The 72089-nt window shown below is 36.5% G+C and overlaps 1 long non-coding RNA gene across 1 annotated transcript; it reads left to right on the top strand.

Moving 5' to 3' along the window:
- Positions 1–5714: 5714 nt before the first annotated feature.
- LOC147916402 (uncharacterized) lies at positions 5715–8933 on the top strand. The gene is made up of 3 exons (XR_015552979.1): positions 5715–5858; positions 6931–7011; positions 7664–8933. It is a non-coding gene; the product is annotated as an uncharacterized LOC147916402 (long non-coding RNA).
- Positions 8934–72089: the final 63156 nt, after the last annotated feature.

The following is a 72089-nucleotide window of genomic DNA, read 5'->3' on the forward strand; positions in this document are numbered from 1 at the left end:
GTAAATTTCTTATAGAGTAGTTAGGTAGTTTACTAGAGAATAAAAGTCATTTTTTCCTCAAAATAATTGGCAAATAAGACATCTGGTTCACTGAATCAATATTAAAGACATATTTATTGTGACTTTTTCTGTGCCAGGCACAGAGTCCACAATTGAACATTACTCTATTAGTAATTGAGACCTGTAGTAAAATATGGCTCATGTCCTATGGTTCATCAAAGAATCAGTGTACCACCAAACATAATTGACATTGCAAACATACTGAAATGATTTAATGGTTTTTCTGGAAGCATTTCAGAATTCTTTCATTTATTTAATCCATCTACCCTGTTTGAGGTACTGTCTAGTTAGGTGGGGACACAGTATTAAACAAAGTGGTCTTACGCTTTAGGTTGCCCCAAATGTAGAGTGGACAGAAACAGATACTGACATGACAGAAGAACAATGTGACAGTTGCTCTGATTGAAGGAAGCCCAGTGAGCTACTGGGTGCAGGAAGGATGAGTAATTAGTTCTTCTGAGATAAGCTTTAAAGGAGAGAGGATGTTTGAATTGGGTCTTGAGGGATAAATATAAATTAATCAGATTTTATTTGGAAGTAGGGAGATACTATGTCAGGCAGTGAGAAACTTATTGAAATATTTCGGGGCCAACGTCACTAATATTCAGGGTCACAGAAAGTGCACAATAAAATTGCATCGACCCTATATCATATAGCAAAATCACTGTTGTGAGGGTGAACATCTAATATCAACTGGTTTTCTATTTACCTTTTTTTTTTCTATCACTCAAGAATTAGCTTGCATTAGCTTCAGTTGGATAGGTTTTGTGGTCCAGCCCACCAAACTGGATTAGGTACTCCTCCTGAGCTCTGATAGCATTGTGTGCATGCTTCAATCACAGGAGGAAGAGAGGAGGGGGAAGCAGGAGAGAAGGGGTGTGTTATCACAGCACTTGTCACGTTCAATCGGCATAATAGATATTTGTGTGTGTTGCCCCACTAGGCTGTGGGTTCCTTATGGACAGCTCTTTACAAAGTACCTGTCACAAGGCAGGTGCTTCATAAAGATTGAATGAGTTAGATAATGAATGAGAAGAATATGGAGATTTTCAATTGTTTCATTTTGCAGCGCAAGTTGAATACATATTCAAGCAAAGGTTCCCCATTGTCTAGGAAACTGAAGACAAACTGCTTAGCCCCATACTCCATAGCTCCACAATCTTCTTAATCCATATTTCCATCCTTACCCCACTAATTGCACATAGAAACCTTATGCACCATCCAAACTAGAGTCTTCCCAAACCCACCTTGGACTTGCCATAGTTCCTACTTGCCTTGGCATCCTCTCCTCCTTCCATTATCCTATGAGTATTAAGTAACACTGATTAAAATTTGGAAGAAGTAGGTTCTAATCCCAGTTTAGTCAGTAATCCCTGTGAAACCTAGAACATGCTATTTGATTATTTGGGTGTCAGTTTTATTATTAAATAGTTATTTGTCGCTATAAGCTCTAAGTCTTCTCCAACTCTGTCTGCTCCCATGACCTTAGCTAAAACAGTCTCTGACAATCTCACTTCTCTGCTTTAATTTCCTTTATAGTATGCATCACTATGTGGTGGCCCAGAAACTAGAACAGCATCTAGCACAGAGTATATGCTCAGAATATATTTACTGAATAAATAAATGAATGAATAATTGATTCTATGCTTATTTCATAACATAACCCTGAAGGCCTTGAGGCAGCCTTTGTCCAATATACTTTGGTGTCTCCACCATACTTGACTTTGAACCAGACATATTGTGGATCTTCCAGGAATATTTTTTGCGGGGTGAATGCACGGGAAATGCTTGAATAAATGGTTCTCATTTAAACCTATAACCATAGCACAGAGGGAAGTCTGGACTTGTTCATTACTGTATTAAAACCATAAACTAAACAGAATTCTAAAAACAGTATTCAGCATGTTCTTGAATAATTTTATGTCATGTGTACAAAACATGTAATTAAGTTAACACACTACGCTATTGGAAAGAAGACACAGTATCACACATTCTCTGTAGAGTAAATAGCATGCCTTGGACACTCATTACTAAGATGTACACATATATATGTACGTTTAATAATAGGATTAAAGACTTTACAAAGTTGACTGAGAAGTTACAAAGTTGACTTGGAACAAAATTAGACCCTAACTCTAGGAAGCAATTTCTAGCAGTTCCTTCCTTGCAGTAGAAAAATGAAAACACAGCACACTACTGCCCTAAAATTCAACCAGACTGTATTACCTGTTGTTCTGAGGTCACCTGCATACCTCCATATCTCTGCTGATGCAGGTACTCCCACCTGGAACCCCTTGTCTTCACCTATATTCACCCTCAAACACTTTACCCATCCTGCAAAACATCTTTCAGGTGCCCCTCCTCTGAGAAGCTTGTGTTTATCAGATGTAGTTGTACCCTCTTTGAACCCAGCAAAATTCTATGGACAACAGTTCTATTTCACATACCTGATTCTATCTATTTTAGTACGGCCATTATGTATAGCTCTTATTCCCCATATAAGTTTACAGGAATCTTGAGAGCAGTGGTTCCTTTACTCGTCTTTGCTTCCTAGCAGAGTGCCTTGAATACAAACGGCATCCATATTACATGCAAATATTCAGTTCTACTGAATTGAAATGGGATGCTCAGTTTCCCCCTAAGGCCAACCTACTTCTTTTAAAAGGACAAGGGAGGTTCTGGATTCCTAGGGTGTTCGCATATATGTACAGATCTTCCTCAACCTAATGATGGGGTCATGTCCTGATAAACCCATTGCAAGTTGAAAATATCGTAAGTAGAAAATGCATTTAATATACTGTGGGAGATCAAGATTTGGCCACCCTGAAATATATCTCTTTACCTTGATTGTTTTCTCTGATGGACATTTGACCTCCCCCACTAACTGCCTAAAATAGTAACTCCTTCCTGGAACAGATCTTCTAGCTGATGGCTGTAATATAATGTAAAATAGAAGTTACAATAGGAAAGGCACCAACAAGCCCATCTTATCGGAAGTTCTGTCTCTCTGGCCACATTCTCTGGATGGTCCTGCGAAGAGTTGCCTGACAAACATTTACATTTATAAGGGAAATCTCCATTTGTAAAGGTATCTCCCTCTCTGTTTTGGGAAGAGGGGGGATGGCCTCGTTTCTAGAGACTTATCAATGTGGAAGGTGAGACCTTAAATCTGCATAATAACCTTACTCTTGTTTACTGTGCTTTAGTGGTAATCTCCTGTAACTGACTCCCCCCACCCCCAACATCTTCCTTGTCATTGGCTGAATATGGTATTTAAGACGAGAATTTCTGCTATTGTGTTGAGAAACACAGTGTCCCTGCTTTCTCCCATGTATACATGTTATTAAACTTGGTACTATTTTCTCCTGCTAACCTGTCTTGTTAATTATTTAGCCAGCCATAAGAACCTTAAGGAAAAGGGCAGAGGGAGATTCTCCCTCTCTCCCAACAATACCTAACCTACTGAAAACATCATAGCTTGGCCTAGCCTACTTTAAATGTGCTTAGAACAATTATATTTGCCTGCAGTTGGGCAAAATCATCTAACACAAAGCTTATTTCATAATAAAGTGTTGAATATCTCATGTAATTTATTGAATACGGTACTGAGAGTGACAAACTGAATGGTTGGATGGGTACAGAATGGTTGCAAGTGTATCCATTGCTCACTCTCGTGATGGCGTGGCTGAGCGAGAGCTGCTGCGGCTTGCTGCCCCCTGCCCAGCATCAGAAGAGAGTATCTTACTGCATACTGGTAGTCCGGGAAAAGATGAAAATTCAAAATTTGAAGTATAGTTTCTACTAAATACATATCTCTCTCACACCATTGTAAAGTCAAAACATCGTTAAGTGGAACCATTTTAAGTCAGGGACCGTCTGTATTCATTTTACCCAAACACTCTCTCATCCTCATTGTGCCTTTCTATCAGCTCTTGGCGGTCACAGTAAGGCAGAATGGGCTAGAGGGACACACAGAATCTTGACTTTGTAGTTGAGCTCCTCACTCAGCTCTTGCTCCTCAAGGCCTGCGTATGCATGGTTTCCAGCTCCAAGACAGAGTAGAGGCTGGGAGTACCCTGTGGGGCCCATTCTGGCCACACCATCAGTAGCTATGGTAAGAGTAATAGGTGAACTAGATGGGGGGACTATATCATATAAAAGAGACAAAGGTGGCCTTCAGGGATTGAGCCCTAGATGTTTATTTCTTCACCTCAGCCTGAGACTCATTAGTCCAAAAGCCTGCTGGCGCCAAGCTCAAATTTTTACACATACAATTATTTTAAAAATAACCCAACAAGTAGATTTTAAGACATTTAGAGCCTGCCTCCTTTGCATAGCCTGTGAAACCTCGGCTCACATCTGCTGGCCATTGATAAGAGAGAGCCCTGTGGTTATAAAACTCCTAAACTTCAGAGTTCTCTGACTCAGAGACTCGCCGCCTTCTGCTGAGCAACATCCCCCAGACACATGAGCCCCTTTTGGGTCTCCCTCTTCTTCTAGAGCTCCCTTACCCTTCTCTCCTCTGGATGGTGGTCCCCTGGGGGATGTCTCCTCTCACGCAACCCTGTGTAAGCGCCGCCCAGCAAAGCTTGTTAGGTGTTACTGCCTACCATGGTCACACCTTTTTCCTCCATCAGCCCCAAATCCCTTGAACAATCATCGAAGTTCTTTCTCAGAAGGGAAAAAAAAGATAAATTTATTTATTCCTGGGAAGGAAACAGTTATCAAAATTATATTCCTATTTTAGCCTTATGAATAAATTCATTTATATTATTACTCATTAAAAGAAATGAAAGCTCTTTGTTTTTTCTTTTGTCCAAAACACACACACACATTTTCTTTTTTATGTTGTTTTGCTGTTTTTCACTCTAACTCACACTTTTGATCTCTTACCCTTTTTCCTTTTAAACAATCTCCTGGGATTTTCTTCTACCTCCTTAAGCATTCTCTTGAGGAATAGAGAGAATCTTAAACAGGTATAAGTTTATGTAACACACAAAGAGTAAAAAATAAACCCAGAGAAATCATGCTGGGGTGCGAGCAGCGTGCTCAAACACATACATCCTGGTCCGCAAGTTACTCAGCAAGAAAACCTGCTAAGTCAGCTTTCTGTGACCTGCATGCCTGTATCCAGCACCAGGAGATTACGGCTATTAGCCTTATTACCAGTTTTTTTTTTTTTTTTTTTTTTTCTTTATTTCAACTGCATCCTTGATCACACGGGCTTTCTCTCGGCCACCGTTTGCAGGCTCCAGGTCTGGTCATTTCACTTGTCCCTCAGATACCACTGAGCTCTTCCATGGCTGTCAATCACAATTAGCATTAATAACGCCGTGGTCTCCCCCTGTGTTCCTCTCCTCCAGCTGGGCTTGAATGCGGGCTTCCCCACAGCCACAGCCCCCCAGTGCAGCACGGAAGGAAGCTCTTGACTTTCATCTAGCCTGATTATGCAGGTATGAGTTTCCCATGGCAGCTGGCTGAGATCTCCGTGGCAGCTTGCCTCCCCCCGGCATGTATGCTCTGTCACCAAAAGGCACTTTTAAGTCTTCCTTTGCTACACATCCTTTATAGCTCCTTGCTAGACAAAACAATTCCCTGAGGCAAAAAAGGACAGTGAAGGGGGGCAGGGTGTGGGGAACCACAAAGGAATCGAAGGGGAGGAACAGGAAGAGGAGTGGGCAACAACCTCCCTTCTCTTCAAGTACCCTAATTTAGCACGCTGCTATAAAACTGCTACAGGGGACTCAAGAGTTTGCAGAAGAAGGAAACCACCATTTACCAAGCCTTTATTTAAAGAGGTAATTATATTGAATGCTTACTACTACCCTGATACTGCAGCGCATGTTTAAACTGCATCGACTCATTAAAAGTTGACCATGAATTAATTTGATGGTCACTATTATTTTCTTGTTTTACCCAAGAGTAAACCGCCAATAGTTATACCACCTAATTAGTGAAGATGGGGGCTTTTATTGTACTCCTCACACATGAAGCTTTCTCTTCCCCACATCTACAAGTTTATTCAACCTCATGGTAAATCTGAAATAGGCATTATACCCTAGTTTTAGATAAAGACTCTGAAATTTGGGAAGTTTGCTGTTTATTCCAGTACATGTATGAATGTACTATCCTTTCAAAGGAACTGTGGTATCCTGCAGAAAAATACAAGAAGTAAAATTAGATCCTCAAAATGTAGAGAGTTGCTACAATTTTAGACAGCAGGTAAGAGATGAAAAGGATTCAAGTACACATATGTATAGCTCCAAAACTCTCTCACCTTCCAATACAGCCTATTGACTCCCAAAAGGAGCCTAGCCAAAGGAGAACAAGGCAGTCTCAGTCTAGTAGGATATTTCTGGGTGAAATTTTTGTTAGGTGTTATTGATTTGTAATAGTTCTCACTAGAAGTGGTCATATTTGTTAGAGGACTCAAAATTATTTGAGCCCCTACCACAGATATAGGCGCATATGCAGCAAAAAATGAATGGAAAATCTGACAAATAACAACCCATTCCATTAAGAAAATAGGAATAAAAGCATTCTTCATTTTACTGGTCATCAAAATAAGTTTGTATTGAAGGGATCAGGTGGGCAGAGGTATTTAACAGGACCTGATCCTTGAGTTTTAAATTGTTACTTCTGGGTACTGGCTTTCTGATCACCAATATGCGGACCCTAACTAAATAAGTACAGAAAGGAAATAATGCTGCCTGGAGCAATGCCAGCTGAAAGCGAAGGGGAGAAAGAAATTAGAGCACCTACTGAGTAAGCGAGAAAACCTGCTAAAAGCCAGATTTTCAGGTTAACATATGATCATGTTATTGGAGCATTTGATATATGGTTAATAAGGCCTGTTTTGCTTTATTGTAGCCTTTTTAAATTCCTATTTCCCATCATATAGTTGACTTGTATATGACTGAAATTTGACACCACCTTCACCATCCCATCCAGGTAGGAGTATTTCTTGCTTTATTTTTTAATGGGCAAATCTAATCCAGTATTTTAAAGGAATTATTTACAGACGTCTCTAGGAAAATTCATTTACCTGTCCTTTATTCATTTATATTCATACCAATATCATAGCAATTACCAATATGCATTATCTTGGATTTTGAACATATATTTGTTCCCTACTAAGTGATGGAGTTCCTAAAGGAAGAAACTCTAGTGTTATAATCTCTTTTACAAGTTTTTAGCTTTGTTCAAAGTTGTCAATAAACAATTGATAATTAATTAATTAGCTAAGGCATATTTTACATTGGAAAAGTACTGAATGGCTTGTTGGCTACATTGTTTAAAGGACAGAGTTTACAGAAGGGAAGGAGTGGGAGTGTTTGATATATTCTGCTTGCTGGTGGAATCCGTTCTATGCTCCAAGTGACTAGTTGCTTATGGATTGTGTCAAAGTGTTCTCTTCTTGCTATCTGGCTTTCATCGGGGTGTGGTCAATGTGAAGCACAGGCAGGTGTCAGAAGGAGGGAGGGGAATGAGGTAAGAAAATCTACTGCCCTGGCTTCCTTCCTGTGGGGTCACCACAGTTGGATGTGTCCCTCTACCATAATTCTTGTTAACCCCTGATCCTTTCCCTATCTTGCTCTTGCAGGGTTCCATAACGGCCCCCCTCCACTTACTTCTTCAGACCCAAAGATGGGAAAATCCGCTGCTGTCATCGGCCCCAGGATTACTGTACCAATCCACATTCTATTCTCTATACCCATCTACACCCTTGAATATAGTCCTTTTACTAAACTCTCCTCAATTATCTAGCTCAGGAATGCTGTTTCTGGCTGACAAAGAAGATATTAAAAATATTTAAAAATATCACATGTAACACAACAATTATTTGCAGACTGTCCCTGTACGGCAGGTGAATTGAGGTAACATGAAAATATAAAAAACAAAAGCTGTCTCTTTATAAATTAAAGTTGAAATTCGAAAAATTCAGGTCCTTAACGCATGGCTTTCTCTAGGTGGCCCCAAATAATAACTTTCATTTTTTTGTCCCTGTACTTCAATGATATGATTTGATTTTTTTACTGAGTTGGGCAAAGAACTAAGTATGGTTATATGAACATAGCCAAAATTCTCAATAACAGCAAATGGAAAAACTAAAGGGTGGTAGAAGTTGAAACCACTACTGTCACCACTATACGTTTATAAAGTCAGCTAACATTTCTAAAGGACTTTTTCTTCCCAATATCCAATTCCACAATGGACTCAGTATAAACAAAGATCAAGGCACAGATAATCACACTCCAAAATTTCAATTCAATTTTATGAAATCGTCTAACACAAATTTTAGTCTTTTTTCTCAGCTGTCTTTCCTGGATAATTTCCAGTGTGTTATGAAGACAAATTGAAGAATCCAATTGAGAAGTCCCTCATGAATTTGTAGAATTTTTCATTAGGAAGCAAATAGAGGTGCTTTGGTTAAGGAGTAGAGAATAATTTTTTTAAGTGTGATGAAAAAACCTTGATTAATAGAAGAGGAAATTATGCATTATATGGAAATACATATTAACTGCCTTTAAGAACTATTAAAGTGTTCTTTTCCAAAAATATGGAGAAAATACTTCACTGATAATGAAATAGACTGTGAGTTCAATTTATGCCAGATTGACTTGACTTTTATCCAGTTAGCTAAACTAAATTTATTTCTATTGATACCATTTCTCTTGTTTCTAGTTCCACATATTCCGTGTGCTACTATTTTGACAATATAAAATTTAAAATTGTCTTCTATTGAATCAATATATGTGGTTGGGGGGATTTAATTTTCAGGCTATAAATATCAAAGTTAAGTAGTAATTAATCAATTTACATTCTTTTATTTCCCAAGTACTTACTATTTTAGGTAGAAATAATACACTTGTTTGTCTGACTGTCATTAAATGCTCAGAAAATATGCAAATTCTGTAATTTTTTTCAGAATATGTCAATAAAGTAAGCATTTATTGAGTAACTTACTTTTTATTAGTCATTATTCAGAAAATACATTATAGTTCTTACTATGTGCCAAGTAATGCCTAAAAGAAAATACAGAAGCCAGATCCTAAAAATATTTGCACTGTAATGAAGAAACAGAAATATAACTAGATAACATAGTATGAAGAGCTTCCAGCTAAAAAAAAGTATATAAATAAAAAAATTATATATGTATAAAGTCATAGATTTAGATCAAATATATCAACTAAAATTATAATATAATATACAAAATAACTAAAGGTAAGGGCGATTATAATAGTTAAGCTATGTTTGGTAATAAACAGTCCCCATCACCTATGTGACCTAACGTGACTGCATTTTATTTCTCTCTCACTGTATGTTGAATGCAGACTAGAAGGTTGCTCTAGTTATTACAGACACCCAGGGGTTGAGGTAACAAAGGCTCGATCTTGACACATGCTTTAATAATCACCATGACCAGGGCATCCATGACAAATCACACACTGAATCTGAAAGCTTCTATCTGGAAGTGACACATTTTACTTCCCTTATGTCTCATTGGTCCAAACCAGTCATATGACCACACTTATCTTCAGAGGATGTGGAAATTCACAATGTGCTTAGAATAAGAGAACTGAAATATTTGTTAAGAGCCCAAATGTTTAACACAGTGTTAAATCTGAATGTATGACTCAGAGAAAATTCCACAGGAAGGGTAATACTTGAAATAAATCCTAAAATAAGAGAAAGCATTTTTCCAGGAAACACTTATTAGTTATTTCAAAAAACTTTTGTACCCTGATCTATTCTATACGTCCTTTCAACTTATTATTTAATAATTGTGATAATAAATAAGGATGTCTTTATAATTATTAGCCAATATCTTTATACACATAAGAATTTTCTACATACATACATATGCTACAGATATATGATTTGATATGTTTAAAAATTCACTGGTATTTAAAAAAATTTTTATGCTGTGTCCATTGTCACATATACACACTAACACCAATGGTTTTATAAGATTACAAGTATGGGCTAAATTATTTTTTGAGAAGAATCGGTTTTCTCTCACGCAAAATATTTCCTCCTAGTTGCTTTGTTCTATGTCATTTTCAAAGCAAAACTAGATGCTATGATTTTGATTTATTTATTAAATGACCTTTCCGAGTTTTTTGATGTCCCAATGTACTGGAAGCCCTTTATAGAAAAAATAAAGGATAAAAATAAATGTACAGATAAAGTATTTTTCTTAGATAACAGAAAATTATGTTTTGCTCTTCTGAAATAGAATTTGAACTTGAAAAAGTTGGTGCTTCTTCAAATTTCAGAACTAACAGTGTAAAGTATACTCTGGACCTGGAAATTCAATTTACCAGTCAATTTAATAATGATCATTAGAAGGTAAATATTTTATTTGAGAGAATTCATCTGTGGAATGAACTGTTGATATATATTTTAAATTGATCCAAAGTAAATTTCAAATATAACAGTAGAAAGATTTTCAAAGGCTGTAGATTCATGAGAAAAGAGTTGCAGTCTTATTTCTATTTTCCTTTGGAAGATAATATTTGACAGTGGGACTTTTGGTAATCTATTCAGAGTTTTCTTTAAAAGCCATTCTCTTATCTTTTTTTCCCAACTATTCAAAAAAAAATTGCTGCCAAAATCCCACCAGTTTTTCCAAGGGAATCAAGTTGATTTCCATCTTCTACTACAGACACAGCTCCCTTTTCTTTATGAAACTCCCTCTTCTCACTTTATTCCCTATTTTAATACTTGTTCTCATTTCCTCCAACTATCTGCTTCTCTTCTCTCTAGTCAGACTACAATTTCCTGCCTGAATATCCTGACTTTTATTTTTTATTTTAATTCTATCTTTGGGTTTGCAAGTTTCCTCTCTTGTGTTTCAGTGAAATGTTACTGGTTTCTCTTTCAAATTCCTTGGTGAAAAGAAATCAGAAATTTCAAGTCACTGTCTCCTGGATACACTCAGAATATGTGTACACAGCCCTTGGGATGCTCACGAATAAATATTATTGTACTTATTGTACAGATGAGGAAATTGAGGTTGAGAGACATAATAATTATAAGAAAACTAATTATAATAGTTAAACTCTTTCTATCTTCTAGGCATTGTGATATGTCTGTTACAGGAATTATGTCATTTAATCCATACAATAGTCCTAGGAGCTAGGTTTTATCTCTATTTTATAGGAGAAAATGAAACTCAAAAATATTAAATAATTGGCCTACAGAGTGTGGACTCTTAACTATTACTCTATAAAGAGGTCCCCAAAATGGTATTCACAAAACGAGTCATAGGAAATTTACCATAATCTCTATGATTTTTATGAATCTTTATTTCTGAATTGAACTTAGCTCTAATATCAGGTTCATATATCAAAAACCAAAATATGACATGTGGCATGTTGATGACTCCTGAGGTAAAGATGGTTTCTTAATTTTTTTCAGGCTGTTATAAGAAAATACCACACACTGGGTGGCTTATAAACAACAAAAATCTATTTATAACAATTCTGAAGTCAGGAAGTCCAAGATCAAGGTGCCAGCGTGGTTGCATTCTGCTGAAAGCCCTCTTATTAGTTCATAGCTGGTGCCTTCTCTCTCTGTTCTCATATGGTGGACAGGGCAAGGGATCTCTCTGTGGCCTCTTTTATAACAACACTAATCTCATTCATGAGGGTGGAGCCCACATGACCTGAGCACCTACTTCTCAAAGGCCCCACCTCCTAATACCATCATCTTTGGAGGTTGGGATTTCAATGTATGAATTTTAAGAGGACACAAATATTCAGACCATAACAAATGGGAATTTCACCACACAGGTAGTCTAATAGTTGGGATCATCACATTTTTTTCATTTGCTTTCAGCACATTGAGATGCATCATAGTTAAATTACCAATAGTTAAATGAATTTACAGAATATATCATTTTAAATACTATTATTTTTTAATAATCTACTTCGTCATGACATAGGAAATGATTATAAAATGATATTTAGAAAGTTTTAGAAGTTTGTTGGTCTTTTCATGGCAAAGAACTTATGAGAATTATCCACCTTCAAGATAAACTGTGCAATTTTTTTCACTTAAAAGATGCAAGTGTTTCAATTTGCTAACATTCTTATGGCATTGTAGACATTAGCTACATTCATACCCTTTCCATTTAACTCTGCGTGGCTTTTACTATAGGTGGAGAGTAGTTTCCAGTGCCATCATGTTGGACTTGGTTATGTGACATTCTGTGCTTAATGTAATGTTAGTAAACATGATATGGGCTTAACCATGTGGGTATAATTTGCCTTGCCCTTGTGAACTCCTATGACCTGCTATAGGAAAGTGATATGAGTAACTCCTGATTAAAAAAAAATAATTAGCAAACATATGCAACAGAGTTGACCCAACCCACAGTTCAGAGCCAAGACTAGTTGATCATAAATCAGAGCCACAACTGACCCACAGATTCTATAAATATTTGAGATTGTCAAGCAGCAAACCTAATACAGATATGAAGTTGTAGTCAATGATATGCTGACTAGCAGATGTTTTTGAAAATATAAACACAGAAAATCTGTCCCTTCAAGAGAAATGAGTAGCTACATATTGAGAATGGCATCCTTAATAGGACTTAGGGAATTTACTATTATACTTTGTCAAGTTAGACCAGGGATTCCAGTTCATACTGATATCATTATTCTCATAGACACTGATTCAGAACTTGACAATGTTTTTATAATGTTTAGTATACTAGTTATTCATGAAACTCTTCTTCATTTTGCTCCTGTGAATTTTAGTCAGATCCCACATGGTGGGTTCCCAATCCCTTCCTCTTTTAATCTATAATGTCTTTATAACTTAAATAATTCATGTCTCTAAGTCAATTCCAAGTGCCCAAGCAGGTAAAATTTTATTGATAGCATTGCTTTTGTATTTTCCTCTGTTTATATTAACTTCCTTTTTTCATTCCAACAATCATATTGGAAACATATATGACATGTAGATTATGAATGGGGGCTCTGTAATTAGACTTTTTGGATTCAATCACAATTACTAAATCTTGTTAAGCTACAAATGCTTGTTCTTGCATAGCTTAATATTAATATTTGCCTCTATAGTCATTGTCACTGCTACACGAGTCAATATCTTTCTTAGCACAGTGGTTGGCACACAGTAAGTGCTCAGTGGGCAGTGTGGGAGACTGTGGGAAAGGGGGACTATAAGTCAAAAGACAACCTCTTTGGTTTAGCATCCAAGGACCATCACAATATGGTCCAAACTTGCCTTAAGAAATATATACTACCAGATATACTGCACCATCCTTATACACTAAATGCCATTCAGATCATTCCTCCTTACACTGGTATGTGCTTATTTATTCTGTCTATAATATCTTTGTTCTTCTTTCTTTAGTAGCTTAATTTCTCTTCTTTAAGATTCAACTCATATATTACCTCCTCTGAGAAACCCTCTATGATTCATCTGTGAGGCATTAGTCATTTCCTCTTCATTATTTCTGTAATTATTTTTACTCTAATTATGAGTCTCTATGTGAAACACCCATCAAATGGTCAGCAACAAGAATGTTTGAGGTCATTTTCATTTGCCTCAATAACACTAATGCCTATGACCATGCTCAATATGTATTTATTCAATGAATGAATGCATGCATGTATGCAAAAACAAATGAGAATGATTTTTCACTTTTCATGAAACAAATACTATCATGAGAAGCATCCCGACATATTTGTATTTCCTGCCAAAATAAATAAACACAGAACTTTCCATAAATTTCATTATCCTTGGGTCTATATGTCCAGAGATCTCTGAATACCATAGAAACCCTTCCAAGTATTCTTTTAAACAATTTTAAGTGAGTTCATCCATTATTTATAGTTATATAGTTTCAATATGTTGGATCTTGTTATTTTACTCAAAATGGCTCTATCAGTCTGTCATATTTGACATCTCAGGTAAATATTAAGCATTTTAAGACTGTCTGTGAATTTTGCTGTTCTTGCTATACTCTCTAAATTGGATATTCTCTATCCACATTTGGAGAACACAGTTGGATGTCTTTACAAAGTCTTGAATAATTTTTATACTAATTTAACTGTGATAGACTAACTCCAGCATCTAGATAGCCTCAATATTTTTAGTGTTCAATGAGGCATTTTTCGTCAATGTTATAAAGCTTACAAAATTCAGAAATGAACATCTGCTATTCTCTCCATCTTCACTAAATAAGAAATTCAATTCCAGGAGAAAATCAGAAAACTCTCCAGCATTAGGTGCCTCTCCATATTGTCTTTTATTTCACTGATGTCTGCAATTTAAATGTGTGTGTAGAGTTTAATCATAATAATAACATTGTCAGATTTTGTACTTACTATGTGCCAGGCATTGTGTAGACTTTAGGTAAAATACTCATTAAATTCTAAGTTGACACTAAGAAGTTGCTTTCTTAATCTTCATCATATATAGATAGTTGGATTTGACAGGTAGATAGATAAATAGATGTAAAGTCTCAGATAAATTAATTTGCCTACAGACATATTTAATAAGCATCAAAACCTGGCTTTGAATTCAGTTCTGAAATATTTCAAACCCCTTAATCATTTCACTGTACCATATGGCCCTTTCTGCTATTTTGCACTTAAAAAGAAGAACTTAGTTGTCCACTTAAAGTAGGTAATAAAGTATTTCATAACCAAGACAGTTCCAGCCATATATATATATACACACAAACACACACACACACACACACACACTGACTGACTTTGGTCCCCATTCCCCAAACTTGGCAAGTCTTGATATGCAGTTATAATATACCAGGAATAGCCTAGAAGGCCAGAGGGTAATTTTCTCCTGATGTTCTTTTGATATAGGTGAGCAGGGAAAGCAAAAAAGATTTCAGTCTTCCTCTTATTAACCAAATGAACATCTGAGCAACCTGCTTGAAACAAAGTCTGTGATGTAATTTATGTCTCTTAGCAAAGCTCTGCCCAAAGCACTGTTAAAAAGATGAATAAGGATATTATTACTAAAAGTTAACAAAAATATAGATCCTTGATACAATAATTTAAATAGAGTTCATGACGTAACTTAAGTATATGATGAGTGTAAAATGGGAGAACAAAAGTGATGTATTTCACATATGTTGATCAGAATATTAACTTTTATTAAAGTGGATATATTTAAATAGTTTTACTCACAACTAGTCTAATAGATGACAACCAATGTAAAGTATCATATTAGCTTAAAAATTTCATTAGCATAAAATTAAACATAATTTTAAACTATTTTAAAGTGCAATATAAAATAGAGTTCAAAATTCAGTTTTGCTATGTGCCAGATATATGACCTTGGGCAAGTTATTCAACCTCTTAGTGTTCAGTTTCTTCAACTTAAATTAATAATATCTACTTTATAGCATTTTTGTAGGGGTTTCATGAATTGAGAGAAGTGGCCAGTATATTAAGGACTATATAAATGTTAGATCTCGTTTTCATTCTTTATTAAAGACCAGGCCTTTTTTCTACACCATGATCTCCAGCCACATTGACTGGGTGGGGTGGATGAAGACGATGGTATGCAAAGGATAATTTCTAGCCCCTTTACCAGGACTTCTCTGGCACCAGGAGTTTTCCATGAAGGCAGTCACTTTTCCTTGGAAGTTCTTGCCTTTCAAAATTAAGCAGATTAAGACAATCTTCTAGAAATCAAAAAACCAGTGGGAATAGGTTGTCACAATGGGAAGAGTATACATATTATAATCCAAATGACCTACTTTCCAATTCCATTTCTGAGTGTGATCTTAGATGAGTAACTCTGAATTTTGGTTTCTTCATCTGTGAAATGGTATTTGTTTAAACTGTTTTTCAAGATTATAACATGCAGAATCTTAGCAAAGTTATAATATCTGCCAGAGAATTTGATATCTCTTTTTTGATTTCAATATTCCTACTCACCAACTACTGTCCTCCCGAACAACCTGAAATTGCATGGCTTAGTGATTTAAATCTTCCCTCTCTGTTCCCAGAGAAATGGGTGTTGGATGGTAGTAATTTGCAGTATGGTTTAGCAGCCGCAGCACTGAAAGAAGCATACAGATCTTGAGTCAAAATTCTAGCTCCTGCACACTCTCATACATTGGGACTTGAGGAAAGAAATAGATTTTTAAGCCATTGAGTAGCCAGGCTGAGTTTATAATAATTATTATGCTTAATCATAATGAAGACCAAATGAGAAAATGTAAGAGAAAATACATTCAAATTTGTAATGTGCTATACAAATGTAATAGATTGGGTTATATTTGCTCGGGGACCCAATGAAGCAAGCTCCATTCAATTGGAATCCAGCAGGCACTGCTAGGGAATATCGCTGTGCATTTGGCACCCTCAAATTAAAACAGGAACTGTTAATCTGTCTCCAAGTATTGTAAGGTTCGTTCACGATTCACTCTGCTCAAGCTTCACTGCTAACAGATCCATTGAAATACATCCCAGCCCGCTCAGTATAGTTTATTTACCAAGCTCACTGCACAGGTTGCATATGATATGGAGTCATCCATTAGGGACACATACTATATTTCAGGCTCTGCTTTTTTTAGCAAGAAAAAATTTGCTGCTATCATGTTTCCAGGTGAAAACTCTCACTTTGTAACGCTATCTTATGTTTATACCAAACAAATGAACACAGACACCATAACACAAGCAACTTAGTCTTTATTTCAAGGGTACCAATTACAACAGTAAAGTCAAGAGATGGTGTATTAGTTTGCTGGGCTGCCATAACGAAGTGCCACAGACTGGGTGACTTAAACAACAGAAATTTATCGTCTCACAGTTCTGGAGGCTAGAAGTCTGAGATGAAGGTGTCAGAGGCCTGGTTTCTTCCCAGGCCTCTCTCCTTGGCTTGCAGATGGCCATCTTATCCCTGTGTCTTCACCTGGTTCTCTCTGTATGTGTCTCTGTGTCTTAATCTTCTCTTCTGATAAGGATATCAGTCATATTAGCTTAAGGCCCATTCCAATGACCTTACTTTAACTTAATTATCTCTCTAAAGACCCAAATACAGTCACATTCTAAGGTACTGGAGGTTAATTTTTGGAGGACACAATTCAGCCCAAAACAGATAGTAATGCAATTGCAAAGCAAACCCTTATAAGGTAATTTGATGAACTATTTTAAAACATCTTATACACTTACTTAAATAACAAAAGTTCAGCAAACATTTACTAAATATCAACTTAGGGCAGAAAACTACACTGTCCTCTGAGAAATAATAATGTGGAGATACACGTAAAATTAAAATCAGAATTCTACAATTTTTAATTATCTTCATAACCACCCTAAGATATTATGCCATTTTAGGAAAAAGTAAACTGAGGTAAAGAGATTAAGTCACTTGTTCAAAATCATATAAGTAGTAGGTGGCAGTCCTGATAATCAATTCCAGAACTATTGAACTCCAAAGCCCATAATTTTTTGTTTTATTTTTGTTCTACTAAGCTGATTCTATAGGAAAACATAAGGAGGCTGGAGTAACCAACCATTATTAAAGAATTCAAAGAATAAAATATTCACAGAGGGATTGGTTTCAAGGGTAAGCTTTAGAGTATGACCTTAAAACTCATACCCATGAACCACTGCTCTCCCAAACGACCCTAAATTGTGCAGCCCATCGGTTCAAAATCTTTTCTCTCTGGGCCCAGAAGGATGGATGCTGGGCAATAGAACCTCTGGTGTGGTTTAGCAGCCAGAGGATTAGAAGATGAATCCAAAAATTTCAGAGGGTGGCAAGAAATGTGACACTACAAGCTGAAAGGAGAGAATGAAGAAATCATTGGCCTGGGAGGACAATGGTGAGATCAGGAAGCAAGGAATAACCTGGCTCATTGATATGCCTAGAGAAAGATGGTGTGAAATGACCTCAGAAAAGCAGCTCAAGGACACATTTTGCAGGACATCGAATGCCACATTAAGGGATTTGTATAGCAGTTTCTAGGCCAGTGGTTCTAAACATTTGTTGTGCAAAGGGAACACTTGGAGGGCTTGGGACCCACCCTTAGAGTTATTCATCTTGTACCCCAGAAAATTCTGAGGCCAGGCTTCCAGATGTCACACACCGAGAACTATGTCTGTAAGCAGTGTGTAGCCAGGAGGAGTTAGTGAGCAGGAGAGTGACAAACACTGGCAAATGAGGATTGAGAAGCTGGGAGGCCAATTAGAAGATTATTTCAGCAGATGTGAAGGTGATTATAAATTCCAGATATTTCACATTTTAATACACGTAGAGTGTTCTTTTATTCAACTTAATGGAAGGAAAGTTATTTGTTATTTTAAGCAAAGATTGAAACTGTGTTCAATCCCAAATAATCTCAGAAAGCATTTTAATTCTCTGTAAGCATCTTGGCTGCTTATCGGATTGTTTTTCCTTTAGCTTAAATCTAATAAGATAATAAAGCCACTAAGAAAGGATTAGTGATCCCCGACCTGTTCCTCTAAGATGTTTTTACCACTAGTATTATGAATCAACTGAGCTGATTTAAGTAAAATAAACGACATCCTTTACTTTGTTTAATCTGGCAGTCAGGAAGACCAAGGTCTTTCTTAATGTTCCTGCCAAAGTTTCCATTGAGTTCAAATCAGTTCTCCTCTTGAAGGAACATGGCTTCCTTTTCTAGTAGTCTGCCCTGTTTCCAAGAGCAATTCTGGAAGAAAGTGAGGTGGCCAACTCAAGAGCATAAGTATAAAATTGCCCACAGATACAGGAGCCTCTGTTAGTCAGAATGCTGTCGCAATAAACGCTTCTAGGTAACTAGATTTTCTCATTAACAAAAAGTTACCTAATCATGTACTTCTTTTGGTTCAACTCATGTTTAAAATCATGAGGAAGAGAATAATTTCTATTCATGTCTATAATTGTCCTATCAGAAACAGCACCTACAAGAGTTTCCCCCAGAATGGGTACTCAAAACAAAAGAACAACTATTGAACTGGACTTCTGTCTTCATATATTCAGTCTAGTGAATAATATTCAATCTCCTTGTAGTAGAGAGATTCTAGTCTCTCTCCTCTCTATAGCTCTATGAATATCTTCTATTAATAAAGCATTGCTATAATTATGGAAATAATATGTTTTTCTAGAAAATTTAGAAAATATAGACAGCAAAATAAAAATATCCACATTCTCGCTAGAAAGAAATAAACATTTTTATAAAATATCCTTAACATATTTAGTTGTTGAAAGATATGCATTTTGGTTTTTTGCATATCTTTAAACCCATATATTCAAGAATACATATATGCATAAATATGTGTACAAACATGCAGACACATATCCCTATGTACGTAGTTTATGATACAAGGCTGATGCCCATATATGACTTTTGCCTAGTACAGCAAGTTTTAGCCGAGGGGTTTTTACATGGTATTACTGATTAGAAATAATAACTCCCTTTCAGCCTTATATCAAACTGTGTTTCATTAAAGATAATGTATCCATTAATTCATTTACTTATTTATTCATTTATTGACTCACTGCTCTATCTAAAACCCTGTGGTCAACATTGTTGGGAATATACATATGCAAAGTGCACACTCTCAAGCCTCAAATAGTTAGCTTATAAAGCAGTTTCTAGGCTTGTGAAAGAGTCAGTTTTGTCTTTTACCCAAAGCCTCCCAGTAGGGCCCGCGCAGTGTACATAACTCATTTGCTGAGAAGGCTTATGATTCTTCACAATAGGGTGGGAATTCTCAAGTACTAAGGAAAGATACCAAAAAACCTTCGGTTTCCACTGTGTGGCCTGTATGCTTCTCGTGTTCTTTCAAGGATATTTTGCAACCACGCAAATCAGAAATGTCTCAAGAGCGAGTTCAGTCTTTAACATGCCTTTTATTTGAGGACTTGGGTGACAGATGGCTGTATACATAAGGGAAGAATTCAGGAACTGGAGAAGTTCTTGGGCCACTCAACAGCAAATATTTAGCCTTTGGGAGAAGAGATGTATCCTCATTCTCCAGTGGTTACTTACTGGGCTTATGGATCCTGGGGTTCAAGAAAATAGATAATCATTCTATTTTTATTTTTAAGGCCAGAGAGAGTAACAAACAAAACACTGACTTCTATACTTATCAAATAGTACTGTCATGATTTATTTACTAGTGTTCTGGTTGAAATAATTTTTTTAGGCTATTAGACTTTTTTGTATCTGTTCAATAAAATCATTTTTGAAATGAATATAGCTGATTTCAATTTGAACTGGTTTTTGATTTTTTGTTTTATTTTAGAAGCTTGGTCCAATTTTTGTAGTTTAGATTGTTTGAGGACTTAATAAAATATTTTGTTTCAATCTGATTTCTGCTTCTAGATTTCTCAGATAAAACTTGGAGGTCACTTTATTCTGATTTGTCTTCAAAGATAATGCCATACTAAAAACTGAGAAATTTTCTATTGAATTGTGTAGTATGCTTTTGAATAAAATTCACCATTCACTCATTCATCCAATAAACACTTACTCTATGTATGTCTACAATGCATCGGATTCTGTGTTAGATACTGGATGCTGGACTAGTTGAATAAGATATGATCATTCAAGATAACACAGGACAAGAGGCTTTGCATGAGTATGCATATGATGCCAGGAAAATACAAAACATGGATAGCTTATGTAAATGTATGGTATTCTGGAACTGTTCTTTGAAAAGAATAGGATGCAGGAAGTATGGCAAATGAACTACCACGACATGTTTGGGAGCTATGGAGTAGCAGAGTATGCTAGGTGTAAAGACTGGGCATGTTGAAGTCATGAAAGGAAAGAGAGTTAGGAAGGAACCTCTGTGTTAGAGGAGAAGGAGAGAGCCAGATGAGAGGGGTATCCTAACAGGAAGGACAGGCAGAGGGAATTTGGGGAGGGCAGCTACAAGGTTGGGGGAATTGGGGGTTATTCCTTCAGACCTACCTTAGGGAAGTGAGAGCCTCAGGGAGCTGGCTGATGCAGGTGAGCGCTTTGTGGCACACCTGGTACAGAGGCAAGGCCCAGAAAATAAAGGTAGCTAATGTCATAATAATATTTTTATTAGAACATTCTGATTGTAACAATAACTTTTTTTCATCAAAAAAAAAGTCTTTGCAAGCTATGCCACAAAGGTGCTATAGCAACTGTGAAGATACTGTTTCAATCAGTTTCATATTCAGGATTTTGGTCCTCATTAGACTTTTCATAAACAAATATGATAAGGTGATGATAATTAACAATAATAGGATTTGAATCATGCTTCTCTACAATTTTCTCATGCTATTCCCTTTTCCTGGAATGACTTTGCCCACTATTTCTATGTGAGAAAATTCCTGCTCACCTTTTAAAACTGATTTCAAGATCAGTGTTCTAGGGCGCCTTTTCTTGATTCCTCTTCCCCCGGCAGCCACACCCTTCCTTTGTGCCCTCTAATGCTACATTCATACCCAGTTCACTGCAGTTGCACTGACATTGCGTCTGGCAGGTTCCTTCACTGATCTATGAGATTCATAAGAAAGGGATAGTGAATAACTCATCTTTGAATGCCTTATGTCTAGCTTATGGAATAATATGGAACAGAGAGTCAATCAATGCTTGATGAAAGCATGAATGAGTCTTAAGCCTTTCTAAAGAAAGATTGGCTCCCTAATCAATACTGTTTTACCTTCTTTCTCTCTTGGCATCAAAACTGTCGTCAATTGGATTATTTTAAAATACATTATATGCTCTGTTTTCACAGGGTTATTAAATAATGCATGTATATTGTCAAAAGTTTAAGAAATTCTGAAGAGCAAAAGGCAGAAAAAACATACCAGAATCCTACCACCTAGAGATAATCAATGGTAACATTTTGGAATACGTGCTTATAAATTTTTAAATTTTATTGTGGAAAGGTCGATTTTGTTTTGTTTTGTACCGTATGTGTCCTTGGCAACCAGTTTAATTAAACTTAATATATCAAGAAAATGTCCAGTTTATTAAAATTCCTTCCTCATTCAATTTTCTAATAACTGCATGATATTCTATCATGTGGGTGTGTTATAATTTACTAGCCATCTTCTGTTTTAGGACATCTATGTTTTGTTTTGTTTTTAAAGAACCTCTTACTGTAAAACTTAAGGATGTGAAGAAGATTCTGTTACCTATATCTTTGATTGCACCTATAAATGATTTTTTAATGAGGTTTATGTAGAAATGACATTGATAGGTAAAGGGAGTGCCAGAATTGAAGCCTTTTGCATATATTTCTAAACTGCCAACTGGAAATGTTAAATAATTTATACCACCATCAGCAATGACTAAGAACATGAATTTGCTTAAATAGTTTTATATTATCATTAAAAAAAAGTCAATTTGGTGAAATAGGCATATCATTTTTAAATTTGCATTTTTCTAATGATAGAGAAGTTTGAGTATTTGGATATTTCCATATTATTAGACAATTATTATTCAGTGTTCAATTATATGTTATAATTATACAATTATTATAAATTTGCGAATTTAATGTTATCTATTGAATTGCTGTCAATTGTTTATTTATTGTGATTTCTATTATTTATTTATTTATTTATTTGTTTTGTGAGGAAGATCCGCCCTGAGCTAACATCTGACGATCCTCCTCTTTTTGCTGAGGAAGACTGGCCCTGAGCTAACATCCACGCCCATCTTCCTCCACTTTATATGGGACGCCGCCACAGAATGGCTTGCCTAGCGGTGCGTCAGTGCGTGCCTGGGATCCGAACTGGCGAACCCCAGGCCGCTGCAGCAGAGGGCGCGCACTTAACTGCTTGCACCACCAGGCCGTCCCCAGTGATTTCTATTTTTTAAGATAACTGTAATACATTGCATAGATTTTCCCCATTTGCATTCTAATGCTGATGGATTGGCCACAATTCACATAACAGCTAAATAATGGAAATGACACTGGGTATCCTTGTGTTTTTCTCTGAATTCCAGTCGAATGTGAATGTCTTTATAGCATTATTCATAATTTATACCAGCTTTAAAGCTCTGAGATAGATTATCTTCTCTCTTATAAGGAAATATCATTTATTCTTGTTTCATTAAATTTTATTTGGGCATAGATGATGCATTTTATCAAATATTTTATACATTGAACTAGGTGTAATATTTTTGTAACTGAAGAAATTAATGAAATGAATTTACTCCCTAATATTGAAAAATTTGGCATATCTGAGTAATTTCCTACATTCTTATGGTTTTCTTATTTTTTCAGTGAAATGAAGGACAAATATTTGCATCTATAGTCATAAGTGAGTTTGCTCACTCCTCTTCTTTTATTGAGATTTCTTTGTCATGTTGTGACTTCAGGGTTGATTGATAGGATCAGTCCTGTGACATAGAAATTTGCAGACTCTTTTACTCTTTGAATTAAGTTAATACTCTGTGGGTTAGTTAAAATTATTCCTTTTTAGAGATAGAACAATCAGCTACAGTTATTACCATCTTATTTCAAGCCACTATCACACTTTGCTAGTATTATTTCAGTAGCCTCCTAACCAGTGTCCTTACATCCACCCTTGTGAGCCTACATTCTATTTTCCACACAGCAGCCAGTGACCCTTTCAAACACAAATCAAATCATGCCAATCTTTTGTTTAAAATCCTCCCAAGGCATCTCATGTCACTCAGAGTAAAAGCCAAAGCATTCCTACCATGAATTCAGAATTTATAACTTGTACTGCAGAAAATAGTACTGGTTACTAGTCAGTTTACTGAATACACAAGTAAAGCATGAATGTAGCATGGTTAGGAGGAGGTATATACCACCCCCTGCAGCATTACCCCTTATTCATCAACCCCAGATAGAACTGCCAGAGAACTCACTCCCTCTAGAATCTCAGTATATCTATTCAATGTTATCTGAATGTTACAGGGGTGGTGGTGTGGTGTTACTATAGGAAATGTAACTGGCCATGGTATATGCTATAATGGAATCATAAACTAACATAAATATACACATACATGTATGCATGTATGTATCTATATGTATATATGCGTGTGCATGTATGTAATTTTATGAAAGCCACACATGCATATGATTTTAAAGAAACCCACATGAATTGTAAAATATTAAGTCTGGGCATATTTTTTCTGCATGAATGTAAACTTGAAAGTTATTTGGCTGAAAGAAATCCAACCCAAACAACGCCACACCTGATATTCATAGAATTCCCTACCTCCATTATGTTTGCTTCTCTCCTCAGCTGGATTGTTTTGGTCCAGTTACGTCTCTGCAATTAATTCACTTCATATGACTGTAAATCACAAGCACATTGAATCCAACTTAGACATTGAAAATATCTTGCTTTTTGAATACATATGGAGTGACGTAGGATGTGAAAGTGTAATTTCAGGTACCTCTTCATCTCTTTACACCTAAAAAGAATGTTAGAATCTACTCAGTAACTCTTATTAGTATTGTTCCTTTCAAATTATAAAATGAAAGATTAGAATTACAGACATAGAAAAAAAATGCTGGTTTTCATAGCAAGTTTTCATTGGCAAATTGCCTGAGAATACTACTATACGTAATCTTTGCTTTGGTCCTGGAATTTGCCTTGGATAAAATGTTTAATTATGAATTTCCATTTATATTTTCAATATTTGAGTATTAACACTACAAAATTAAGGTCTCCCAATCCGTTCCACTATAAATTATACACAGCATATAGAACGGCAGGTTCTGATCTTATTATGTTAAACCTGGTCAACAAAAACATAAAATGTCCTTTGTATGGACAATTTAGGGGTTATAGATGATCGATTTGGGTAATTCAGCCCTAAAGCCTGTAAGAATGAAATAAAAATAGGCTCTTCTGAAGCAGCGTATCAACATAGAGTAGACTTGGCTTAACCCGTGACTACGTGCATGCCAAAAAGAGTGTTTCTTTAAGAAAGAAACTTTCATTGATTTGTTTTTATGCAATTATATTTATATTTATCTCATTTTCTGTAAACAATATAGGAAAAATTGGAGACAATAAATATCTTCCTACTGGATTGGAAGGAGGAGGGAGAAGATGGTAGTGAGGAAAAGATGGACTTTTCCCCAGAGAACTAGGTTCTCATTTTTCAATAAATATTTATCAAGGGCCTACTCTGGCCAAACTGTGCTACAGTTAAGTGAGGCAAATATGCATAAAAACAATAATAAAGTAATAAATTGCTTTAAAGGATCTAGAAATAAATGCAGGAAAAGTATTTAAAAATTAATAAATAAAGAGCCCTGACATCTCAAAGCCTTGCCACGTGAATACTGCTTTAACACCTGGTGTGTTTGGCTACAGAATGTTGTCAGTCATGTTTGAAAAAGTAAAAAGAAGTTCACTATCTGTATTTCAGTGTGTTTTTGTAAGATTGTGAGCTCATGCTCAGTAAGTGTTTGTTGAATGAATGATCACATGAATGAGTTGATAGATAAGTTATGACTACTTATCTATGTGTCTTACCACTGTTGGGTCTGTTACTTTAACTTTGTCACTACTGTCCCTTTAATGTTTGTTTTTAGCAAGATATTGTTTTGAAGAATTTTTAAAAATGCTCCTTTTCCGTGTAGTGAAAAGTGCATTGTATGGAGAAACAGGTTTCTAGGTTCTAGTCTTGGATTTATAAATAGCACTTTCACTTGGACAAATCTAACTTTTACAGCTCCCATTTTCTTATGTGACAAATAAAGGTTTGTGTGGATATTCTCTATGAAACTTTAGCACTTGGTGCCTCTACAAATTCAACAAAAGATAATCCAATATTACCCTTAGAAGGCTAATGAATATTCTTAATTATTAATGTAATTTTCAGTCCTGGTATTTAAGTTCATTTTTTATTATAACTTTTAAGCATATTTTCACAATTGAATTTTAAGAGGAAATGCTTTTCTTAAAATAAAAGACTTAACATTGTTCTATCATCAACTGCGCCAATCACTTACAGTCACATTAGGCAGTGACATTGTGGATGCTCCTGTTTCCACGGGGAATTGAGTTGGCTGATTACAATGTCCAGACGAGAAGGCATTGGTATCATTGTACTTTTCTTTGAGTCTTCTCTTATTTTGGAAATTAGTTGGGTAATCTGATATACATACATGTACAAATAACATACATATTTGTTTGACTTCAAGGACATACACACAATTTTCTTTTTGTCATCAGTAGAGACATTCACCGCATGAAACTGATGAATGGGCAAGCTCTCAATGAACATCAATAACCTCATGTCAGGTTTCTGACTTGAAACAGTTACCTAGGCTTAGAAGTTTGTCTGGGTAGAGCAAAAAGGGAAAAAGATATTGATCAAAACGAAAAATCATAAATATTTGCAATACAACATACTAAAGTAATAGAACAAACTGTTTAAAGTAATTAAAATCACACGAACGTCACTAATTGAAATAAGCAAAGCACCTCTGTAGTTAGTTGTCATATTTTTGCATTCAATTTTTGTTGGAGAGGTAACAATTCATTCAAAAAAGATTGAAATCAAATATCTAACCTATTACTATGCATTTATTTTTTGCAGATAGAACAAGACATATGTTTTTGTTTTTTGAACCAGTGACAATATGTTTTAATTACCCCCAACAGTTTCAGTTTAATTTCATAGCATGTTTTAAATTCTTTAGAAATGATGATATCTTCTAAGGGTGATAAATGATTTCAAACACGTTTACTTCTCAGTTCTCATTTATCAATCAACACGTGCACAGTTATAGGTATTCTGAGAGCCAAACCATTTTTGCAAGTTTGACGATTCACTGATTCGTTGATGGTTGAAAGTGAGAACTCTTGAGTCAGACTGCTGACTTCAAATCCTGGCTTGGCCACTTACCCTCTACGTGTTCATGGGAAGTTTAATCAACTTCCCTAGGCTTCAGTTTCCTCATCTGTAAAAGGAAACAATAATAGAAGCTTCCTCAAAGGTTGTAGAAATTAAATGTGATATTATATAAGAACTGCTTAAGACAGTCCTAGGCATATAAACATTAGGTAATTTATTACATGCATGACACTGAGCACTAACTGTATGCCAAGAATTATGCTAGGAGCCAGAGATATGGTGGAGAACAAAGCACTTTTAAAGAATGCTGGCAGAGAGAGAGAGAGTGAGACCAAACTAGAACTATAAAGATAGTGAATTTGTGTTGTACAGAGTAACGTGAAATGTCTACAGTGCTAGCTTTGGCTACCATGATTGTTCTTACTTCATTACTTTGTTATTTCAGATATTAAGACTTGGAAATATGAAATACATTGACTTGATGCTATTTGCCTCTGTGAAACAGGGGAACATTTCCATATTTAACAATATATTTTTAAGGTCAGTAATAAAAGTTGGATTAGTGAACACTAGATGGCGGCATTTATGAAAAATTAAATTGCAATACGCTGCTGTGCCACATTAAAAATCACAGACCTCTTTTTCACAACAATGATTTGGTTTTTTCATTTGGTGCTTTGTTTGTTGGTTGGTTTGTTTTCACTGTTTCAAAAATAAAGCTTAAAAAGTCACAAGGAAAAAGAGAGAGACAGGAAGACACTTAAATGTATTCTACAGACAGGATTCATTGAACACTTTACTCCTGGATGCTCAGATGTGTGTTTGAGTTGTTGAACTATTCCTAGGAGAATGATTAAAGATTGACATGCAGTACAAAGGGTCCAATGTACAGGTAGGTGTTTGCTGAGAGGAAATACTTTTGAAAGAAACTCATTTGAAATGCAATGCCTGACATTTAGGTAATAATGATTCCAGAAATGGTTGTGCTATTTTTTTTTTTTAAATATATAATAATGGACATAATTAAGTGTTTAGGGAAGTTCCACATACAGGGGTAAAAACTTTATAGGTCTCACCTCATTATATCTTTCTACAGCCTAATGAAGTACGTACATTTTTGGTGCAATTTTATAGATGAGGAAAAGGAGTTTGAGAAGGCTTAAGAACTGAAAGGCTGGAATTATAAATAAAGGAGCTGAGTTTCAAATTTCAAATTCATATTATTCTGAGTCTTGACTGAGATTTTAGCCATTTTGTTGCACAGGCATTTAAATCACAGATTTTAACTACTTGATTTCTGTAAAATATACAATTTTGAGACATAGTGATAGCATCAAGCAAAGTTGAATTTTCCCCCAGAAATGGTTTCACCTGCAGATAAGAACCAAATTACTTAGAAAAAATTAGAAAATGTTGGGCTCTTAATATTCATAGAAAATATTTGAATCTTTTGACTTTGTTAGATCAGGAAATTCAATTAAAATTAATCATTTTATTTTTCAGTTGTCTTAGTTACTGTTTTGGATTGATTTAACCAGTTATTTGTGTAAATGGAACTGTAACATAGTACAGAGGAAACAGATTTCATTTTTCATTATTCTTAAAAGTCAAAAATTGATGAGATTCAAGAAAAAAGAAAAAGGAAAAAATTGATTTATTCTTTTTAGTACAGATACAAGTTGCATGATTTAGATTCTATGTAAATTATAGAGAAAATTATAGCTTTCATATTTTCAGTGTTTGAGTCACATTATAAATTATGACATCTAAACCTTATAAAATGCATATTTTGAGCCTTAACTCCAAAAAGGTGACACTCTCATTTTAAAAAGGAGACTATTACACAACTCAATTGTATACCTTTATATAATTATATTAATATTGTTTTAAATTAGAGAAACTATACTAAACTCAAATCCTTATAAAATTATGAGAAAAAAATTGTTAATTGTCAACATTTCTTTTTTGTAGTAGAAGATAGAGTGAAAGAAGAAAACAATCCTATTCAGTAATTTAATTAGAAATTTTCCATATCCAAGCTGATTTATCATTTACATATATCAAGGTTTTGTCTTCATTTGGCATATGAAAATAGATCTTTTTCACATGAACTTATAACATCAATGTGTTAATCAGACCTGTTTAAAAACATATTTTATCATGAATTATTACATACACAATGCAGAAAATTTGTAAAAATATAGAAAACAAAGTGTTGTTAAAATACATCTACTGTTCCCAATCCATAGATAGCATTATTCATATTTAGTATATTTTTCTCCAGTGTTTTCTTGATACATTAACTGTGAGTGTGAAAAACACAGATGCACAGGCACATAAACACGTACACTCATATATCACATTCACACCCATATGTCTCAAAATTGGAATAACATTGAATGTAAAACTTTAGATTCTGTTCTCTTTCTTCAACTTAACATTATTTTGTATGCATGTCCCTTTGGCTATAATATTCTTTGAGAAACTACATAATGTGCCATTGTACTCATTTAACAAAATTTATTTAAACATTGCCACATTGACATATACTCAGGTTGTTTTCTATTATATTTTGTAATAAATAATTGCAGTAAAACCTTACACACACATTTTAAGTATTTTCCTGATTATTTTCTTTCAGGTAGATTCTTAGAGATAGAGATATTGGATCACAGGGTGTGGATGTTTTTAAGATTCTTCATATACATGCAAAATTGCTTTCCAGAAAATGTGCGTCTATTTTTATTTCTACCAACAGCTTGTTAAACTGCCTATCATAAAAAACATTCAGTAATTTTTAGCATTTTATTTTTAAAATCTTAATCAATTTGGTGCGTAAAAAATAACATTCCATCATTTTAATTCCCGTGTCGGATTGCTAGTAAGAGTGAACAGTTGTTCATGTCTGTATTTTTTATTTGTGTTTCTTTTGTGTATCGACTATTCATGTTCCTTTTAGACAACTTTATTGAAATGAACATAAAAGCAGTGTCAAAACAACATGATTGCCACACAACTACCAATCAGCTTGAAACTAGCTTAGCTCTTTTTGTTTAGAATGCGAGTAATGTACAAGAGAATTTTGTTTTAAAAAAAAGTACATGTAGGGTAGAAAACTGATGCTAGTCATATCATTGTTTTTCATGAAAATAAGGCGTATTTTGAAGTATTTTTTCTGCTTCTCTTCTATTCCCTTGGCTAAATTTTGTTTTAATGATGTTTATTTAGTTAACCTCAGTATTTCTAGTTCTTGTCTTGTCTCGATGCATTCTCCAAAGACCCCTCCCTTTTTAATTCCTGTACTTTGGAGTTTCTTGAGTTGATTTATCTCTGTCAAAAATTACTTTATAGTGTAATGCACTGTCCATAAATCCATAAATCTTATGGCGGGACTATTACTTTAGAAAAGTATTTCATGTGGATATATGTATATATTTGCAGTCTTTGAACAGTATTTTCCATTTGTGTAGCAGAAAGCTAGGGCTTTAAAAAAATAACATTGCCCAAGTCTGGCCTGGTGGTGGACTTTTGTAGCTTTCCAATATTGCCTACTGTGCAATTATATATAACAGAGATGTAGATACACACATACAAGTAGTGAAATTAAACTTTCATTTGAATAAAAGTAAATGAAATGAAACTTCCATCCTTATCCTTTATATATATTTGTATCTGTATGTATATATATAATATATGTGTATAAATATAAGTACATATGTGTATATTAATATAATATATATGTATATATATCTATATTTCATATTGCTCATAAAATCTTTGTTTAGTTGAAAATATACAGAAAACTAAAAAAAAGGGAAGAGGTCTTTTACTTTCAGTTTGATCAGTGGGTAATTGGGACTGACATTTTTTAACTAAATGACTAGGAACTTCTATTTTCTTCTACAAATGATATATGAAATTTGAGGTAACAGAAATTTTCCACAATTACAATCTTGTATCACCTTGGGATTTGAGCAAAATCTCTTAATTGGTTCTGGAATACTTGATGTAGAAGGCAAAACTCTATAGAGATTTGCTTTGATTTGAATTGAAATGTTCAAAAGATCCTTTAAGATTGAAGACTATTTCCTCAAGGAAAAAGAAAAGGAGATCTATCACGGAATGGAAGTGAACTGATTTTGCTGTCTCAAGGGTTAGACAATTAGATCTGCGTCTCGTGCACATAGAGATGACAATTAAGTCTATAAGAGTAGGTGACAACACTATTCAAAACATTAAGGCTATTATCTCTGACTTGAAGCCAAACAGATCAATCCCTGCCTACGAGGGACATAGTTCAGCTCCTTTCAATATCTTGAAAGCTATTAAAACAATGCTTTCAGAGCCTGTATTTTCCTGAAGCACGTTTTAACACGAATACTATTTTGTTTGTGCTGCTATTCTCAATGTCCATCATTTAACATTCCCTATGGGAAGAACCCATATTCCCTAAAATCACTTAAATAACCTACATTTTTGTATGTTTAATAGTTAAATAGCTAAATTAACTTGGTTTGAATGGTTTCTGTCTGCTGGGCAAATGGACATATTTTGCCAGTGTATGAGCCCTTATATCGAATGGCAAATTATGTCTGTGTGTTTGTTTTTTCCTTTAGGAAACAAAAATACAGTGTACAAGGAGTGTACTTTTTGTATCACTGCATCTACTCTTATTATCATCATTAGATTATCTCCAAAGTTCAATCGTTAAGGGGAAACTAAACCATCTCAAATATTATCCATGTTGTTAAGTGAGTGTCTCAAATATAGGCTGTAATCCCTTTCTGCATGTTCTTCCTCTTCTTCCTTTTTTTCATTTGGAGTTAGAGAGAGCGAGAGACTCATTGACATCGCAGATGGATTTATTTGTCCATTTGGGTATATCTCCTTCCTGATAGCCAGAGAAATAATCCATGCATTACCAAACAAAGAAGATCTCAAGGAGTTGGTTTGTGCTAGTTAAACCTTAAATCATCCAAAGACTATTCTCTTAATGAACAGACCATGCATGCTTGTTTAAATTAGCTTGGATGATTTTTTCAGTCCATCAAGATTAATCTTTGAATAGAGATGCCAGATTTAGCAAATATAAATAGAAGTTACCCAGTTAAATTCAAATTTCAGAATAAACAAAAAAGACATTTTTAGTATATGTATACACCAAATATTGCATGGGACATAGTTATACTGAAAAAATTATTCATTGTTTAGTTGAACTTCAAATTTAACTGGGCACTCTGTGTTTTTCTGGCAATTCTATCCTGGATCCACCATGGACAGAACTGAGTCATTTGTCCCTATTCTACATAAGTTAGCTGTTGCTGTCCTACTGTTGAGTTCTGATAAACATACAACAGATAAGAAATAGGTCAGGATACATCATCATAATTTCACTTTTCTTCTATTCCTAAAAGCAAGTGTTCTATGTTCATGGCTCTGGAGGAGTTTTAACCTCAGATACATAGCTGCAACCCTATACATCCATTCCAGGAAAGGAGCCGGGGGAATATCCCTCCTCTATCTGGAAAGGAAAAGATTCTGAAGAGATATCTAGAATGTCACATTCTTAACTTCAATCGTGTAAAATGTGAATACACTTGGATGACTACAATATTTAGCTGCTTTTTACATTTCCATGTAAACTCCTTGTAATATTCTCTTTTAATATAGCATCAACTATATTTTCTGCCCAACCTTCTGTAGGCAAAAATGATACTATCATCACCAGCATGCATTAAGGGAATGGGTGCATGGTCAGGCTTTTGTCTTACTTCTATCCAGACAAATAAACCAATTAATAAATGAATATTTGGGAGGTTAGTATACTAACCTATCTCAAGCATTACTCTATGTGCCTATCAATGATTTGAGATTTCATATTATCTTTTAATTTTCAACTCCTTGGTATTGTCTTATATTTCCAGACTTTCAATCATGTTGCTCTCTCTCACCCACTTTACATCTAACTTCATACCACTTCTCTTTACTTCTCATACCACTACTCTTTACTACTCTTTGGAATCTAGTTCAAGCACATGTCCTCTGGCTAGCTTTCCAGATCCATTTCAGCTGGTTTGAGAGATGCTCATCTGTGCCTCCTCAAACCTCTGTGTTTTCCTCTGCATTGTAATAGGTGTTTCCTTTCTGTGGCTATGTCTGTGAACTCATCAAGCCTGGGTTGCGTATGCTCCAGAGCGCCCCCAGGGGCTTGTCACACCCATGACCCCTTCTCTGGATAAATGTCTACTGTGAGGTTTCTCACACATAAGAGGTTATTTTCCCTCTAGTGTGAACTACAACCCGCCCACAGGTGATTTAGACGATGAGTTCTCCCGAGGATGAGGGTCAGTCTATGGGTTGGCTTAAGACACATTTTTGTATGAGTGTTTTTCAAAGGGTCTATCAAGCTAGTGGGATTAATTGGATCCTCTCTCAAAAATTCTGATCAGAGAAGAAGAAAATAGCTGAAAAACATAATGCCAGGTCTCTGAAGCAAGATATGGAAAGAAAATTGCATTAGCAAAGCAACTTGAAACCTGGTTTGACCCTTTGTTTCCTTAGCAAAGCCTCCTCGACCCCTAGACTATGATAGGCCTGCTGTTATATTCACTCATAAGTTTCACCATTTTAAACTATAGATTTATTTGCATGATTAATATCTCCCTCTTCTATAAAGGTGTAGAGGGAAGAGGTAGATTTGTATCTCTGATGCAGGCACTCAAAAAGATATACGGCTGAATGAATTTTGAATGCACTGTGATTTTCACCATATTCTTCTCCAAAGAGCTGGTAGACTCCTGCTTCCTAGATTTTACTTAAAACCAGGGTCGCTCTGCTTAGATTGGTTTTAGAAATAACAGTTGATATGTTGCCATAAATTAAGCCCTAGTTCATATCCTCCTTCCCTCTACTCACCTTCATGGATATTCCTAGCCAAACAGGATTCTCACATCTGTGAATTCAGAATATTTTGTTATTTTTTTTGATGCAAAGGATAGTCTCTCTTTCCTTTATGTGTTATGTCCAGAAAAAAAAAAAAGAGGAAAAAAGAAAAATAAATGTAATAAAAAAGAAAATTAACAACATCAAAAGCAACAAGAAGAAATTACTATGGAAACACAGAAAAATGAGGGGGCCAGCCTGATGGCACAGCGGTTAAGTGCACGCGCTCTGCTTCAGCGGCCTAGAGTTCGCTGGTTCGGATCCTGGGAGCGCACCGACATACCGCTTGTCAAGCCAAGCTGGGGCGGCATCCCATATAAAGTAGAGGAAGATGGGCACGGATGTTAGCCCAGGGCCAATCTTCCTCAGCAAAAAGAGGAAGATTGGCATTGGATGTTAGCTCAGAGCTGATCTTCCTCACACACACACACACACACACACACGCAAAAAAAAAACCAAAAAAAAAAAGAAACAGAAGAATGAGTGCTACATTCTTATGGAAGTAATTAGAAAAAGCTTAACAAATGAAGTGATATTTTAAAAATATAAAAATAAGTAAATAAATTGACAATTTCCTGCTCTAGAAAAAGTGACTAATTCATCTCTAATCTACCACAGCAACTATTCACCTAAGTAGTATACAAGATATGTTGTTCACTGAAAAAATGTTAAAAAGTGAGCATGTTCCTGGTCTTTTCTTTTCTTTATGGATTCTTCCCTAAGAGGTAATATGATTTCAGAGCTCTAACGAGCTGAAGAAATTGTTGGGTCTAATTTTCTAGGTTTATAATTTAGAGTAAAAGTCAGGAGAAGTCATGACTTACCAAGATAGAGACAGCTAGGTTATTTTACCTAACGATACCTGTTCTGAAGAAAATACACTGGAACAATGAGATAGAGAATTACTCGGTGAGGCCCACAAAGGTGGTTGTTGAAGGCACTTGAATTGGGAGCAGAGTTACAAGGAAGAGCTCACTATGCCTTGCTCTGGGGCAGATGCATTTCAAGCAGAGGATATATAGCATATACAAAGGCCCTGAGGTTAATAAGAACTTGACCTGCTCAAAGAACAAAGAGAAAGTCAGAGAGACTGGATCACAGTAAATGAGAAGGAAAGTAGAAAAAAAGGTGAGGCAGAGGAGTGATAAAGGAAAGCCTTATAGACTGTGGCAAGGCATTTGGATCTTATTTTAAACTGAATGAAAAGCTATTGAATGCTTGTATGTATTTGTATATATTTATATAAATCAATCTTTTTATATATTTTTTTTTTGAGAGGGGGAGGAAGATTAGCCCTGAGCTAACATCTGTTGCCAGTCCTCTTTCTGCTGAGGAAGATTGGCCCTGGGCTAACATCCATGCCTATCTTCCTCTACTTTGTATGTGGGACACTGCCACAGCATGGCTTGATAAGCGGTGCACTGGTCTGCGCCTGGGATCCAAATCTGCAAACCCTGCGCCGCCGAAGTGGAGCGCGTGAACTTAACCGCTACACCACTGGGCCGGCCCTTGTCTTTTTACACATTTATAAGTATTTATTAAGCATCTCCCGTACACCAGGAACTGTTTGCAACCATTGCAATCAGACATCATTTAGACAGGGTGTGTGCTCTCTAAACCCTCACAATCTGTTGGAGAAACATATATAAAAACTATATATTTATAACAGAATGTTATCAGTGCCGCCATAGAGATAGACTAAACTGTGAACACTGTGAGGACAGAGACATCATCTGACTTGTTCTTTTCTGTATCCTCAGCTCATAACACAGTGTCTGGCACATAGTGTGCCAGTGAGGTGCTCAGTGAATGTTTATTAAAGGAAGTGAGAGGGGAGGAAATATAGGAGCTATGTAGATCAGTAGGTAGGTGTGGATTCTGTCTTCTAGGAGTAAAACAGCTTGAGCTCAGTTTTCCTGTTTGCTTTCTACCAGGGCTCATTCTGTGAAATGACAGAGAGTTTGTCTAATCTTTACTTGTCCCAGCATAAATCATTTCCCACAGTTATTGAGGGGCATCCATTACAGACCATGGATTTTCATGCTAAGTGTAGAAAAAGCTATCATGGATGTCCCAGCTGGGAGATGCGTCAGCCAGTCAGCTTATCTAGAGCGTGGGTGACACAAATGAACCTCACAAGCACCAGGAATTTGCTTGACACGCTTTGTGGAAATGCCAGCTTGTATGATAAGGGCTTCATTGAGGAGATTATGGGTGATGATGATAAAGTGGAGGGACATGAGAAGAAAGTGGGGACACAGTGATTAGTGTCACTGAGAGAACAGACTTCAAGGAGGAGAAAAAAGGCAAGGAGAAAGGTATGAGGATTGCAGAGAGAATCTTGGAAACCAAATACTTGTCCTGAATAAGTAATCAGAGGAAAGGAACTGTTTATGTAAGTCTTGAGCTATCTCCTTCAAGAAACCAAATACTAGAATGACAGCTCCTTTGTCTGTGAGCAAGTCATTGATTTTCATCAGGAGCTCAGAGGCAGTCACGCAATGGAGTTATTTACCATTGTTTCCTCTTCTCTTCTCTTTTCTTTCTCTTCTCTTCTCTTCTCTTCTCTTCTCTTCTCTTCTCTTCTCTTCTCTTCTCTTCTCTTCTCTTCTCTTCTCTTCTCTTCTCTTCTCTTCCCTTCTCTTCCCTTCCCTTCCCTTCCCTTCCCTTCCCTTCCCTTCCCTTCCCTTCTCTTCTTTTCTTGCAGCAGCCACCCTATTCTGGGAGGGGCCAGAGGGAAGAGTGTTTATAGACCCTCAGAACTAGAAGGGCATTTAAAGATCATCTATTTCCAAACTTTCATCCCACAGACAAAGCTACTGAGGTATAGAGGTGTCAAACAACTTGCCAAGGTCACTTTGTTGTTTCACGGCAGAGCCAATAACAGAAACCAGGTCTCTTGATTCTCAGTCAAAAATGTTTCGGCATGGCAGTGGAATCCCACCTGCTTTTTTAGGCACAGTGATCTGATGGTGGTTTGGCCTGAAGCGGAGCAAGGAGTGGTCAGTAAGCTCAAATTCATCAGCCAGTTCATTCGCCAATAACCAAATTTGTTGTTCAAGTCAAAGGACAAATAACATGAGTTAGGGCTTCAGGGTGAAGATTCAACAGTAAGGGGAGAAACCAAAAGTCCTCAGAGGCCATTCTAGCGAGTAACTTTAACTGGCATATTTTAGTTAACACATATGGCAACTTGAGTTGTGCTTACATCATGCAAATCTTAGAAGTTGTCTGGCCTGGTAGGTATTAAATAGTCACTGTGTGGTTAACTAGTGGGTCTGTTATAAGGCAGTGAGAACCCACGGGCTGGGCAAGAGATTTGGCTTCAAACAGCCCTGTGTTCCAAGCTTGGCTCTGCCCCTTATAAATGATGAGAACATTGCGGGAATCAGGAGTTTCTTCATGCCTCAGTTCCCTCTTGTGTAAGATGATGTTAATGATCTCGAAGAACTGCTGTTGTAATGATGGGTTATCTTATAAAATGATAAGATATATACATACACATACACACATGTATAGACGACAGTCAATAGATTTAAATATAAAAATTTACAATCATTATAAAAATAGGGCAAAATTAGACTGTTGGGTCAGTACTCATGTGGGCAATATAATCTGGGGATTTATGGAGTTTGGGGATTTACAGAGTAAACTTTCAAGTTATGAAGATCTACATTCCTGGTTCTCTTCCTTACCAGCTATTTGAACACTGAGCAAGTGACTTAATTATGGTCACTTTTCTTGTTATTAAACAAAGGGAGAAGGGTAGAAATGGGAACTTAGTAAGTGCTATGAGTCTTAAGTTAATTAGCCATGTAAAAACTCGATACTGTGTCTGGCTCAGTTACTGATAGCTATTATTATTATCATCACTATTATTACTCATAGGGAGTTCTGCAGCTTTTCAGACTTTGTACCTTCCAAAATAGGGTGTTATAAGACAAAAGACATGACTTGGAGACAAAGTTTCACTCTCTGCCTCTGCTTTTTACAATTTTCATCATCACTACCGTTCTCCTATAAGGAGGGCAGTAAATTGAGAATGAGCTAAGGCATCATCATAGATGGCTCAGAGATTGTGACCAAGTGACACATGGTAGCCAATGGGGAAATAAGGTTGTCTGATGGGATTTGTCTTCATCAGTAGTCCTGTGTCATTCTGAAGACAATGTATGAGTGGTATATTACATACTTCTTTTCCTTAATGCCCAATAAAAAAAAAATGTTATCACGTGGCAGAGATTATATTACTGTATCAGATCTAAGGTTAGATAAAGAAGAAGAGAATACCTCTTCTCTTTGTTTTCACATGAAGAAAAAGAACAGACAGCATTCCACACTAGTTAGGGGCAAAGCTGGAACTAAAACTTGGGATTTTACTAAGACCTTTCTATAGGAAAAGGCTGAATTCAGGTATTTGTGTTGTCTTGAACACTACATACTGAATATGATTAGGTCTCATAAATAATTATACATTTAGTTCCAGGAACATATCTTCTTTTTAAAGATACTTTGTGAGAGTTGTTCTTTCAAACACTGAATCCAGGACCATGAGCATGCTGCAGAATGGAATTATCATCCTCTACCTACAGAGAAGGGCATTAAAACAGAAGAAACCAAGGATTGATACCAATTTCAAAGCAATTCAGGGAAAAAAAAGAAAAAGTCTGGGCTCAGAGTTACTACCTACCATACTCCAGTTCAATCCCCTACACCAATGTCCCTCACCCTTAGTAGAGAGGAGACAGGGACACACGGAAAAGAGCGTGGGTTTTTGTGCCAGAGAAACCTGGATTACAAATCCAGCCCCATCACTGATGATTTGTGGAATTCCTTGAGCCCCAGTTTTCTCATCTGTAAAATGGGAATAATATTCATTCTACAAGATTGTTCTAAAGATCAAAAAGAATATAAAATTAAGCGGCACGAAAATAAGTGCTAAATAAATGCTGGTTATGTTCCTTGCCCCTTTCCCTCAGCTCTTGGGGATTCATGGCTCTGAAATGCTAGCCCTCCCTTTCATAGTGGGATTTGTTTTCTTAAGAGCAGTCCATAGACAGCATTCCTTGTAACTGCATGCTTTGAACTGCTGAATAATCCCCTTCAGTGACATGAACCATGTCAGTCTTTGACTTATCATGTCTCTGATCACCAAAAGCTGTTTGGCTTCTGTTCAGTCTATGGTTATATTTATGATGATGCCTTTAATTCTGAACTTGAGAGAAAGCTGCCTTCTCCACATCTGTGGAGACAGACTTGCAAAGTGTTAGTGTCAATAGTAACTACAAAGGAATAAATACTACTTACCTTTCACCTGAGAGGTGAGAAACTAAACTCAGAAGCCCCACGTTGAGAACTCTAGGCATTCCACAGTGAAATTTTCAAAAATAAAATTTCACCTTATTGTATTGATTGAATTTCTAGAGATTGGCTCTGTACAACTGTAAGAAAATTACCAGAACTAGAGGAAACATACTGAAATTGGAAAAATAACAAATTAAGAACAAATTAAATGATTTAGAGCCACCAAATTTTATGCTTGGAGGGGGATCTCAGAATCATCAAGCAAAACTCCAACCCCAATCAAAATAGCTATTCCATAAAAAAACTGGAACACGTTTTCCAGACCCTATGTGTTTAACAAGATTTTTAAAAATCTGCTTTTAGTTCCATGATAATATTTAAAAGAATATAAGAATATTATGTCATGTAAACGACAACATCAAAAGAGAAAAATGTCTCAAGATTTTAGTGCCAAAACGTATGTTTATATTTACAATTACATTGGCACCAGAAAATTCACTTAAATGACAGCATTTAAATATGATTGCAGTGTTTAAGAGTATGGAGAATCTGGATTCTTTTTTTTTTTTTTTTTAAAGCATCAGGCATATTACTCAAGTATTAAAAATGCTGCCCTAAAATATTTGATCTAATGATTGCTAAGTGGGTGACTTTGGAAGATTTTCTTAAACTTGTAAAAACTTAGTATTCTCATTTATAAAATAGGAATAGTAATGATCTGACAGCCTGGCATTTAATCAAATGACAGAATTTAAAGTATTCAGCTTGTGGTCTCACATAGGAAAGGGGCAACAAACTTGATTTACCTTTTCCCTTCCTCTAAACTCTCTTTATAAACAGTACTTTCTTCTTGATGCCACCAGCCACATGCATTCTGTATATAATTAAATTAAAAAAATAATGGACATGCTTTGTTACAAATAAAATAGAATGCAAATTTATTAACATATAAAATGACTTTAGTGTGGATTGTCTCAGGAAAAAAACCGCTCTAAAATAGATAATAAGGAAGGGTGGAATGTTTAGGGAAATGTTACTCTCTTAGGACAGTTTTCTAGTCTGACTTGGAAGGGAGACACCAAAACCATTTCCCATTCTGGCAAGTGAACTTTTTGATTCTATCATCTGTAGGCAAAGCACCACCCAGGAATGGAGCCTATAGTTAAAAATATATAAAATTTGCCAGGTTGCTTCTGGCACTGTGCCTAATGAGTTTAGGTAAGTCTTGGGTAATCTTTCACCAAAGGGTGACAGCTTTCCCCAATTTTGCTTTTGCTTTTTCCCAGTGACGTCCTCTCTCCAAGTACTGGCACAGACCAGAAATTGCTTTGCCAACTCATTTTTGTGCTTACCACTGAATTTCATGGCCTGAGTGAAGATCCATGCTATATTTTATGGTCCTGCCAAACTACTTCCTTCTCCTGGAAGACAGAAACTTGCTCCTGCATCTTCCACACATTTAACGTAGAGGCAGAGGATATGAAAAATCAGGGCTGATATGAAAAATCCAAATACTGCAAACCAGCATTCATTCATTCAACAAATAATTATTACATTTGTAAATCTGAACAGTCATTTTGAGGATTAAATGACTGAACAGTAAGTTTGCCTAGTGCAGTGCTCGAACATATATCAGAAATCCTTAATTATCAGATGCTTGCTCTAATTTATCTTTATTCAATTCCTGGAGCATTTATAAATATCTCTAGGAATTTATTATATCATTTAGCTCTTTCTTAGCTACCCAACATAAAACATGATAAGAATCTGTGGATGGTGGAGTTGTAGGGGAAATACCCAGTAGGATTCAAATCACTTGCAGAAACAGATGAGATGGAAAGGTGCTGGATTTAGGCAGAAGTAATCTATGTTGGGATAAAGTCTTAATCCTGAAAGATAGGAGGGTGGAGATAAAGGCCAAAATTTTATCCACATTGTAAATAGGGAGACTCAAAAATTGAAATCATCCTATAGAGAATGTCCAGATCCTCTTAGAGGACTGTCTAGAGGCAGGCCAGATGCTGACATGGAAGAGTCTGGAAGAGAGTCAGCTCTTGTGTGATAAACAGATAAAGAGGAATGGATCATGGGAGTGATAACCGGTTAGAAAAGTCTGAACAAGGAGACAGAGGAAAATCCAGTCACATAATCCAAGGTGACAGCATCCAGGAAGGGTCTGCGCTCTGTAGGCTGAATGTCTGAGAAGAGGAGTCTGGAGCACGGAGAGAGTAACTAGTTGAAAGATTTATTGTAAACAGAGAGTGTCCAAACTGATTTGTATCATTACATGAGCCCAAAGGACTAAAGCTGGCTTCTTGTCTTTCATCTTTTTTAATATCATTTCCCCAGTGTCCCCAGTGTAAATAGACATGTATTACCTGAGTATAAAATCCAAGAGCAAGAATAAATTCCGGAAAAATTAGATGAAGTTGTGAGACCAGGAATTTGTGCATGTGTGAGTACTTTGTCTCATCTGAGTGACTCTGCAGAAACTTGCACCCAGTTGGATTCTTCGTGTGAGGCAGTGGATGAGGTATGATGATAATGTATTGAGCCTGATTTTTAAAAACAATTTTGACATTTTTTCTGTATCCAAGGATGTTTTATATCCACCATAGCCAAGGTAATGCAATTAATTCAGTTATATTTGCTCCTCAAAACAAAGTAAAAATTTCTTGCAAGCTACTCTTCGAACCAAACGTATAAAAAGTTGTTTTAAGTTTATTTTTAAACGAAAAATGCTATTGTTCAGTTTAATCATTCCACTCTTTCACCAGGATTCACTCTGATTGATGTCCAATAATTTCCAAAAGTCAAATCCACCTTCAAATGGCAATGATTTCTACCCCTGGTCACATTCAATATAGGATGAGCTGGGTAAACGTTTTGAAGAATTTTCAATGGTGAGTTATAGAAGATGTGAATCTGAGTCCAGACAAAAATGTTTATCATGCCTGTGGAAATAGCCGCTTTATATGTGATTTTATAGACTCATCTTGTACACCTCTCATTCTCTCTTTTTACGGACACACTGATTTTTTTTTACATGCCATAGTACTTATTTAATTCTACAAAAAGCAAAAAGTACATATCAATAGAATAAAAAAATCAGGATTAACATAGTGAGCTGGTTGTTTGTCTCATATGACTGTATAATTGATGAGTTACCTCATCATTGTCTACATGTTTGTTTGAATAATAAGTGCAATTTGTTGCTTTTGTTACTACTTTAGCATTTACACAACTTCTTCCATGGGAATTATTCCATTTGATCCTCAGGAGCATTGTAGGGTATTCACTGTAGGATATAAGATGTTTCCTGTCTCTGTATGAAGATGAAGGTTCAGTTCAGGGAGCTCAGTGATTTGCACAGGTTATGTAGTAAGGTAGAAGAGTTTTGGCTTAAATTCATTTCATGAAAATCTCTTTCCACTTTACTATGTGAGGTGCTAAGAGATTTATCTGCCATAAAAATGAACACCAGCATAAAAGACTAAGTCTAAAAATTCAGCAGAGAAGAAATCTAGAGAATGCCAGATACCTGGATAATTTGTTTTTGTGTATGTTTGATATGTCTGAGAGAGTGCATGTATGTGTGTGTTCGTGTGTGTGTGCGTGTGTTTATCGGATGGGGGATAGACGTAATTTAAATTAAGTATACTGAGAGTATTCTTAGTTTTGTGATATACAAACCTGTAGGAATGACAAAGGAAAAACTAAAATAATATGGCCACGATGGATGCTGTCTCTGAGCCAAATAGGACTAGGATTTTGAAAATATTTATCCGTTAAACTATCATAATTCTCCATAAATCTCTGTATGTATGGATGCTCCCATCCCTGGCTGTTTTCACACAATGTCTGCTCACTTTTCTTTTGCTAATCTATGGCCTACTCTTTCTTAGAAGACTGCAGTTTAAGGTTTGCTTCTTTCAAGAACTTTTCACTTTTCAAACTGTGCACACTGAGATTTTCTTATCTCAACTCTAATGGCTTAATATTTCATAGATTAGAGCTTAATTATTCTAAATTTATGTCTCATCTATCAGTTTTCTTTCACTTAGGAAACACTTATTGAATGACCACCACGTGAATTTAGATGCAAATCCCTGCCCTCCCCCTCAGCCCCACATTGGGTAACAAAATGCTTAAAGTTAGAATAAAAACATTGCACTTTCTATCCACATTACCAACACAAACTTATCGCAAATTAGAAAACATAGTTATTGCTTAACTGATTATCATCATCTATCCAGTACCTTTATTAAATTAATAAAATATTAGCAAACTTACATCAGAAGAAATCATTTAATGACTAATTGTAGCTGAGTTATAATTGATGTAAAAGTAACTCTATTGAAAAATGAAGATATCTACAGGAATTTAAGATGGTTTGTTCACATAAGGTTGAATATGTCTCCTAAAATAAATATTATCACATAATTAATTTGTTCATCAATATCTTTTTTCTTTTTGTTACAGGTCAACCATTTCAGCTCAGTTCTCTTATAGATTATCAATTATATAAGTAGAGATAAAATTAACATGACACTGTGTATATGAGTGTGTGTGTGTGTCTGTAAATTCAATGAAAAAAGTCTTCCTGATGAAATGCTCATAAGGGGAGATAGAGAGCATATAGACTGTCTTTCTAAGTCATGTGGGTGCATTTTAGTCGACAATCATGGATTTTATTGTCCAAAACCTTTCACATGTAAACTCCAAGAACCCAGGATGGATTTCAAAAATGCTTTGCAATAGTGATTTGCCTTATCTCCTACAAAAGACTGCCGTGGTTTAGATATTGAAAAATAAAGAGAAATAGTTCTAGTCACTTGGTTTCCTGGATGCTCTGGATACATGTGGTTATAAAATTTCACTCGGATAGAAAGTGCCAATGTACAACTTCAAATTCCATTTGTATGTTTTTTGTTTTTGTTTTTGTTTTGTGAGGAGGACTAGCCCTGAGCTAACATCTGATGGCAATCCTCCTCTTTTTTCTGAGGAAGATTGGCCTTGAGCTAACATCCGTGGCCATTTTCCTCTACTTTATGTGGGACACTGCCACAGCATGGCTCAACAAGCAGTGCGTCGGTGCGCGCCTGGGATCCGAACCCGCGAACCCCAGGCTGCTGCAGCGGATCGCGCCCACTTAACTGCTTGTGCCACCAGGCCGGCCCCTCCATTTGCATTTAAAAGCAGCACACTCTAAAATAATTTTCTCTTCGAACATTGTTAAGCTTGAATTTATTTTATGTAACCCGACACAGGACACTTTCCTGGTAGCAATTGAACACATTTCCTTGCTCTAATGTTAAAGCCTATTTCTCGAGCAAGTTGTGCCAAAATAACCATCAAAATCATTTTGAGATGTAAAAATATTGTGTCACCTGCTTCTAATTCCAAAACAGTCCAAATTATATTTTATTTAAAATTTCTTGCCAAAATATTTAATCAAGAGGAAAATATAATAATTATTTAAAACTATCACCAATGTTTGTAGACTGAAAGAATTTTAACTGAACTCACATGAGAATAGCACAAGTTTCTGTTTGTTGATGATATTTCCATGGTCTGAGATTCTAGAGCACCCACATTTGTAGGAAAAACACATAATTCAAATACCATACATGGGATTGGATTTTGTTATTTGAGAAACAGAGAACAACAACATTTTTCAGATGAAAAAATATGTTCAAAATTTACCCTCCCAATTTTTTCAGTTTAGAAATGAGGAAAACAAGGTCCAGAGATGTTCACTTATTCTCACATATCATACGACAAATAGGGTCCAAGTTCGAATTTCCTGCCTGCTGGTCCAGACCTCTTTCCTTAGCACACAGGGTCTTTCCAGATCAGAATAGGTGTGCCTTCAAGAAGGTAGTTGATGTTCTGACACCCCACCATGAAATTATCCCACCAAACCAGAGGGGCTGTCTTTCTACTAGTTCCAGCTCAAGCATCTGTACCTTACTTCACTCTTAGGAACATTCTGTGGCTCTCTGGCTTGCCTAGAACTTGACGGAGGCAGCCTTCCTCTTGAATAGGAGAAAAACATGGATATTAGAGATGGGGAGATCTCATTTTTTATCCCAACTCCACCATCCCCCAATTCAGAGTTATGTGAATTAGAGAAAATTAAGTACCTTTGCTTGGGGTGAATATCCACATCTCCGGAAAGGAAATTTACCAAACTCTCAAAATCGTGGGTAGATGGAGCTTATAAGTGCTCAATAAAGGGGACCTATTACTATTATTATTAATAAATTCAATATGATTTGCTAGTATGGAGTTATTGCCAAACAAGGTTAATGCAGTGATGGACACATTAATGGAGACGCGTGTCTGGAAGGGAAGAACTGATATTTCTACTCCTTTCTGGATGATCTGTTCTGTGCCTACCTTCCTAGATATGGTTCCTGGTAGCACATTTCCTGACCATACTTTTTGGCATTCCAAGAATAGTCTACCTTCTGCACAATTCCATACAAGCTCTGCTCTCTTACAGAAAATGACTAGCTAAGCTGAGAAGTCTGTGCTCTTGTCTTTGCAGATTTTAAATTCCAAGACACAGAAAATAAAAATTAAAAACAACTATAAATGTAATTAAGTCCAGCCTCACATTTATTGAGCTTTTACTATGGCTCAGGCACTTGGTTAAACATTACACATATCTTGTTTTATTTAATCCTCAAAATATCTCTATGGGGTAAGTATTATCACCTTCATTTTAGAAATCAGGAAAATGAGGTTCAGAACAGTTAAGTCATTTAAGTCACTTGTCTCCAACAACGCAACTAGTAAATAGCAGAGCTGAGAGTTCAACCTCTTCTATTTGATGCCAGAGCCCAGGTTGATAATTATTTTTTTATAATGCCTCATTTCAACTTCCATTCATTGACCAAGATTCTCCCTTTCAGTCTAAACAAAAGTCTTGAATCTATCTTTCATTCGACAGTCCTCGATACAATTTAAAACAATTATCCTTGGCTGTTTGAGTCTTGAGTCTTTGTTTCCCCAGGTTAAAACAAAACAAAACTGCAAAAAATTTTCTAAGGCCTTTCAAAACTTACATATATGATGTCATTTCAAATCTGGACAATATACTGCTCACTCTTCCCTTAATAGCCATGACCATTTTATCTGGGCTCCACTGTAGATAGGGAACTCAAGAAACCAACTACCCCACATTTATTTTTTCCAGCTTAGGGTAGAAACACAAGCATGTTTATTTTTCTATATTTTCTTCTGTTGATTTCATGATTATTTTCTTGACATTCACTTCATAAGATTAATTATAATAAAAGCACATTGTGTTGAGAGATGAATTAATATTTTAAAAGCATATTGATCCAGGCTTTCCTGATTGGTATTTTTATAGCAGCCATAAGGGATAGAAAGGACAGGTCATTTTTTTCCATCCATTCAATAATTATTTATGTAGCATATACTATGTGAGAAGCGATGAGCTAAGCACTAGGGATAGATTGATGAACAAGATCTCTGCTTTCTCCACGGGAGGCTTATAGCCTAGTAGGGGAAAACAGACAAGAAAATAAAGGAGAATTGTTAAAGTGTTATCAATTTCATAAAGGAAGTCTGTATATATTTTTGTGGGGGCACAAAGAGAGAAGGATTATTCTACCTTGAGAGAATCCAATTAAAATAGAGGTAACAATATTTTAGCTGAATCTTGAAAGATGTGTTGCTGACCAGGAAGCCAAGGTAGTGGAGTTAGGGAAAAACAAAAAGACTGAGTCTCAGAGAGGCAGAGATATCTGCTCTAATTTGCGTAATTAACTAGAAGCAGAATTAAAATAGAAGTCCACTGTGGACTCATCCTAAGCCTCCTCTAGACCTCAAAGATTGTCTCTACATTCTTTTCACACACACTCTTACCTAGGTCACACTAGGCAGTTCTTATCCCTTCGTGGGCTTCATTTCAATACTGGAGCTACCTGAGCCAATGCACTACCCTGCAGCAGGTTGAAGCCCTGACAGGTAGTAGGGGAGAGGCTGACTTCCCAGTGGGAAGCTGGTGCCTGGTTCATCCAGCCTCAAGCTAGCTCTTCTAAAAGATTACTTGAGCCTTCTGAGAAGGCTGATATTAGGCAGATACCTAAATTAACAAAGAAATATCAGCCTGAGCACCACTGGAAGATTCCAGGGAGACCTGCGATACAGGGAATCTTGAAATGATGCTCTATCTGAATCTTTTCAAATGATTATCTTGGGAAATTGAAGTGGGGCTACAGCAGGAGGATGTAGAACAGGTGGAAAGAAAAAGGAAATTAATGTATAGTGAGCATCTACTAACATTCATTGAATAAGTAGCTTATTGAGGAAATGTCATTCTATCCTAGCTGTTAAGTTTTAAAACATGTCTGCACATTCTTTGACATTCCTCCCACAAAAAGTGGGATCTAATTCCTTACTTCTTGAATTTGCATTGACATTAAATGACTCACTTCTAACGAACAGAATGCCATGGAAATTCTATACTGTTTCCTACTGGGTTCTCTCTCTCTCTCTGGTCTTTGGTGCATTGTGCCTCCAGGTAAGAAGCTCAGCTCCCCTGAACTCAACGTGCTTCAGTAACCATATGGAGAGACCGAGACTAGCTCAAGGAGTCCCAGCTGTTTCATCCCACGACTGTTCAAGCCCAAGTGCCAGCATGTGAGTGAGCGAGACTTCAAATATTCTAGCTCCCAGCTTTTGAACCGCCCCAGCTGATGAGCAGAAAAACTTTCCTTTCCGAGCCCCATCCAGGTTGCAGATCCATGAGAACGTCATGTTGTTTCATTTTAAGCCACTCAGTTTTGGAGTGATTTGTTACAAAGCCACAGCAACTGGAACATTAGCACAGGGGATTCAACCAAATCTCAGAAAATTTCAGCATTTGCTGTCACAGAACTAGTGAGCACCAGAGCCAAACGCTGCTAAACCCCGATTTTCCTTACACCAAAGCTACTGCCTTTTTCATCATACTACATGGACCAAACTATTTCATTTCAGCTGCAGACTCATGATTTCCCACGTCCTCACTGTAGTGTCCACCACAACGCAGTCTGAACATATAACTAACAGATTCCTGTTGGTACTAACAGCCACAAATCTGTTATTTTGATGGCAAATCTCCATGAAAGAATCGGTGACGCTTGGATAATAACAACCAATTCTGTATAGCATTTTAGTTTATATGAATCATACCTATAGTAGCCAGACTCCTTCAAAAGAAGGAATTTATATCTTCTCTCTTTGCACTTGTGACTCATTTCACCAATAAATTGTGGAAGATGAGATGTTCTGGGACCTCTGAGCTCTGGCCTCTGCTGCTTTCCTCTTGAAACTCTGAGCCACCACAGAAGAGGCCCAAACGAGGCTGCCAGAGAGAATGGCCACATGAAAAGACTGTAGAGGATAACCTGCCATGTGGAAAGAGAGGCAAAGGGGAGAAAGACATCTAGCCCCAGCTGTAGCCACCATCTGACTGAAACCCATGAGAGACCCCCAGTGAGGCCAGGAGAGAATTGACCCAGCTGAGCCCCGACTACCCGTGGCATTGTGAGGTATAATAAAATGGTTATTGTTTTAAGCCTCTATGTTTATGAGGTGGTTATTTTCTCTGCAATAGCTAATCAGAACAGTACCTATTATTGTCATTGTTAATAATGCAAAAAATAATAATATCTATCAACTCTCGGGAATTACTATGTGTCACGTGCTGTCTAAGCATCAATAAATTTTGTGATAGGGACTATAGTTATTATTATCAACATTCTTTAGATAGGGGAACTGAGGTGTTGAGAGGTGATGTTGCCTAAATTCATGAAGTTGATAAGTCATAGGAGTAGGCTATGAACTCAAATTCTTTGAGTCTAGAGTCTTCTTACATTTGCTTCATTATTCCTCACAATAATTATCTTTGTTATTATTTTTTGTTTTGTTTTTAGTCACAGTTAATATGTTTTTTTCCAAGAGGAGAATCCTAAGGCATAGGAAAATTAATGGGTAGCTCAAAGTAAAAATAAATAAGTAAATAAATAAAAATAGTAAATGACAAAATTGGAAATTGAACCTAGAATTTTTATTCTAAATCATTTGATTGTTTTATTGAGCCATGGCTATATATATATGCTCTCTATCCCTACTCTATACTCCTGGAGATCATTTTCAGGCCATTTCATACTTCTTGGACCACCTCAGATACAGGTTGATTCTGATAAGTATTCACCCTCAAGGTAGCCTAGTACAGCAGTTCTCAAATTTGGGGGACTCCTTGGTTCTGTTAAAATTTGTTGCAGATCTCAAAGAATGGTTGCTTATGTTGGTTGTAACTGTCGGCATATACCATACCAGATATTAAAACTAATATATTTTGAATATTTATTAATTCACTTAAAATAACAGTGATAAACCCATTACAAGTTAACATAAACAAGAAATTTTTATTAAAAATAACTATATTCTGGGGCTGGCCTGGTGGCGTAGTGGTTAAGTTTGTGTGCTCTGCTTTGGCAGCACGGGTTTGCAGGTTTGGATACCTGGCGTGGACCTACGCACCGCTTACCAAACCATGCTGTGGCAGGTGTCCCATATATAAAGTTGAGGAAGATGGGCATGGATGTTACCCCAGAGCCAATCTTCCTCAGCAAAAAGAGGAGGATTGGCCACAGATGTTAGCTCAGGGCTAATCTTCCTCACTAAATAAATAAATAACTATATTCTCCAAAGCAAACAAACAAACAAAAAACCAGTGAGAAGAGTAGCATTTTACATTTTTTGGAAATCTCTTTAATGTCTATGTAACAGAGGATCGCAGGATTCTCAAATCTGCTTCCGCATTCAGTCTGTGATGTTATCACATGTCATGTAGTCTCTGGAAAGCTCTGCTGCACACTTGTGAAAGAATAGAGCGAACAAGATCGTATTTGTACAAAACAGTTTTGAATTAACAGATTCCTTGAAAGAGTCTTGGGGAATCCTTGCAAGGGACCCTAGAACTCACCGAGAACCACTGGTTTAGAGCAATATTCCTCAACCTGTACCCCAGGGGAGACTAATCATTGCTATGTGAAAAGAACCTGGAAAAATACACACATTTAAATAAAGTAAGCAGATTCCTTTGTTCTGTGATCCTTCTAAGCCTCTAATACGTTAATGTGTATTTTAAATTTCCCCTAGTAATTTAAAGTAGAAGGAAATCTCTAGGAGAAGACTTGATGTGAAGAATTTTCTAATTTGCTAGAATATGGAAATATCCCCCTACTACATCCACCTCCCTCCTTCTTTTTTTTTTTTTTTCCCAGAAAATTTAGTAGAGCTGGTTCTTAGGAAACTATACTGGTAAGTGGATGCTTTACAAATGTTTTGGGAAACAGGTTGTTTTGGGGTACTGATGCTTTCCTAGAGGAATCATCGATCAAGTTTCACTATATCCTCCAGGAAGTCAGAAGTTCTGGAGTAGACTAGAAGAAACTGTGTTCCAAAGATGACTAAGGTTTTTGAATGACTTGGGCAGTCTGAGATCCCCATGGAACCGACTAGATTGCAAATCATAAAGCTGCCACCCAAGGATGAAGCCCTCTGCGTCCTCAGAGGTCCAGGACACAATGTAGAGGCGCATTTGCTCAAGATAAACTCCAGTGTATGGGGTGAAAAAGAGCTCTATGTCTTATTAAGTGAATACACCTAATAATAGACGTCAACCTGGGAAGATTTCCAGTTTGAACTGGAGGGCTCTAGAACTAGCATTTGACGTGGCATTGTCTATACTTTAAAAACTGTGTGGCATGAGTAATTCCCTGCCTCCCTGCTGTGTCTTGAATTACAGAAACTATCCACCCATCCTATGGAGCTCCAGCCTGAAATTCTAATCACCTTGATAACACTTTTTTCATTAGAGATTGGCTTCTAAAAATTAAATTGACAAAATTTTTGTGAGGAAAATATCTGCTTTAATGATGACTTTCTTCCCATTTTATAATCCTCATTAAAAAAAAAAAATCATTCACATTTACTAAGTCCCAGTAACTATTTTTGGTCCTGGGGATATAGTGGTAAATAAAATAAAAACGTTTCCGTCCTTTAAAGAGTTTGTAGTTTCTTTTTTTTTTACTTTAAGGCGGGATTTTTCCTGAACTCCATGTTACTCCAAATTTTAGGAAATATTTATCAATGGTAATGCATCTTTGTTCCATGGATAAGACCAAACAAGACTCAAAGAGGAAACGAATTTATGCATGTGAACAATTTCACAGAGCCAGATTATTACAAAAGAGCTCTTAGGGATAAATATTTCCCAACAAAGTGAAGTGAATTGTCCAAAGGTGTCTAATGCCCAGTATCTTACAGAATTCAGGAGTTCTGCTATGCAGTTCAGCATTCTTTATTATCAATTCCCAAAAAGGTTTATAGTATGACTCCTCCAGGGACAGCAAGATGCTACCTGTGTTACTAAAACATTGAATTGGCTACTCCAAGTGATTGTAGAGTGGTTAAGATCAGAGGCTTTGGAGTCACAGTGCCCTGGGTCCAAATCATCACCTCTCCCTACTGGTAGAATGATCTTGGACAAAAATGATAAATTTCTAGGAGCCTCAGTACTCCCATCACTAAAATGGGGAGATAAACGTTGCTTTGTTGGCAACTTGGAATTACTTAGTTAATGATAGTGATGAATTAGCTGTTTTCCCCTCTTGGACTTCCATTTTGTTTTATCGTTGAGAGTCTTTTATTTTCAGGACTACTCTCAGTTGTAGAATAAAGCAATACTCTTGTGGTTCTGCATGTCCCGTTTCTGGCACTAAAGATTATAAATAGGTGTTTGGTGAATGAATGTTGTTTTAAAAAGACAAGGGACCTACACTCAGAAAAACACATTTCTGCCCCCATGTATTTCAATATATTTTTTGAATGTCAACAATCATTACCAATTTGGGATAAAAAGAAAGAATGAACAAAGTTATGAGAAATAATTTAATTCACAAAGCAGTGGATAACCAAAGGCCACTGGGCATTGTCTAAGGGCCTCAGAGAAAATTTGGTCCAGCTCCTTTGTCAGTGCCAGAGACCCTTTGGTCACATAGCTTCCATGTGTACTTTGGCTTTCTGTCTCCTGGAAAATTAGACCCCAGGCTTCTATTGTATCATCTAGAGCTGGTCAGAAGAAGTTGGCTTCTTAGTCCAATGTGGTTGTAACTTTGTATTGTCCGTGAATTTTTCTCTTCACGGTATTAGGCGAAAATATCTTTATTCTAAGTTAGTCAAAATAACTATGCCAAGTCATATGCTCCAAACAGTTCATTAACCAAAGGACATTGGCTCTATAAATTAGTTAGTTTGATTCTGAGTGAATTAATTCTATTATTACCAAGTGCTTTAAGACCATAAAATAGATTTATCATAAACTCATCAATAGGAACATCCCCAGATGCTTGTTCTCTCATCTGCAGTTACCTTGGAAGGCTGCAACTGCTCAGCAATGATGTGCTTATTGCTCGAACCATAACACGGTGATTAAAAGTACAAGTTCTAGAGACTAGATGTCTAGGTTCAAACCCAGTTATATTATTTAACAGATGTGTAACCTTATCAACCTACTTGACCTTTTCTGGCCCTCAGTTTCCTCATTTGTACAATATAGAGAATAATTGTTCTTGGTTTTAGTGTTATTGTGAGGAGGAAAGGAGCATAGGTCTTGGTAAGCTCTCAATATGTGTCAACTATTATTCTCTTATTATGAGTAGTATTATTATTATTGCAGTTATTTGAAAAATGTCTTTAGTCATAGAGAAGAGAATTAGTCATTTATGATAGATATCATTTTTTGAACATCAGCTGTGTGCCTGGCCCTGTACTAAAACCATTATTTGTCTCTTTAAATCTTATAAAGTAAAGGTCTGCAAGAATCAGTCTCAGAACTGTAGAAGTTAAAGAAACACAGTCCAGAAAAAAATAAAAGAAAATTGCAATACGTTACCAAACATTTACTTTCATTTTTAAAAATATAGGAGAAAGATCCAAACATGTTATCTAAGAGGATGTATAAATTTTTTTTCCTTTTTAAAATTTACTTCCCTCACATAGCACCATGACTCTGGAGCATCTTCTTCCGGGTAACCTCAAATTCCTTCTCAGAATCAAGGCCCATACTGCTTTTCTCTCTTAATATCTAGTCCCCTATCTCCATTTCTCAATGCAGATCTACTTTGCTTCTCACCATCAAGAAAGAATGCTATTTCTTGAAGAGACATAGTCACAGACGGGGGAGGGGATGAGAACTGATGTGGAAAGTACTCAATTCTCTTTGGCAGCTGGAGGAAAAATGCTAAAATTAACAATTTTTGTGCAGTCACATCTGGTTTTTCTTCTTAACACATCTATCAAGTATTATTACCACTATTTTATTGATGAGAAATTTGATGTTCCCAAAATCCTTTGTCTATTAAGCCATAGAGCTGGGTTTCAAACCTAAATCTGTTTAATTTTCATAGTCTATGCTTTTCTCACCGGACTATTTCATATTATGGTTGTTACCCTATATCAGGATAACATATTTTGAGACAAAAAAATTTAAACAAATAAAAAATGTCTTCGGAAACAAGCCTCATGCAGTCCCACTGGGTGGTACACAATTTTTAGAAGAATAAGTCTACCTGGAAGCAATCTCAGCTCTTGACTGAGGTCCCTGCCTCCTCATTTCTTCCCTGCTTCCTAGGTTTCCATGTCCACCAGCTTGGGCAGGAGTTCATTGTCTTGGTTCATCTATGACACTATCTCATCATATCTAGTGTCCTTATGGTCTTATGCATTCCTTCCACATTTGTAATCTAAACCTTATGTTCTGTGGCAAACACTGCTAGTTTCGCATCTGACATTCATTGTTCTCTTCATTTCTGAATGTATCCAAGCAGCAATATGCCCACTAAAAATTCCACCTATCACTTTAGGATGTGGTGACTGGAAAAGAGTCTGAGATGAGTGTACGGGGTGTTGCTAATGTTCTGTGTCTTGGGCACAGACTGTATTGGTATGTTCCATTTGTAAAAGTTTATCAAACTGTGCCCTTTTCATACATACATATTTTGGTATGTGAATTATTCTTTAATACAATGTGAAAAAAAGAAAAAAACCAAACAGTTACAACAACAACGAAGGGATCACTTATACCCAAGATTTCTGCAGCTAATGGTGTCCATGTGATCCAGTTCTGGCTATTAAGATATAGGCAGAATTCTGCAGGATGGGGCTGTGGTAAGACTCTTGTTTTCCTGATAGAAGAGGAAGACTCAAGTTGAGCATGACTTTACCCTTTATCCTTCCCCATACCCCTTTCTGCATTCCTGGGATTTAGGCATGGAGCTGGAGTTAGATAGATCATATCTCTTGTAATCATAAGAATAAAAGCTGCATGCTAACATAGCAAAGTAGGAAGCTAGAAGGAGCCTGGGCCTTGATTTCCTTGAGCAAGGGCATTTGTCTTGGATTGTGACTTCTGGACCTCCTGTTATTTGAGAAAACTATATCCTTTAATATTTATGGCACAAAGTCTTTCTCCTTCTTCTTCCCTTCCTCCCTTCCTTGCTCCCTCCCTCTTTCCCACCCTCCCTCTCACTCTCTTTCTTTCTTTCTATTCTAACTTACTTTACAACCTTTCCTGAGAAACTCTAATATTCACTCTGGATCTCACTTATTTGAGTAAAACTCCATCACTATTATGGCCAAACTGTGCAAAGTTAAATGTTTTATAGATGGGACTAGAGAAACCAACTAGTACCTCCTTGGTGGGTATGTCTGGAGAGTTTATGTCCCTTGCTAAGAACTGCTAGTTACTTGCACAAGTAATATTACAACGACATTTTCAGATTTTGTTTCTTTGCTACTTTTTATATTCACTGTCTTTAATGCAGGCACTATCTCATGCCTAATAAATTGGAAGTCACGTTTTAAAAAGAACCAAAATTAAGGTAAATATACTCCACTATTTGGTTAAAAAAAATTGGAATGAAAAAAGAGACTGAATATCCTGCATGTCTCACAAATTGAATGAAATTTCTGAGGAGGACTTTAACTGTTCTGAAGTGAGCAGCGTTACTGTACCAAGTAGATATTCTCCTAGGAAAAGTCATTTGAAAGACAGCATTTATTTCTGCATATAAGTTTTGGTACTAGCAAAAGAAAAAAAATCAAATTAGTAATTCAGCAAATGTCACATTTGTTCTTCCAGTTGTTCAGGCTTCAAATCTTGAAGTCAGACTTACTTCACATGTTTCTATCATACTTCACATTCAATCCATGAAAATAGTTCCTCTTTACCGTCAAAAAACGTACACAATCTGTGCACTTCACCGGCACCTGCTCCAAATCCCATCAGTTCTCTCCTAGACAATTGCAATAGCTTCTTTCTCCCAACTTCCGTTCTGGAGCTTGATTCCTGTCTTTCCTCCTCCCTCCAGTCAGAAGTCAGTTTAATCCCCTGCCCAAAAACCCTCCTGTGCCTTCTCATCTCACTCATAATATGATGCATAGGCTTTATTTTGACATAAAAGCCCCTTAAGCACCTAGCCCACTGCTATCAAACTTATGTCTTACCACTTTTTTGTTTATCAGGATGTGCTTTTGACTCAGGGACTTTGTACTTGTTGTTCCCTCTGACTGAAACACCCTTATCCTGAATGACATCTTCATTCCCTCCCTTCTTTGTTCAGAGATGGATCAAACGTTCCTAGACCATAAAACCCTATACTGACTACTCTATCTAAAACAGCTAATCACCCTCTTCCTCCTCCTTCTTTCTCTGTCTCCTTATCCAATTTATTATTATTTTTTGTCATAGTGGATATCATGGGAATTAAAATATTTTAATATATCTAATTATTTTCTGTATAAAATGTAAGCTTCATGAGAGATGTTATTTTGCATATTTTATTCACCCAACTGGTGCATGCTCAATAAAAATGGGCTGAATAAATAATTTAACAAACAAACAACACAAAATTCTGCTTTATCTTGGGACATATGTTTAATTCCTGGAGCAAAGCTTGGGGGAAGAAAACATCGAAGAAATCTGCTTCCTTGGAATTCTTTGTCTAAGACATTCTGACAATTTTCGTCAGATGCCCAATGCTAACAATGCAGTTGCTCAGATCACCATTCATCATGGTCAGCATTCCACAGGCAGTGAGAGCAGGAAGCCAGCCCTTCGAGCTGACAAACAGCTCTCCCTGCACTGACCCTCTGTGATGCCTCATATCACCCGGAGTATCCCGGCCCATGACAGGCCCTCAATTTCAGTCGGGAGACACAGGACAGGTAGAGAAGCTCTGTTTTTGCTGCTTCAAAAGATAAAGGAATGCCCTGAGTCTTCTGGTTTAAGATTTATGGTTATGAATCTGATAAATCATCAGAGATAAATGTGGTTTGTTTTTGTCTCTCTTGCCAAAGATTACCTCCCTCCAGACTGCCATAAATGTCTTTAGGAGGTACCATCTTATCACTGCAAGAATGGTGTAGAGGTATGTGAAATGCTCATTTAAATCCCTTTCCAGCATCCTCATCATCCTCTGGCTCCTCCTTCTCACACTCATGCTCACTTCTTTCTTTTCCTGTTGTAAAGCATAAATACACATACACACACAGAGGCAGAGGCTATCATTTTTAATTTTCATCTGGTAGTTTTGAACACGCTTTGCATGAGCAGTTTCAATTGTGAACTCTGACCTGCTTATCCTGGCGATGCATTCCAGGTTTCAGCAGAAGGGTCTTTTAATGAAACCATCATCTTAAGAAAGCAAGTGGTGGTGCTTTATTCAAACATATCTCGTTCTTAAAAGGTTACATAAATAACCTAAGACACAATCACATTCAATCCTGTTTTTCTTTCTGCAATTGGACATTTTTTTTTTTTGGCTATTTCTTCCTTTGCATGTGTGGTCATACCATTAGGAGATCCATGAGATTAAAGCAGAAAGTTTGGAAATGTGCCAAACATATTGAGTTACCATTTCAGTTTCCTAACCCCTTCAGAGCAAACCATTGAACACATCATTTTACGATAGGAATACTAGATCTAATAAGCTGAATGTTTTTATTTAAACGTTTTATTTAAAATAATTTTAAATCATAAAACTAGTTATGCCACAGACAAATTTGGTGTGCCAATAAATATTGAGAAAATATGTACCTTTTCTAATAATAGAATGTTAATTTAATTTCAATTTTCTGTACTAGAGAAGCTTAAACATTGGAGGACTCAAGATACAATTTAAAAATAACTAAGCTTTGAAAAAGGAAGCCAGTTGCAAAATGTCCCCCCCCACCCGTTTTATTGTATATAATTGACATATGTTTAGTTAACATCCATCACCTCACATAGTTAAAAATTTCTTTTTCTTGTGATGACAACTTTTGAGATTTACTCTCTTAGCAACTTTCAAATACACAATACAGTGTTGTTAACTATAGTCATCACGCTGTACATTCCATCCTCAGAGCTTATTTATCTGATAACTGCAGGTTTGTACATTTGACCACCTTCACTCATTTCTTCCATCACCCACCACGTGCCTCTGGCAATCACCAATCTGTTCTCTGTTTCTATGAGTTTGCTTTTTTTTTAAATCCACATATAAGTGAAATCATACAGTATTTGTCTTTCTATGTATGTATGTATATTATGCATTCATCTATCAATGGACACTTTGTTTCCGTGTCTTGGCTATTGTAAATAATGCTGCAATGAACATGGGGGTGCAGATATCTCTTTGAGAAGATGATTTCATTTCCTTTGGATATATATCCAGAAGTGGAAATCTTGGATCATATGGTAGTGCTATTTTTAATTTTTTGAAGAACCTTCATACTGTTTTCGATAGTGGCTGAACTAATTTACATTCCCACCAACAGTGCACAAGGCTGCCTTTTGCTCCACGTCCTCACCAACATTTGCTATCTCTTGTCTTTTTGATGACAGCCATTCTACCAAGCATGAGGTGATATCCCATTGTGGTTTTGATTTGCATTTTCCTGATGATTAGTGATGTTAAGCATTTTACCATGTATCTGTTGGCCATTTGTATGTCTTCTTTGGCAAAAGGTCTATTCAATTCCTCTGCCTATTTTTTGATCAGATTGTTTGGTTTTCGCTATTGAGTTTTATGAGTTCTTTATATATTTTGGGTAATAATCCCTTATTAGATATATGATTTTCAAATGTTTTCTCCTATTCCATAGTTTGTCTTTTTACTTTGTTGATGGTTTCAGCAAGGTACATTAAGTATTTTTCTCACTTCATTCTTTTTTTTTTTTTTGTCTCTATGTGTTTGTTTATTGTTGTTATTATCTACTACTTAATGAAGGAAATCATACGGTATTTGACCTTCTCCCTCTGACTTATTTCACTTTGCATAATACCCTCAATGTCCATCCATGTTGTCACAAATGGCTGGATTTCATCGTTTCTTATGGCTGAGTAGTATTCCATTGTGTATATATACCACAGCTTCTTTATCCATTCGTCCCTTGATGGGCACTTAGGTTGCTTCCAAGTCTTGGCTATCGTGAATAAGGCTGCAATGAACACAGGGGTGCATGTATCTTTACGCATTGGTGTTTTCAAGTTCTTTGGATAAATACCCAACAGTGGAATAGCTGGATCATATGGTAGTTCTATGCTTGATTTTTTGAGGAATCTCCATACTGTTTTCCATAGTGGCTGCACCAGTTTGCACTCCCACCAGCAGTGTATGAGAGTTCCCTTCTCTCCACATCCTCTCCAACACATGCTGTTTCCTGTCTTGTTAATTACAGCCATTCTGACGGGCGTGAGGTGAGATCTCATTGTAGTTTTGGTTTGCATTTCCCTGATAGTTAGTGATTTTGAACATCTTTTCATGTGTCTGTTGGCCATCTGTATATCTTCTTTGGAGAAATGTCTGTTCAGGTCTTTTGCCCATTTTTTAATTGGGTTAGTAGTTTTTTTGTTGTTGAGGTGCATGAGTTCTTTATATATTTTGGAGATTAAGCCCTTATCAGATGTATGGTTTGCAAATATCTTCTCCCAATTGTTAGGTTGTCTTTTCGTTTTGTTGATGGTTTCCTTTGCTGTGCAGAAGCTTTTTAGTTTGATGTAGTCCCATTAGTTTATTTTTTCTGTTGTTTCTCTTGCCCGGTCAGACATGGTGCTTGAAAATATGTTGCTAAGACCGATGTCGAAGAGCATACTGCCTATGTTTTCTTCTAGAAGTTTCACAGTTTCAGGTCTTACATTCAAGTCTTTAATCCATTTGCAGTTAATTTTTGTGTATGGTGTAAGGTAAGGGTCTACTTTCATTTTTTTGCATGTGGCTATCCAGTTTTCCCAACACCATTTGTTGAAGAGACTTTCTTTTCCCCATTGTGTGTTCTTGACTCCTTTGTCAAAGATTAGCTGTCCATAGATGTGTGGGTTTATTTCTGGGCTTTCCATTCTATTCCATTGATCTGTGTCTCACTTCATTCTTACAGTATTTCTGTGAGGGAGATTATTACACACAGATGAGGAAACTAAAGTTCAGACAAGTGAGCTGATTTTTGCAGTGGTACCCAGCTAGCATGCTGAAGAGCTAATACTCAAAGATGAGTCTGACTCTCAACCTATGTACAAGATACATGAAGCTCTATGGGGTTTCTTACATGGAACTCCAATTATTTTATGACGTGTGTCTGAATCTTTGGTTCCTTAGAATATGAGATCTGGAAAGCATTCTAAGGAATCTTTGTAGAAGAAGTAAAATTTGAAATGGACTTTAAAGGAAAGGTGACAATAAAACAAGGATAAAGAAAGATAGTAAAGGTAGAAGGAATAAGGGGAATAGATATTCAAGTGAGAGAAGGGAAATGTATCGTCGGGTAGAAAAAGCCTAGATCAACTTGACCTGTAATTTTATGAAAGCCACTCTATGACTGGAGAGATAGTTGGGTTAGGAGCTGGAGGATTCTGGTAAATCAGGCTTATGAGGATTCCGCAGATAGAGAGGAGATCCTGAAGATATTGTGTAGGGGGTGACATGTGCAAAGCAGTGGATTAAGATTGTTCCACTGACAGTGGAGTATGAGAAAATTAAAAGGGGAAAGAATAGAGATAAAAGTGCAATTAGAAACCTGTCACAGTAGACTAGACCAGATGGTTGTAGTTATGCAGCTTTGTGGAGAACGTCTATACAATCTTGAGCAGAAGATTTTGCATATCACATAAAGAGAATATGGTGTGCCCTGAAGTTTTTGTTGCCATGGCTGCATTCATCCTTGTTTACTGTTTTGTGAGCACCTCATCCATTCTCAGGAGTTTGGAATACATAATGGACAGATATAGTCTCTGACCTCAAAGAGCTTAACATGCAGTAAGAGAGACAAACAAGTCACCAGGCAGCTGCGATACAGCGTGCTTATTGCTATAGAGGTGGCAAATACAGAGAGCTACTGGAGCATGTGGGAATTCATTGCAACTGCAGTTTGACTGTATCTTTGATTTGAAGTTATTTTGGACTATTTTGAACTAGATTTTTGGTTTGATTTTAATTTCCAAGTGCTTGGTGAAAGAATAATTGTGTGAGCAAATGGAATGCTAGTGAAAAAGACAAAAGCAGAGATCCAGTCACAATGGATAAGCAAACACTCCAGAAGTTAGGTGACAACTTTGGATGACAGGGTCAGTCTGAGAGTCGAGTATAAAATCCTTCATGCTTCCAAACAGCAGTTCCGGAAAGGTCTCTAGTAGTATTTGGACAACCAATAGTCACAACTGTAATTTAGAAGCAGAAGAAGTTATTGATGGGTATGAATACTAGGAGGCAGTTTTCATGGTGAGTTAAAATGTTTTGATAATGAAATAGGTATTTCAAAATAAATTGACAATTGAAGCATCTCAGATTTGACATTTAAGTTACAGTGAAAAACATGGAGGTCTGTAGCTATATTTTTCTTAGGTCGAACATATTAGTTTGTTAAACTAAGCAAATGAATAATTACAGAATGAGTTTAAAATAAAATAGGAGAAGGTGGCATGTCATCTGGCAGAAATAAAACAAAAACCAGACTGAGCTGGGTTAGCAGAAATCTCACTCTGACTATAGGGATATTCTAGATGACCATCGGAACAAATAATGATCTAATATGAATTAACATCTATGGAGGACCTGTTGTTCTCTTCTGTCCTTCTTATTCTCTCTACGTTATACACCCATTGCCCAACTCTCTGCCTTCCCCTCTGCTCTCTCTCATTTACATATCTGTTGACATTTCCATGGAGACAGCAGAGCCAAATGGTTAAAAAAATATTTGGAATTTGAGGTGATTTTCCCATTTTTGCATCTCTCCCAGTTGAAATTTATTCATTCGTAAACTTTACATAGTAATGTATTGCCTACTTCCTAGAGTAGTTTTGAGAATGAAGGTGATGATGTATATGGGGTGCTTAGCACAGCACCCAACATATGGGAAGGAATCAATCATGGTTTTTATCATCATTATATATTAAGCACTTAGAACTGATTCCTCAATTTAATGTTTCATATGTTCTCTCAGATGTGTTATAATTACCTATAATATTAAAGGTTAATAGTAAAGCCCCCTCCCATCTATAAAACTCTATAAAACATAGCAACTCAATGCTATGTTTATGCCTTCAAGTTAATAAGGTCCTCTGAACTGCACAGAAAAATATGGTGAGCTTTGTACTCGTATACTGAAAACTCTTAAACTAGGAATTCTCTCTCTCGCTATCTCTTAAGACCTTCATATCTCATGTAAGAGGAATGTGATGCCCACGTTTCAATTTCATATCTCATTCTCCTAGTTGCTATGACTTATTGATGACTGATCAGTAAGAAATTCCGGGAACCCAGCCCTGGAAAAGATAGAAGATTATCTCATGATCTGTGTGATTTGACCTCATTTGGAGCTAACTAGACAGTCTGCTACTTAGTCTACTCACCCTGCTTTTAACATGGTCCTTCTCATGTCTTATGCGGAGGGAAAGCATGGAGCAAGGAAAACTAGAAAAGGGAATTAACAGCTGAGTTATAGTATCATATGCATTCATTTTTTTCTCTCTTTTTGTAGAATATCTTAGATGAAATGGGGATCAAGATTACAAGAAAGCCCCTAAGAATATCAAAAAGATTAATTCCCTACAATAAAGAAGTATAGATGTGCAACATCAAAGATGGGCTCTTCATACATGTTACATTTTATAGCAAACATTAGAATAGTTTGATTAGGGATCAAAACAGCCTGTAGTTCACTTGAGAAAATATCATGAAAGCTTTTATGTTTAATGAAAAGACTCAACAAATTCTTCAATTTTATAACAGTACCAGATAAGAGTAGGTTTAGCTATTTTCTAGTTCAAGGGAAGATTTTTCTCATAAAATGTTTAGATTTGGCACTCTCCTTTGAGGTTGCAATATAATTCAAATTTAAAAGCTTTGACTCTTTCATTCTTATAGGTTAACACTCCTGCGAGCATATGATAAAAGTTATGGATCCTACCACAGGAAGAATATACATATGCACATATATTCAAAATATTTCAGAGTTCAATAATTCAATTTCCCCCTTTTCTGAAGTGCTTCCATTGACCCTTGAGAAGTTATGAACCTCTGTTTTTGAGAATAATATTGCCTTCCAAAGCTAAACGATTGCCCCAGGAAATCCAAATTTTTGCTTCTTACTTTATGGCACAAAACAATCAAGAAAGCCTGTGGAATTTCAAAGACGATAGATTCTTAGAGGCATACCTTAGTTTGCTAATTCAGAAGAAAACAGAGCAAACTAAGTCATTTTGAACGATGGAGATAGTTGTACTCATCAAAAATTCCTTTTGTTTCCTCTCAGAGATGCTCTCTAGCTTTGTCTAAGCTTTTTAGAGATAAGGCTGAGACAAGCCAGGGGTTGTATAAAGAAAATAGACTTTGATATTAATTGTATGTGAAACCCAGCAACGGGTCAGGCCCAAACATAACAAACATGGGACATTCACAATAGAAAAAGTTGGCCAAAGCAAACAAGGCCCTGTTACTCCCTTCTGACTCCTCTGCAGTCCACAGTGTACTATTAACATCATGGTCGGCTGAGCAAAAATTCTCAGTATATGAACCCTCCCAAGAAGGCCAGGGCAGGGCCAGAAGCCTCCAGCTTGATGAAGCCAGAGAAGTCACAGCACCAGCAAGGCTGTCACCTGTTATTTTTGTGCCACCATCTTTCTTATTCTCTCCACCTCAAATCTCAAACCAACCAAGATCTGGTTTCTGTCCAGGGAGGGCTAAAGTGCTTGCAGGTGGCTTTACCACCTGTGGCCATGGATATTCAGCCAAAACAATGCTCTTTCTGGACTGCCTGGCTGGGGATTTGGATAAATAATAAGAGATGACTCAGAGACAGGAGCGGAACCAGCAGACTGTTTTGAAGGTGTACAGAGAGTAGGGAGGAACAATGAGTTGCAAATAATACATATGAGTGACTCTCTTCTCCTGCCTGCCTCCTGCCTCTCTTGGCCTTTTCATTCCATTACATGATGGATGGTTGATGAGATAAAGGCACTCCACTTTAAATTGCACAGTCCTATTAAGAACAAATGATTAAGACCTGAGATTTGTATATTTTTGCTTTTATTTTATTCTTGAGACTGCTTCTGCTTCTTTCTATTTACTCTTAAATCTTTCTCATGGGCTTCAAATTTAATGCTTCCTGTCAGAAAGTTTCCTGTATCTCCCTTCCCTGGGATGATACAGACATCTAAAAAGGAGAGGAAAAAATTGCTTCAGATCATCCTGCTAAAGCATCAGCGACAAGAGCTATCTTTTAAAAATTTATTTATTAAGTGCTTACTATGTGCCATAGATTGGGGTAAATATTTTACATGAATAATTTGTAATCATCAAAACAACTCTGTAGATGGCTTTTGTTATATGCATTTTTGGTTAAAAACCTGAGACACACAGATATTAAATAACTTAACAATCTCATCCATGAAAGAGGAAGACACAGAAAATACCTTCCAAGAAGACCAGGTAGTGGGAAAATTTATAAAAGCCAACATTTAGGGTCCCTATGCTCTATGCCATGACTATTCCAAGTACGTTGCATCTATTAACACTTTTATCATCACCAGAATTAGGTGAGGTAGTCTCATTTTAGCAGATGAGGAAACTGAGACACAGAGAACTCAAAGTCAAATTGATAGCAAGTGTATGGTTAATTTTGTGTGTCACCTTGGCTAGGCGATGGTGCCCAGTTTTTTGGTCAAACACCAAGTGTAGATGTTGCTGTGAAGGTATTTTTTAGATGTGATTCACATTTAAATCAGGTGGCTTTGCGAAAAGCAGATTACCCTCCATTATGTGAGTGGACCTTAGCCAATCAGTTGAAGACCTTAAGAGCAAAGGCTGAGGTTCCCTGAAGGAATTCTCCTCAAAGCTACAACATAGAGACACTGCCTAAGTTCCAGCCTGATGCCCTCTAGAATTTGGACTTAAGACTGCAACACCAACTCTGACCTCAATTTGCAGCCTGCCATACAAATTTCTGACTTCCCAGACCCCACAATTGTTTGTGTAAGCCAATTCCTTAACTCTTTATCCCCTCCCTCTTTGTCTCTCTCCTCCTTCCCCTCTCCCCCACTTCCCTCACCTCTCCCTCTCACTACCATCTGCCCTTCCTTTCCTCCCTCTACATACAGCAGCTTTCTCAGATTAGGACAGTGTCTGGAATATAAATTCTCAGTAAATTAGGTTGCCATTATGATTGTAGCAGGAGAGACTAAGCAGAGAGTCACTACCCCTTCTGTGGAATAGAGTTGTCACTGGGAAGAGGCTTCCTAGCTGGAGTTACATTTCCCAGCTCTCTTTGCACATAGGTGGGGCAAGGTGTTCATCTTGCCCAAAGAATGTAAGCAGAGGTGAGGTAACTTGCTCAACATGGACCTTCTCCAAGTGGTTTGCCCATTTCTGTCTTATGTTTTCAGAGGACCCCGAGTTCTCAGAGAATGAAGAGAAAGAAAATGAAAAGAAGCTGAAGAATCCCTGAATTTTTACATGGAGAGAAGCTTGCCCACTTTGCACACTTTGGTCAGTTATGTCAACAAGAAATAAATGTTTAATGTCTTAAGTGACTGAAATTTTGGTGTTTATTTTTAGAGATGCTAACTTAACCTTAACTAAAATAATGATTTTGATAATGACAAATATTATGATAACAAAGACTATATTTCCCTAGGCACATAAATTTATTAAATAATAGGGTCAGTTATACAATTTAGATCTATCTATATTTAGATCTATTTATATCATTTATATCCGTATCTATAGATAGATAGATAGATATCTCTGTTTACCCGACAGCTTTTACTGTGGTAACAAACAACCCTAATATTTCAATTGTTTAAAATATATATTTCTTAGTCATGTACACAAGAACAGCAAGTAGCAGCTAGATTAGGCCGGTCAGGGCTGTTCAGGCTTCCGGGTTATGCTTGGTGTCACATGTCTTCTCATTTCAGAAACAAGGCTAAAATGGTAGTTACCATCTGAGGCACAATATTCTTATGACGGAGGTCATGAAAAAGAGAGACAGAAACATGCATAAGTACGTTTAAAGCTTTGGCTCACTTGTGGTATATGGTGTATTTGTTCACATTTAATTGTCCAAAGGAAGTCACATGCCCAAGCCCAAAGGCAATCAGGCCAAAACAGTATCTTCTTACTACCGGAAAACATGGCAAGTGCAAAGAAGAAATGAATAGTCATCAACCACTAATAAAATCGTTTACATTTTGGGGTCAGTATTCTTTGCATTATAACATTTTGTCAATAGCTATGGAAGAAGAAGGACATCATCATATGCTGCTTCTAAAGCTGCTTAACTAATAGAGTGATCAACTGACCTTATGAAAAGGCAAACTATGTCTGTTCTTGCAGGGAAGACCCATAGTGAAGACAACATTTTAAAGTGGGATATCAGAAGGAATACACGATATTTTTAAGGAGACATCTGAGCCATCATAATACAAATGTATGTATTTTTCTACTTGTGCAAAAAACATCATAAAAATCACAAACTTAAAGTAATTTTTCAACTCTTTAAATTTGTGTAGTTCCATATGCGGTCACATTTACTCATTGACGATTCCCTGAGTAAATATGAACCTTAAAAGGTATTTAATTTTATAATTGAGATATTTGAACTAATTACTCCCACTCCACTCATAACTCTTAAGCAAGAATTTTCTCGTCTTTCTTCTCCTTATAACATCTGGATGGAGGAATACAAATATCTTTTTTGAAAACCACTTGGTGAGCATGGCCACCCATGATTGAAGTCAGTCATGTAATTTAATTTACCCAGCTGGTTTTAAAACATCCAGTTGTTTGATGAAATTCAATCTGGAGTCTGCCTTGCTTTCCCTTAGAACTGGAGCAGTGGGTGTGCATATGTGTATAAAATATCCTCAGCCTTAAGTTCCATTTACTGATATCAGTTAAATAAAAAATTTCATCTAAACAATTACGTTGGCCCAATGATGGCTGATTGGGTAAGTTTCTCACATCTCACTCAGACTCTCAGATGTCGTGGTCTTATATAGAAGACATCATATAAACATAAATTCACCTAAATTAACTATACATGTAAGGAATATAAAGTTAAAATATTTTTAAATGGTTAGCTTTTATTAATGGTGGGCAGGGGTACATAGATGAATAAGTTTTAGAGATCTGCTACATAAAATAGTGCCTATAGTTAACAATATGGTATCGTCCATTTCAAAGTTTGTTAAAAGGGTTGATCTCTTGTAAGTGTTCTTATCACACACACACACACACACACACACACATACACACACACATTCAGCAAAGGGACACAAGGAAACTCTGGGAGGTGTTCGATGTGTGTGCTGTATATTATCCTGATTATGTTGATGATATCACAGGTATTTGTATGTCTAAACTCCTCAAATTGTACACATTAAATATGTGTGTTTCTTTGTACATTAATTATACCTCAATAGTTAAAAAATTGCATACAGACTTCATTAAATTCATTCTCACAACTGAATATTAACATAGGTGCTATATTCCCAATCTATTTATGAGGCTCAGAGCCACTAAATGACAGTAACAATTGTATATATCAAAATACAATCCATTTCTTCCTAAGTCTACCAGAAATAGAAGAAATTATACTTATTTCTGTGATTCTTTTAAGCACTACCTTGTCTCATGGGGCTGTGACTAGATTCCAATTAATAATAATAATAGACATGATTTTCACCCTCTGAGATTTTGTGGGATAATCTCTTTGACATCGAGATGGACATACTTCTAACAGCACATCAAGCCATTTAGACAGCTTTAAAACTCTAGCAAGCACATGCTATTAATGAATAGAGATAAAATTTTTACACTGCAGTTCAAAATACACACAATGCAGCATTTATCACCAGGCCAATGGCTTAAAGAGGGATTAAGCAATTTGGTCTGTTTCTAAGGACAAGACCACTTGACCTCATTCTGGAATTTTATTCTTAGAATAAATTGGGATAAAATGAGTGAGGTGTCTTCTTTTTCATGCTTTGTAAGTTGGAATACACTGCAAAGACTTAATTCTAGAAGAATTTCAAGCAATAAATTCTCTATTAACTTCATTAATAGTATTTATAAGAAGAGATTATAAAATTTTTCCATGGTAAGCAGCTGTATGGGAGGAAACAAATATATAAAAGGAAGAAAGTAAAATTTAAAAAATATGTTCAAAAATAATTAATAAAATATTTGGTGCTGTGATTTCAAACACTCATGATAAAGCCTAAACTGTTTATAATCATGAAAAATTTGAAAGATCCCAAATATCAAAAACAGAGAAAAGTTACTCAAATTTTGACACATCTATAAAATTCAACATTAGGAAGTTATCAATAAAATATACCTTGTTATGTGACTTATTATGTAAATAGTGAAAGTCCAACTATAAAATACAATGTAAACAGTGGGAAAAGAGAAACCAAAAATAAAATGTTAACGTTAGATGCATTTGAGTGATAGCAACATTTAATTTTTCTTTTATTTAACAAATACTAATATAATACTTATTAGGTGGCAAGAATACTTCTCAGCATGTTGTGAATATTAATTTATCTAATCCTCCAAATAACTACATGAGAGAGAGACTATGCATTAGTTGTTTATTGCCGTATAAAAAATTACCACCAACTTAGAAGCTTAATTTATTATAGCAAAGTTTCTGTTGGTCAGTAGTCCAGACACAGCTTAACTAGACACTCTACTCAGGGTTTTAGAAAGTTCAAATCACACTTTTGCAAGCCAGTGTTCTCATCTAGAGGCTCAACCAGGGAAGAGTCTGCTTCTGAGCTTCTTCAGTTTGTGGACAGAATTCATTTCCTGTGGCTGCATGACGAAAGTCCTCGGCTTCTGACTGCCAGTTGGAGGATCCCCTCAGTTATTAGAAATCACCTGCAGTTCTCTGCCATATGGCCTCCTGCATAGGCCATTCATGACATGGCCGTTTGTGTCCTGAAGGCCAGTAGGGAATCTCTCTTGCAACAGTCTGCTAAGACAGAGCCTTATATAATATAATCTAGTCAAGAGAGTGACATTCCCTCTCCTTTGCCATTTAATGTAGGCTAATCAGCAAAGTGACATCCCATCATTTTGCCATATTCTATTGATTAGAAGCAAGTCACAGGTTCTACCTGCACTCAAAAAGAGAGAATCATACAAGACCACGACACATTGGAGACCACTTTGGTTTACATCAAACATACACTATTTTAATTATCATTTTACATATGAGAGAACTGAGATTCAGAGAGATTAAGTAGCTTGCCTATCAAAAGTTAGGAACGGAAAAAGTTGAGATTTGGACTCAAGCAATATGAATCTAGGGTCCTTGATCTTAATCTTATTTTTTTCTCACTTTCAACATACATCCCATGTATATCTATTGAGTGCCTCTAATGTTAGGTACTATGATCAACATTGGAAACGTTGATGCAGGACAGATATGATCCTTGCCCTTAGAAAGTATATCGTCCAGTGGGAATATGATATATTCAAGTGGGCAGCAAATACAATAGCATATTAAGACAATGATTGAAGAACTGTGAGGTATTGTGAAAGTCCAGAGAAGACTCTGGAGTCAAAGGAGACTTCCAGGAAAAAAGTGACATGTAAGCTATGGCCAGAGGAATGGGTAGGAATGGATAGGAAGGATGGTCAGTGAGTGAAGGTAGCAGGGAGGTGAGGTGCTTCAGCAGACGGAAACAACAGTGTTCAGAGGTCCCCATGGTGAAGGAGAACATCATTCCGGCCAGGAATTAGAAGTGTTTTCGCAGCCTGAGCCAAAGATTTTGAGGCCATTATGGGAAGGGTATAGTTGGAAGATACAAAACTCCTGGGCTAGGAAGGGACTTGTGAAGGGACTTGGCTTTATATTAGACAGCGGAAAGTCATTGAAGGAAAATATTTTCTCAATTACATGAACATTTTACCGGCTGGAGATAGGAGGATAAGCAGAGGCTGGGGGCCAGCTGGAATATGGTTGTAATAATCCAGGTAAGAGATAACAATGGTTTGGGCCAAGTTAGTGAGATTTGAGTTGGACAGAAGTTGATACACTTAGAGAATATTTTTATGCTTTTTTGTCTTCTTTACAGGTTTTTTTATATATTTTCCAAATTATAGTCAATATGCATATCTCATTTTTAATGTCAGAAAATTGTGATTTTAATAGGGAATCAATAAAGCAGATATTCTCCCCAAACACAGTGCTCTACTAATTTTCCTATTAAAGTTACGCTCATTTACCCAGAAGAATAATTTTTACCAGCTGAGACACTTATACATCCTTTTCTACCTTCTTTCCTAAAGAGTCTAGTTTTCTAATGAAAAGCTTCTTCATTAGTCCTAATGGCCTCCCTGTCAACGCAGATCCATCAAGAAGTAGTTTTCCAAGCTTGTCAGTAAGAAATTGAAAGACCCAGGAACCTATCTCATCAGAGTCACAAGGTGTAAATGCTGGAGTATTCCCAGAAATGGGCTACAGAGCTTTTATTTCAGCAACAGGACTGCCATGGCACATAAGAAGAAAGAGTGGACAGCTCACTGTGAGTCTCAGGACTGTCTCCCCTCTAGCAGGTCAAAGAAGTATGACGTAAAAAGATAATTGCAGAGTCTGGAGTCCTGAATTTGGGAGCATCTGCCACATTTTCATCATCTCAGAAAGCACTCTTGGACAGCCTTGGTATATATATTTCCCCCAAGTTCTGCAACAGCACGGTTAGAGTTACAATTTCTCGTTCCAAATGGCACTAAGGCCTGGGTGTGCTGGAACCCTCGTTTGTCTGGAAAAACTGTGCTCCATCAGTCATGCTGCCGCTAAGATCAGGCTCTTATCTGGAAGCAGTTTGGGAGATATAGTAGGCCGAATAACAACCATCTAAAGATATCAAGTCCTAATCCTTGGAACTTGTAAATCTTACCTTATTTGAAAAAAGGGCTTTTGCAGATATAATTGAGGATTTTAAGAGGAGGAGAGTACCCTCAATGCTGCAGATGGGTCCTAAACGCCACCACAAGTGTCCTCACAAGACAGAAACAAAAGGAGATAACACACAAAAGAGAAAGTGATATAGGAAAATGGAGCAGAGAGAGATGCAGCCACGAGCCAAGGAATGCCAGCAGCTGTAAGAAGCTGGGAGAGGCAAGGAATGGATTCTACTCCAGAGCCTCCAGGGGATGGGCTTGGTTTCAGAATTCTAGCCTTTAGAGCTGTGAAAGAACACAATTATGTTGTTTCAAGCCACCCAGTTTGTGGTAATTTGCTATGGCAGCCCTGGGAAAGGAACACAGGAGGGATAAGATAAGGTTAGAACATTTGTGTGCAAATTAAGAAAGGACTTTGCTCTCTGAATGGACAGTGTTTCATAGACAACCATCACGGAGAGGAAGTACCTGGGCTGGATTTTAGCCTCCACTTCTCTCTTCAAAATGTACCTTTGTGGAGTGAACAATCTTCACCACTGCACGTGACAGTCCTAAGAATGGAAGAGGCAACAAGATTCTGGGTTTACAGAAAGTCAGAACTCTAAGAGAAAGAGAAAGAGTGCAGAAATAAGAGGCAGGAGGAATGGAAGTCACACTCCAAAAATAATGATTATAACTCTCACTTGAGAGTACTTCTCAGAAATGCTTCTGTGAATGCTCTCTGTGTCTTCACGACACCCCTGTGAGGGGGATGTTAGCCCCATTGCCTCTGAATTCTGTTGGATGCTCTCAGAAGATTAACTTCCAAATATTCTCTGTTTCTTGGTTTCTGTCACCGTTGGGTTGACTAGACAGAATAATTTTATTCTACAGAGAGTTTAACTAGGCAATTCTTTCAGGATGCCTATTAAGTCTAGATTGATTAAGATTGCTTTCAGAATGATATTTAATTGGGATAATGGTTTAAATTGGTTATTGATGGGGAAGATGTGATTGTGACTAGCTTAATTCCCTCTGGATGAGAGCAGAAAGCTTTCCCCAGAAAGCCACTATTTAGTTCCTCGGATAATTTGAAAAGAAATATATTAGGCATGAAAATTAGCAATTGAGATAATGCTTGACTAAGGTGAGCCAAGAATTTAACCAAACTATTAGGAGTGTAAACTCTTTAGAGGAGACACACTCTAAGTGACAAGATGATCCATTTCCGTGGAGCCAGCTATGAATTTCATGCTAACCCTCTGCCTCCATAATGCATACTAAAGTTCAGAGCTAGGTATGTGCATGGAGCTACAATTAACACGTCTGGAGCCCTTCCAGGAATAGAGGTAGTCACCTGGCACTCCATCCCTTCAATCTCTACACTGCTTTGAGCAGAAGCTTTATCATCCCTGTGTAACAAGGCTGTGAGACATCAAATAAATCATCTGAGACCACCCAATGAGTAAGTGGCGATT

This window comes from Ceratotherium simum, chromosome 8 (assembly GCF_057802395.1).
Source record: "Ceratotherium simum simum isolate JZ-2026a chromosome 8, ASM5780239v1, whole genome shotgun sequence".
In the NCBI taxonomy this organism is placed as follows: Eukaryota; Metazoa; Chordata; class Mammalia; order Perissodactyla; family Rhinocerotidae; genus Ceratotherium; species Ceratotherium simum.